The sequence below is a fragment of the Patella vulgata genome, chromosome 5 (assembly GCF_932274485.2).
Source record: "Patella vulgata chromosome 5, xgPatVulg1.2, whole genome shotgun sequence".
Taxonomy (NCBI): domain Eukaryota; kingdom Metazoa; phylum Mollusca; class Gastropoda; family Patellidae; genus Patella; species Patella vulgata.
This window is the reverse complement of record NC_065883.2, coordinates 14,814,353-14,886,441: the sequence shown is the minus strand read 5'-3', so window position 1 is coordinate 14,886,441 and position 72,089 is coordinate 14,814,353. Positions and strand designations below refer to the sequence as shown.

At 34.0% G+C, this 72,089-nt stretch overlaps 1 long non-coding RNA gene and 1 other non-coding gene across 2 annotated transcripts; both read left to right on the top strand.

Annotated features, from left to right (window-relative positions):
* The first annotated feature begins 7,839 nt into the window (after nt 1–7,839).
* On the top strand, nt 7,840–12,051 carry LOC126821467 (uncharacterized). Its single transcript, XR_008788244.1, has 3 exons — nt 7,840–8,443; nt 10,302–10,409; nt 10,564–12,051. It is a non-coding gene; the product is annotated as an uncharacterized LOC126821467 (transcript).
* Nucleotides 12,052–42,953: 30,902 nt separating this feature from the next.
* On the top strand, nt 42,954–65,552 carry LOC126822270 (uncharacterized). Its single transcript, XR_007680755.2, has 3 exons — nt 42,954–43,627; nt 56,724–56,831; nt 57,187–65,552. It is a non-coding gene; the product is annotated as an uncharacterized LOC126822270 (long non-coding RNA).
* The last annotated feature ends 6,537 nt before the right edge of the window (nt 65,553–72,089 follow it).

Genomic DNA, 72,089 nt, shown 5'->3' with positions numbered 1-72,089 from the left:
AGGAGTAGAGTCGCCTGTCCAACCTTATGGGTTTTCTCTGGGTTCTCCAGTTTCCTCCCACTGCTAAAGACCCCTAAGCGAGCAAAAATATTTGAAATATAATTGAACAATATGTTAGTCCCGAAATGACAGTTTGTGTCGAATGGCCGTTACCTCCCCCCCCCCCCCCTTCCTCTCTTTCTGGGGGTTGGATGGCCAAATGATTAGAACGTACGCGCTGTATCCTAACGTCTGTCGGAGTCAATCTGCAAAAACATCGAGTTTTGCAACTATATATGGTCAGAATTCTACTTTCATGGACAGAATTTCTACTTTCTACTTTTGACTTTCGACTTTTTGATGTCTACTGTTAACTTTTGACTTTCTGATTTCTACTGTTAACTTTTGACTTTCTACTTTCTGATTTCTACTGTTAACTTTTGACTTTCTACTTTCTGATTTCTACTGCTAACTTTTGACTTTCTACTTTCTACGACTTTGTACTTCAGATTTTCTAACGCGGATTTTATCCAATAGTATGGTGGCTGATAGTGGCAAGGTTATATCTCGCCTTATTCATCACCCGACAACAATACATGGCGACAGTATTAGGGCGAACATACGACAAAGTAGACCTGGATATTATCGCATGATTTTTGTGGTAATGATGTATTACCATCACTTTAGTCCCCTTCTACAATAAACAAAATCTTTAAGTGGCATTTAGCGATTGGAAACACATTAATAGAACACAATTTTTATGGGAAACAATCACTGGTTTATTCTAAAAGCACGACGTTTCGACAAGTATCCTCTTATCGTTATCAAGCACAATGACATTTCATAAACTTCAGATGAATATATAAGAGTGGACATGGTGAAACCATATAATAAGATAAAATAACAATAACAATAAAGATCCCTTTAGTTTTAACCCTTGTGGCACAATGTCACCGTCTCTGCATCTCATGAGATTACTCACTCTTATATATTTATCTTCAAGTTTACTGATCTGACGAACACACTTAACTGCCACATCCCCATATTGACGTTGTACATAATCTTTAAGTGGCATTTAGCGATTGGAAACACATTAATAGAACACAATTTTTATGGGAAACAATCACTGGTTTATTCTAAAAGCACGACGTTTCGACAAGTATCCTCTTATCGTTATCAAGCACAATGACATTTCATAAACTTCAGATGAATATATAAGAGTGGACATGGTGAAACCATATAATAAGATAAAATAACAATAACAATAAAGATCCCTTTAGTTTTAACCCTTGTGGCACAATGTCACCGTCTCTGCATCTCATGAGATTACTCACTCTTATATATTTATCTTCAAGTTTACTGATCTGACGAACACACTTAACTGCCACATCCCCATATTGACGTTGTACATAATCTTTAAGTGGCATTTAGCGATTGGAAACACATTAATAGAACACAATTTTTATGGGAAACAATCACTGGTTTATTCTAAAAGCACGACGTTTCGACAAGTATCCTCTTATCGTTATCAAGCACAATGACATTTCATAAACTTCAGATGAATATATAAGAGTGGACATGGTGAAACCATATAATAAGATAAAATAACAATAACAATAAAGATCCCTTTAGTTTTAACCCTTGTGGCACAATGTCACCGTCTCTGCATCTCATGAGATTAAACCAGTGATTGTTTCCCATAAAAATTGTGTTCTATTAATGTGTTTCCAATCGCTAAATGCCACTTAAAGATTATGTACAACGTCAATATGGGGATGTGGCAGTTAAGTGTGTTCGTCAGATCAGTAAACTTGAAGATAAATATATAAGAGTGAGTAATCTCATGAGATGCAGAGACGGTGACATTGTGCCACAAGGGTTAAAACTAAAGGAACTTTATTGTTATTGTTATTTTATCTTATTATATGGTTTCACCATGTCCACTCTTATATATTCATCTGAAGTTTATGAAATGTCATTGTGCTTGATAACGATAAGAGGATACTTGTCGAAACGTCGTGCTTTTAGAATAAACCAGTGATTGTTTCCCATAAAAATTGTGTTCTATTAATACAATAAACAAAATTGCACAATTTTGCTATTACTCTGGTAGGTCTCGTTACATAATGAATGAATGACGTAATGACAAGGACAGCCGTCTAGTCGTTTGGATGGAACGAAAAACCGAGGTCCCGTGTACACATTGGCGTACACGTAAAAGATCCCTTGGCAGTTGGAATTCGATATAAGAGTAGGCCGTAATGCCGCTGCCCGGACAAAATTTCCTTCATAGCACACTGTATGGCGTATGCCCGTCTTCATTAGCCCAGTTTAGGAGCAGAACAGTAGGACGTTAAACCCCATTTCATTTCATGGCGTAATGAATGAAATGGGGTTTAACGGCCTAATTTTCTGCACCAGCCGGGCTATGAAGACGTGAAATGAAATGGGGTTTAACGTCTTACTGTTCTGCTCCTACTGAGATAATGAAGACGGGCATACGCTATGCAGTGTGCTATGGGGGAAATTTTGCCCGGACAGCGGCGCTACTGCCTACTCTTACATTGAATTCCAACTGCCAGGGGATCTTTTGTGTGCACGCCAATGTTTACAAAGAACCTCGGGTTTTTGTCTCATCCGAACGACTAGACAGCTGTCCTTGCCAGTCCCCCTGTCTTGCACCACTGACAAGAGGAAACCACGCCGGAAAAGGACGATGGACTTTCTCGGCCAATAGCTGATGAAGACAGGATCATGCGGAAAGCTGAATACATAAATATAAATAACGCTGGTATAAAAGGGATATGGGAGTATGTTGATTAATTATTTGTTTGTTGTTTTTATTTCAAAATAATGCTTACAAAAGTAAATTATTTTGGATATTATTCAAGTAATCTAGAAAATGGGTTAACAGTGACTTCTTCTTAAAACCCTCCACAAAAAACCAAAACAAAACAAACATGCAATAAAAATGAACGTCGTTTTAGTTGTATACAAACGCTGTGACTGATATAATATGCAAAGTAAAGGAGCTATTGGTTCACGGTCGTGACTGTATCACACAAAACTATAGCAAATTAATTTTAAAATTGTCAAAGGAGTGGAGGTGAATTTGTAAATTATTTATAAGAGATCTAAGGGCTATACCGTGACGCAATCAGTCTAATCTCTACAGCGAAATTATATAGCCTGTATATAGTATATACCAGTTCTTGCAGGAAACGGACATATTTGACTGCAACACGTCCTCTTCCCCTCACGCGTTTTGTCGTCTGAAATATGATGAGCTTGCATCATGAGAAAGGTTGGCCTTGGGTCACCATGTTTGTTATCGATAACGACATCTGTATCAGTATATACCGGGTAGGACATTATAATATATTAAATGTGTTGACATTCAGTCTTATTGCAGATTTCATGCAAATACATAAAAATAAATCGGATTTACCAAGCCAGTAGAAGGTAGAGTGAAAATATTAATGATTTATTTCTTTGTCTGTTTTTGTTGCAAATGTTGTATTATACATATACCACAAATCAATTTATATTATGGTTTATGAAGATAATAAAATCAGTTTATGGTTTATGCATGTGTCAAATATAGCCTTTTCAGTGGGTCTAGAAAGCCAAGGCAGTAGGGAAATTAAAGAGTGGTATAAATTTCAAAAAAACACAACAAGGCCCAACCCCAAATATTAAACTCTGCTTGTCCCCTTTTTAAAAAATTTCATCCAATATTATAATATTACAATAGCCATATTCTCCTCCCGGGCTTCTCGTCCTCCACCAAATAAATTTATTAGATTGAAGTATATAATTTTCAGAAATTCATTAAATGAAAAATCAGAAATAAGCGATAAAATTTGAAAGCCACACAAAAAGAGAAATAGAAAACAAGACGCCCCCACACCCAATTAAAAAAAACAAATAACCCGCTAGTACTTTGCTGGATAATTTGATAAACTCCCCGTGGCCGTATATGTTACCTTATATGAAGGTGTGACAGTGTATGAACGTGGGTGACTGTATGAAGGTATAGGTGTGATTGTTCGGGTTATGAAGTGAAGGGTAAAGGTGAAATTTAGAAACAGTGAAATTAACACAATTATATACAATCAAATATAACTATAAATACAATAAAATCCATCACATATATTTAGCTTAACACTTATTTATCTGTTTTTTTTCCCTCTTTTTTTTTTTTTATTTCCCTTTTTGGGATGGGTCATGGGATCATATAACTGACGAAAAATCTGAAATTACAGTGTGACTTTTCCTTCTTCTTAAAAAATCCCCCAAAACCCAAAAACAAACATGCAACAAAAATAAACGTCGTCATTTATATAACAATTAATATTGATAGGATATAGAAATTAAGGCATAAAAATAAACAAAATCTGTTTGGATCAATCTTTGTTTTCGAACTATAGTATACATGTATATAGGCCGCATTGCTTTCAAGCCATTTAGATTGGGGGGAAAGGGCCAAATGAAACCGCTTAGAATAAATCTAACATGAACGAATACACTAGTTTTACACGAATTATCCTGAATATGTCACTGTCTATATGTAAACGTGTGTGTGTAAAATGTGAGAATTGGTGGAGAGAGAGAGAGAGAGAGAGAGAGAGAGAGAGAGAGATATTTAAACTTGATTATTAACATCATTTGTCTGTGTTTTTATTAGTTCCGATTTGTGTTTGGGTTTTTTAAACACAAAATTTCAACGATAAACTTACAGAAGACAGACATATTTAACAATCACAAATTAAGACGTATTTAACAAACAACGAAGCATGTATATCCATCTGTGCCTATTATAATCCAATTTTTCTGAAGTTTTAATTTTAATCAAATATTTGTATTCTGATATCCATTGTTCTATACTATTGAATTACACTGCTCATAATCTTCACCATGGATCAGGATATACATATTGTATTAATGTGCGAATACTAAAATGGAGTATTAAGATTAATTTTTGGTATCTCGTGAATCACATTAAATAATTTTTATGTCTCTCTCTCGAAATGGCTTTTTTTCCACTCCCTTTAGCATTTCGGATTGCCATTAAAGGACATTATGGGAGATTAGATAAAGAGCTGGAAGTTCGCACTATAATAGTTAAAAAATAGAATATACTGAAAATTTCAGTCAAATTGCTCCACTTTGAACCGAGATATTAGCGATTGAATTTTAGGCCTAGCCTCGATCATCATTAATAAAGTCGGTACGATAAAAAACATAGTCTTGATTATCCATTTTTGGATTTAATCATCAATGGGCGTTGAGCAGCAGATCGGATTCAAATCCAGTGAAATCCGACATATAAGATGGCATCGAGAGTTGAGTAAGGTCTTTTCATGTTAATAAATGTCTAATTAATAGTATTTATAACATTTCAGGTCCAAAGAAAGACCCACAATAGGCATATTTAGTTCTTGCATAATGTATGTTTAAATAACATATTTCAGATGTGCAACGTATTGTTTTTCGTATTGTTTACCCTATCAAGGAAAAAGCCAGATATAAAAATTACATAATATTCATTGCATGTATATTAATATATGAGAGAGGGAGAGAAATGGAGTTTAACGTCTACTCGACACAAACTAGGTCATTTTGGGACTAACACATGGTTCAATTTTTTATTTCAATAATTCGCTTGCGCGTAGGGGTCTTTAGCACTGGGAGGAAACCAGAGGACCCGGAGAAAACCAACGAGGATGGATATTAATATATAAATTTCTATATAAACCAAAACAATGGCCATGATATTAACAGATATCCTAACATAATTTGTTTTGGAATTAATTTTTATAGCCGATAAGATATTGGGAGTGTTCGTAAAATAACCACACATAGTTGCAACTCAATTGTTGTGCTCAAACTCTCTCACATTTCTTTGCTCTATATGTCGTAAAATATTGACGTTGTTGATGTGAGTTCAACTATATATTTTTGAATACATTGGATTACTGTACTTAAACAAGTCATATTTTAATTTTTGGATCCGTTTGAATTCAAATGAATCACAAGAGGAAACGTTAAACGGAAAAGAATCTTAATTTTATGGCCTACAAGAATAGATTGTGTTTGAAATACATGCGTATTTATATGAAATAATAATGAGATCCGAATATTCAAAATTTAACTTGATAATATCATTTTATAAACTCCTTTTATAATAGCATTTTATAATATCGTTTTAGACAACCAAGTTAGTATTCAAATGTTAAGTTAAAAAATGCAAGAGAGAGATAAATTTATATTGTAAAACGAATATTCAATTCATCCTTTACGGCGTTTCAACATTATTTCTCTTCCCTTTCAGTTAGAGCACCTATCGAAACGTGCATTTTGTTTTCCAAATAAATTATGTTGTTTTTTTATTATTTCTGTCGACTTGTTTTTGTTTTTTATACAAGTATATTCGGGTATTACGTGATAACAGCTAATTTATACATACATACTCAGTCTTCATCGATTCATTGATAATCTGTAGAAATATTTTAATTACAATTTGTAGAACCGGTTTTTAATAATATCCACGTTCATGTTCATAATACTAATTGATCAATTAAAACCACTGAAGATGAAAAAGGTAATAAGTATACCGAGAGAGAGGGAGAGAGAGGGTTTAACGTCCACTCGACACAAACTAGGTCATTTCGAGACTAAAACATGGTTCAATTTTATTTCAACAATTCGCTTGCGCGTAGGGGTCTTTAGCAGTGGGAGGAAACGGGAGGACCCGGAGAAAACCCACGAGGTTAGACAGGCGACCCAGCTCCTTGTCACATACAACCGGGGAATCGAAACCACGCCAGTAGGCTCAATGATAGACCTTGTGGTACAGCGCGCACGCGCTAACCATTCGGCCATCAAACCCCCAATAAGTATACCGTTTACAATAGAAATGGGGCGTTCATCTAAAACTCCACAAACACTAACATGCATATGGTCCATGTTGGTTTGTTATTTTGCCAATAGGAAATTAGATACTTCAATATTTTATAGTCTACATTCTAGCAACTTAATAATTTATGCGTTGACAAACGTTTGATTATTTGTTTTATTGAAATAGCCTGGTGTATTATATTGTATATTCATATATAGGTACATATTGACAATAAGGATTCGCGGTGCCTCAGTGAGTAAGACGTTGGTCAGGAGATCCTGGTGTTGGTCGAGAAAGATAGGGATTTTCCGGCGCCCCCGCCCATCGCTCCCGCATTGTCAGTGTAGGACGAAGGACCTGGCAAGTCACAACGTATAGTCGTTCGGATAGGACAGTGTACACATTGTCGTGCACGTAAAAGAACCCTTGACATTCGGAATTCGAAAAAAGTGTCCGTAATGCCGCTGTTCGGGCAAAATTTCCCGCATACCACACTGTGGCGTATATTATCCATTAGTCCAATCGGTGCAGAACAGTAGGAAGTTAAAGCTCCATTTTACTTTCATATTGACAATATGCCAAGTTATGCAGTGTGACCACTGTCTTATACAAAGCTTCTAGAATTCTAGAGTACATTTTAAGTAGCAAGTTCTATGACACTGTATATATAATAGATCTGTTTGGAATGAAGTTTAGTTTGTGTGTATCGGTGTGTTTAATTTGTTCCGTGCTGTTTCACATTTAAGAAAGTAATTTGGCTGTTACTTTCTGCTGCTAAATAGAACTATCGATGCGCAATAAGAACAGACAACAAAACTACTTTCCATTTACCGTCTACGATTTTCTAATCATGATCAGTCATGCCCGCACAATCCATGTTATTGTATGCAAATGAGTAGGTATATATCACGTGATCAATAATATTTATAAGACGCTTACCTCAACGGGGCGGAGCTACACATCTGCCCGTCTCAAATTCTCGTGACGAATATGCGTAGTTTCAACCAATATACAATGGTTTAACATACTGCTTATTGGCTATCACCTGGATTATGTTGAGCCCGCAGGCCCAAAGTATTTTGAAAGCGTTATCGTCAACTGCAAGGGCTATTTTTATTTACCCATTTTCTGACGTGAAGTACATTAACCAATAAGCTGATTGGTATCCTCGCTTTTGGTTAGAGGCTACACGCGTATATTAGGAAATTTTACTATATACGCGCGAGGCACGAGGCGATATAGAGCTATAGATATATGACACAGTCATACATATTTGTGGTTTTACTACCTACAATAATATATATCTCATAGTAGAACATCATGTCGTGTGTATTCTCGGATTTACTTATGGACAACAACCTCGATACCACCATGACTAACAACATGATGAGTCAAAACAATATGGAAGAAAAAGATATGCTCAACGCTGCTCAAAAATGCATGGAAACAGGCGACATGATTCCCATCTTGAAACAAGAAATAAAATATTCCATCAAGTTCCGGAGATTCACAGAAGGGAAAGAAGAATTACAAATCGAACCTACTGTTGAAAAGAAAATGGAGGTACCTGTGCCTTTTTTATATCTTCTGATTTTGTTGTCTCAAAGATCGTGTCATGTTTAAAAATTGGCAAAAAATGTGAAAGATAGGCAGGTGAATGATTAATACCCGTATTTGTGACATGCGTTTGTTTATATTCATAATCTTATATCTTTGCTTGATAAAGACGAGAGAATCCTCGTCGGAACATTGCCAGAAATAAACTTCTAAGTATTCCATATAATCGTGCCATGTGTTATTCTATTCAGTTATTAAATGCCGCTTAAACAATACATTTCTTCTATCTTGAACAAAAGTAACCAGAATATTTAGTAATGTGTATCAAATTAGAATTAAAATGAACATGAAATGGAGTTTAACGTCCTACTATTCTGCCAAGTTGGAATTAAGAAAAGAATACATTTATTAATATATAAGAAAGGGTGATAAACATTACCATGATAAAAAAATTCATGATAATAACTTTCCAACCTGAATAAGTTCCACAGAAGAATTCTGGCCCCTTTTAACCCTTTGAAAATATCTCTAAAAGTCTATATATGCGGGCTTGCATCACGGATGCGAAAATATCATTTTTGTTTGTACAACATTCTTAATAATTTGAGATATAGAAATCAGAGAAAAATATCTGTACAATGGTAAACGTACAGGCCTGCAGGGATGCGAGAATACCATTTTTGAGTACAATATTATTAATAATTTGAAATTAAGAAATCAGAGATAAAAAATAAATCCCTAAAAATTAACAAAAACATTTCTATTGCATCACTCTAATCAAATAAAACAAAAGCGTGATGAGCCATTTTCTTGTCATCAGATTTACTGATCAGATAGAGAGTGAGATATTGTTTTATAATCGTATAGTGTCTGATGCAATAAATCACAAGTATGTAATTCAATAACAATTATTCTAGAAGATAAATTTGATATCATCGTGGTCAAGGCCTGAAAAGAAATAGATATCTAAACAGGTTATATATATATATTAAAAAAAAAAAAAATATATAATGTCCATCTAATTTTTTTAAAAATAACATCAATTGAGAATTTACTTCATTTCGAAAGTGCGTTTCTCCGCGAAATTATTGCACACCAAATCTTTAGGAGAAAATCCGTCGTTTTTGAAAAACTCAATATTCAATTGGTTGAATTTTGGTTAAGATATCTGGCAATATCAATGTTCACATTTCAAACAAAAATTACATTTGTTTTTTTTTCCTAAAGGTTTCATGTAATAAATTTGCGTTCAAGTTAATAAAAGAAGAATGCCACAATTCTTATACATTTTCGAAATTATTCAGAAAATTGTTTTAAATTTGCACAACAAAGTGTTTTGAATAAAAAGGAAGTTACATAATAATCCACTGTTCATTAGTGAAAGCAGTTTGTAATTTCGATGATATTCAAATACAATTTATTTCAATATAGCATCAATTATCAAATTTCAACAATTTTACCGTTCTACCTAAATGACAACAATCTTTAGATTTAACTAAATTCTGTCTTTAAAGTATTGTATTTCATATCTTTATATCGCATATTAAAATTTATGAAAGTTTAAATATTGACAATAAATAAGAACTAACAAAATTCTATGTTGTTTCACATGGCAACAGTACACGGAAATATGACTGTGTATGACATACGAATATGCAAATTAAATCAATGTCTACATTGTTGCCAATAAGAAAAAAGAAAGAAAAAGAAACTTTTTTCGAAGTTTCATAATAAAGCATTATTTAAAAATTGTTTGTATTCAAAACAATGTTCATATTACAACAACGTTATATTATTTCAAAAGTTTCTAATTTAATTTCGAGAACTTATCAACATTTTTTTTTATATATATATATATATATAGTTAACTGAACATGAGATTGAGAAAAAGAAAAGAAGAAGAGAGCAGAACCGTTTAGCTGCTCTCAGATTCCGGCAGAAAAATAAAAACAAAGGAAGTACCCTAATGAAGGTAGGTATTTTTTATTTATCCCCCACAGCCCTAGTATATCATTAATTTCAAACTATATAAAACAATTAATTTAAAATATGAATATAATAAGTTATGTACATGTATCTGTTATTAAGAAATAATATTTAGCTAAATAAATTCTCAATTGTTTCAGGATATCAATAAGCTGCAAGCAGAACACGACTATCTAACAAGGATACATGGCGAATTATTGGCAGAACGCGAGTCACTGGTGAAAAGATTAACAGAACATTTTCAGATATGTGCCTTTAGACCAGTAGATACCGATCTACAGATGCTATTTTCCCGCCTTTGAAGCACGTGTCAATTAAGTCACATTACCTACATGTATGATTTGATTCATGGTATATAATACATATTCTTTTAAAATTCCAACCATATGAGTAATTATCGACCACTTTATTTTTAATCCTCAACTTTTATTCATACAAACTATATAGTTCATAGGCATAACGCATAACAAAAATCAAAGACAAACAAAAAACCCACAAGAAAAAACAAAAACAAACACACATCAACCCAAATACCGGGAATATGTAAATATTTACAAATATGTAAATATTTTGTGTATATATATATATATCGGAGCCAATTTTCAGAGAATATAATCGGGCATTAGTTGAAATCTATGTCTGGGTATAATTTATTCGTATAAATATTAAAGATAATTACAAATATAATATTATATAAGCTGCGTGTATATAATTAAGTGTATATAGATCAGTAAGTCATTATTTCAAAGCCTGATATATTTTTATTCAGACAAATTAATATACTATTCATTATTCTTATATTATAAATGATAATAGATAAGATAATTATACACAATAAACGGTACATATATGTGTTAACTTGACCTATCGTGTTGAACTAATGAATTAAAATTGGGCTCATCACGATGTGTATGTGTGTATTTAATTTATATAAAGATGTACGTTTCTGTTTAATTTGTATAGTAGCTTACAATCAGATGTAAAAATAGAACTGTCATTTAATGCTCCTGTGTGCACCGTTACATCTATTTTAACTGTATTTCAATCACCTTTCTGCATCCAATTTTCTAAAAATAAACTAGAAATCATATTATAGATACGAACCCAAAAGCTTAATATACTTCGCAATCCTAGCCAATTTCTATTTTGTTTAACGATGATTTAATGTTCATGCAATGTCTTCTATGTTCTTGGGTTATCATAGATTAAGTCCTAATGTATATAAATGTATCTTATTTGTATATAAATTACTGTTTTTGTACAAATCATTTGTATTATCCATTTAGTTGTTTGTTATGTAATTGAATTTTTATTTGATATTGCTATGTATTTAGGTTAAAGGTTATAAGCCTACCTCTGAAAGTATTGCGTTTAGCAAGCAAGGTTTGATCTCGTCAAGTTTTTTTTTATATTACTTTATCAATATAATCTACATGTGATCGTTTAAGGGCCAGAAGGGTTATCATGTATTTTAATTTGATCGTTATTGATTAACACGTTTATTAAGTAATTCTCGGTTGAGTTTTACTTCTTCATCGATAATTTTCGTAAGATGTTCATATTAAGTTTTTGTCCCAAACGAATAGTGAAGTTTGACCAGATAATAAAACTGAAAAGTTATACTCTAATGGGTTTTTTGTTATCAATTTGTGTATATTTTTCATAGTTGTTCCATGGCATAAAAACGAGAAATTTACGTGCCTTATTGCAGCGTTTATTTGCAACTGTGTTCGTGAATTTCAATTGATAGGACAGCTGTTTAGAGAAATAATGGAGTTATTTCCCTTTTTGTGACTGTGTTACTTTTATTAGTAACAGTCAGCAGGCATGTTTGAAACAGTTGAGACATGTCTTAACCTGTTCATTCATTTATGATTATAAATAAACTTTACGTTAGATTTCTGCTGTCACGACTTATCAGTGGCGTGTCACTACAATCAGATGGGTTTACCATACATCTATATATACATGTATATATATATATATATATATATATATATATATATATATATATATAGGTATATGTAAATGAATAGTCAATTGTACGTTATTTAACATGTCGCATGCTAACTGTCGATCTACAGGGCGCGTGCCAACATTTACTGTTAGACGTCAGACTGGAGTGCATAATAATGAAGTGAGACATGTAGACTGTCTGGTAGTCTCCTTGAAAATTCAACTATTCGATAAGCACTGCAAATAGCGATACTAATAATCAGAGTATTGTCACATTATAGTCCAGCAGACATGTTTGGTAATATCTATGGTCTTATTGATTGACACTACTCTATCTAGTCCCTTGATTGCTTTTTGAATAAGTGCATAATAAGATGAAACGCACCATGCCACACTCCTTTCAAACAAGCAAATTTACCATTACAGATATATCTAACTATATAACCAATTTATAGGACGCCTGGCTCGGTCTCGTGACATACATTTTGCGCCAATCAATAGGAAAGCACCAGCCGACATGTCTGGATAAAAATATAGTTGTTGTGTCTGCGTCAAGCAATCTATGTAAACAAACAAAATGGCAGAAACAGACGCCGTAATTATACGAGTAACTTGTCGAATCGAACTATTATTCAATCAGCTATATTTATTTGTGCTATTTATAATCCTAAAGGTTAGGGCACTTGACGCTCGATAAAATCATTTGGATATTTAAAGGTAGAGAGTCATTTAAACCGCAGATTTTAACAGGATAGGAGTTGACTGGGATATTTATAACGCAGACCTGTCTCGATTGGTCCTGTTGTTAGTGCAGAAAAGTATACATTCCTAATATACCTATATTAATATTTCATTTTAATTTCTCACTTAACACTTCCGCACTGATCCCGGCTTCAAATTGTGTTAATATAGTCTATGGGGGAAATTCCACCAAAGATATGATTTCTTCTCCTTTGTCCCCATCTTTATAGAAGGACAAAATATGATCAAATTAAAACTGCCGTGAGACAACTAATATTATCCAGTGGTCATGCAGCCTGCATTCTTTGCACGGTTCAATAAAATTTACGTTCTCTTATATCGTCCCTAAGCCCGGGGCTGTACAGATGAGTGGATGCTATGGCCAGGGGCGTGGTGACTCATGATTTTGCATGAGGAACAAGATCCCGCCCGCCCCCCCCCCTCCCCCCCCAAATATTTATATGTGTGCGGGGGAGGGGGTGGGATGGCAGTCCCTCCCAGTTCTACCTGGTAATATTGGGCTGCTGTGTGGAACATGCTAGAGTCGATTTGTAGCATATCTGACCCACAGTATATGTTTGAGACTGGTTGAGCAGGGGGGGTTGGATGGCTGAATGGTTAGCGTGCGCGCGCTGTATCATAAAGTCTGTCATTGAGTCAACTGGCGTGGTTTCGAATCCCCGGTTGTACGTGACAAGGAGTAGGGTCGCCTGTCCAACCTCGTGGGTTTTCTCCGGGTCCTCCGGTTTCCTCCCACTGCTAAAGACCCCTACGCGCAAGCGAATTAATGAAATAAAATTAACCATATGTTAGTCCCGAAATGACCTAGTTTGTGTTGAGTGGACGTTAAACCCCATTTCTCTCTCTCTCTCTCTCTGGTTGAGCATTATGCGTATGATTATAATATTGAAACAGCATGATTTTTTGCCATTTGCGAGGGGCGCAAAAACTCCAAACCAAGACGGAAAGCTCGTCATTGAGTCCCTCTCACTTAGCCCCTGGCTACGGCTGACACCGGAATCCATTCTCTTGATTTGATCATGTTTAATTGCAATTTTAATGTCCTTGTGTGATGCGCCTTTTTGCTTCTATTTGTTCATGCGTGGTGTGGTTTTGCTGCACTTACCGTACTGTATAACCGTACCCGTACCGTATAACCGTACCACTTTAATGTAAAGGTTGTTGGCTGTTTGTCTGAAAATCATCTTGTCTGAAGTTATGTGCTGAGGGGAGTGTACAGAGATGTATAGATCTTTTTAGATCTATTTATAAGAGAAAAGGAATCGTGGAAATGAATATTTTATCATTATGAAGCATAATTCACTTACGGTATATTAGGTTCAGTCTCTTATTTGAAGTATGTTGTTCATTCTCTTGACACATGAAGGATAAGAATAATTGATGTGGATTTATACTTGAAACAAATATAGCGCTATTAAAGGGGCATTATGGAAGATCATATACATGTAAAGAGCTGACAGTTCTCACTATAATAGTTAAAAAAAACTAGATAATGTAAAGGGAATATGCTGAAAATTTCAGTCAAATTGATCCACTCTGAACCGAGATATTAGCGTTTGAATTTTAGGCTTAACCTCGATCATCATTATTAAAGTCGGTATGATAAAAAAAACATTGTCTCGATTATCCATTTTTTTGATTAAATCATCAATGAGCGTTGAGCAGCAAATCTAATTCAAATCCACACATAAGATGGCATCGAGTGTTGATTAAGGTCTTTTCATGTTAATAGTTCATATAATATGTTAGGCCCAAACAAAGACCTGCAATAGGTAGATTTAGCTCTTACAAGATGTATGTTTAATATACATACAGCGTTAAAGGAACAGATTGTGGTTAGCGTATCCCCTATTTCGGTCACCTTGGGACTATTATAGGCGTCCATGGGGAGGGACAACAGTCTTTTACGGACAGGGGAGGTTCCGTCTTTACTCTTACCTGAACCGTTTACTTCTACCATCAATGTTTAAGTCTACACATGACGTCATTTTATCGTTACATGGAGTATAAGGCGTCAACTACAAAAAAACAAAGGAGCACAAATCATTACAAATAACCCGAGTTCGTTCTTCCAGATCCATAACAAAGTTATTGCTGTGACTAACAAGAAGGATGAACGCCTACGGAAGCCCATTAGGGTCAATCAAATGAAAAACCAGCGGCTGCCAGGCAGGGTACGCCCACATTTTGCAAGAGATGGATAGAGAACAAGCTTAAACCAAAAACAATTTTTTGTACAATCAGGGGCCATAATCCAGAGAGATATGGTCTGAAATGCGCAAATATCAAAAGGGACGGAGATTTTTGGAATATAAAGATATGTTTTAAGTTTCATCAAAATTGGATAAAAATTGTGACCTCTAGAGGGTCCATAACCTTTGAATTACATACTTATATACAATTTGCATACAAAGAGCGGCCATTTTGTCGGCTTTTTCATTTCGATTTTCCCAAAATTCCAATGCAACCTTCATTATGGTGGGATAGTGATCTAAACGGTTTTTAAAATCAAAAAAAAAATTGTGACCTCTAGCGAATCCACAAGCTAAAAATGTGATTTTTCGACCAATCACGGACAATAATCCTGGAAGTTACAATCCGATAGGCCTATGCGTGAATATCGAAATGAACCAAGATCTTTGGATTATAAACATGCATTTCAAGTTTCATCAAAATTGGTTAAAAATTGTGTCCACAATCTAAAAATGAGATTTTTCGTACAATCAGGGGCCATAATTCATGATGTTTCGATCCAACATGCGCGAATATCGAAAGCAACAAAGATCTTTGGGTTATAAACATGCATTTCAATTGTGACCTGTAGAGTGTCCACAAACAAATTGTGGACGGATGTCCGGACGGACGGACGGACGGACAAACAGGGGAGACGGCATAATACGTTCACATGAAAATGTAGGCGTATAAAAATCTGATTATCTTGTAATTACAAGATACGGAGAAGCCCTCGAGTAACTTATTTTAAGGTCGCCATACACCGATTTATGGTAAACAGTTAGGCCAACTTCGTACTTTATTTTACAGAATCGGCACATTCATGTCATGCTCCCATAAATACATAAATAACATCCGTTATTTTCTTGCCTCCATTACAATCATAAAGTTCAAACTCTCATTAACTTCATCCTCCCACTAGCTTCATATTAATATCATGATTCATCAATTTTAATTCTCTCCTTGAAGTCAAAGAACGCTATTTATATTTTTTCGGAAAACTTCTTTAAATTTTGATTTTTGGCCGTTTTTGTTTTTCTTTGTTTTGACTTTACACAATTTTTATTTTCTGCAGAAGTTAACGAACGAAAACAAAAACCAATTTTACGGTTAACCATCAACGACCGTTGAACAGCAGATATGATTCAAATCTTGTCATGTTAATAAATGTCTAATTAACAGTTTATATTACAATTAAGGCCGAAAGAAAGACCTGCAATTGACAGATTTAGCTTTTGCAAAATATAAAGGAGCTCAGTCTCTAACTCAATATTTTTCATAATATTTGAAATTAAAAACACGAATTAGAATTCAATGTTGGTGTTGTTATCATGTAATTACAAGATACTCAGAATATTTTTTGTTTTTCATTTGATTGACCCTAATGGTCTCCCGTAAACGCCAGCTTTCTTAAAAAAGAAAAATCATCCTGAATGAGTCTTTACTACTTTTACCTCCGGAAGGACGATGGTTTCTGGAATAACAATATTGAAAAGCCACGATCTCATTTGGAATACATACAATTTGAAGAATATTTTTATAAAGATGCCCAGAAGATTATCACCGAACTGACTTGTTCCTGAAATAGTTAAGGCCCTATTATAAATAGAAAATGTGGTTTTACACTGCGCCTTGTAAATGTATGCAAAAAATAAAGAGTTTAATATGTAAATCGATGAAATTCGACGTAAACTCGTTTTACAAACTTTCAACCTCTACTGTCGGATTTGTGCAACTGGAAGCAGACAGGGGCGTACTGTTAACTCTTTTATTTGTATACATTAAACCCGTATCTTTTCCGGCGTGGTTTTCCCTTGTCAGTGATGTAGGACGGAGGGCCTGACAAAGACAGCTGTCTAGTCGTTCGGATGGGACGAAAAACCGAGGTCCCGTGTACACATTGGAGTGCACGTGAAATATCCCTTGGCAGTTGGAAGTCGATATAAGAGTAGGCCGTAGCGCCGCTGCCCGGGCAAAATTTCCCTCATAGCACACTGCATGGCGTATGCCCGTCTTCATTAGCCCAGTTTAGGAGCAGAACAGTAGGACGTTAAACCCCATTTCATTTCATTTCATTTCATTTCAACCCGTATCAGCTTATTGCAGTGTTAAATAATAGTAACGCAGAAAATCATTTGTTATAGTATTACCTATGTAAATGCGTTATTATATATTTGTCGATTTGGTTGACATTGTTACAACGACGACATTATTTTTTTGTAAAATTTTATAATGCAAGTAGACAACAAATTATGAAATAGCAAAACTTCAATTTAATATCTTTACAAAACAATATAACATTTTCAGACATCAATATTTTTATGTGCGAGAATTTTATTATGATTCTGTATGCCGAACAATAAGGATAATCTGGTGTATAATTTTTATTATCATTTTGTATTTATATAGCGCAACTCTTGCATAATACTGTACCAGATGTTCTTTACAGAAATATCACAATAACATGACACAAGTTACAAACATACATACAATATTAACACGACACAAGTTACAAACATATATACAATATTAACTTAACACAAGAAATGAAATTAAATGAAATGAGGCTTAACGCCCCACTGTTCCTACTCTTAAATCGAATCACAACTGCCAAGGGTTCTTTTGCGTGCACGCCAATGTATACACCGGACCGCGGTTTTTCGTCCCATCCGAATGTCTAGACAGTTGTCCTTGCCAGGTCCTCCGTCCTGCAGGGGGAAACAACACTACCTCCAGGCTAGCGAGACAGCGTCTTACCTACCCATACTAAGCCACCGTGGCTCCCACATGACACACGAGACAGAGGACTTTAACGTACACTCAACATAGGGTCTGCTAAAGGTAAGGATTATACATATTACATGTTAGCTAAACATTATTTAGAATAAAAACCAAAAAGCTTTAAAGCTCCTTGTCACAAACCCGATATATTAATTGTACTACGGGCCATGAAAATTAAAGGAAATGCTAAACTTAATTCAACACCAACGGCCACGCAAAATAAACCTCAAATACCCCAACGGCAGTTATCTATAGAACTTTAAAACTTCAAACTGACAAAATATAAATATAAAGGAATGCATTTATTCCATCGAGAACTTCATTACATGTGCTGATAAAAATATTATTTTAATAATGGATGATAATGACTTCGTTAAAGAAAAAAATAAACTCTTTAACAAGGACATCAAAGAATAAAATATTTCTATGAAACTTTTTTCTTTGATATGATTCATTTGTCACAAACAGTGCATAATAATATATAAGTGCAAATTTCGTATTCATGATATATTTAGGTTTTGAAACATTATAAGTAACGAGATTGGACCGGCAGAGTTAAGTTAACCGGAAATGACGTCGCTTTGTTTAGTTTACTCTGTTGTATTCAAATTTTGTCTGGTTTGGATTGTTCGTGCTTGACATTGGAAGTTGATTTAGAAAACTGAAGAGGTTTTGATTATTTAACAAGGTAGTAGTGTAGTATATTATAACAAACGTCTACCATCTCCCTAAATAAGGAGAAATTTCAGGTGTGCTAGAAGGGGAAAGCATAACCTTCCATGAACACGACGCCCACTTTAAACTTGGGTTCAAAAAAAAAGAAAACTAGACGTCGTTGTCCCCAGTGGTTAAAACACAAAGCTACAAAATTGTGAAGCATATTTTAAAACTATCCCCTTCTTCACATCAGCAATCATTTGCAAGAAGGAATTTCTCATATAATATTGATAAGTGTTCCTTTTATGTTTTGAACTATCTGTGGTAGCGGAAGACGAGCCGCCTAGCCAGCATCTTATTAAATATACATAACTTTCTGTCTACCGATATATTTACATATTTTTAAAGGGAAAGTTACCAGAATAAAATATATGAAATATTAATTGCAATAATTATAAGGGTAACTTGATCGATTTTAATTACCCTCTTAACTGAAAAAAAGATTTTAATTATTACCCTCATAACTTAAAAGAGAAAGTTCACAGAATAAAAGTCAAATATATTATCAAAGATCATACTGTGTATATACTCAATAAATTCTTCAACTTTTAGAAAACCCAAATTATTCATATCACATTCTAACTTATGTTATGGCTATTTAGAAATACATAACTATATATATAGAGAGAAATGGGGTTTAACGTACACTCGGCACAATCTAGGAGAGAGAGAGAAATGGGGTTTAACGTCCACTCGACATAGACTCGGTCATTTCGGGACTAACATATGGTTCAATTTTATTTTAATAATTCGCTTGCGCGAAGGGGTCTTTAGCAGTGGGGGGAAACCGGATGACCTGGAGAAAACCCACGAGGCTGGACAGGCGACCTTATTCCTTGTCACACACAACCGGGGAATCGAAACCACGCCAGTTGACTCAATGACAGACCGTGTGATACACCCCCCCCCCCCCCCCCTTTATAAATAACTATAACACGACCATCTTTGTTTGTCAAACGATATCCAAGACTATTACTTCTTTTGAACTCGGGCAAAAAAAAAAAAAAAAAAAAAATAACCATAAAACAATCATGGTCATCTAATTTCAAAATATTTAACAGATAATTGTGACACGTGTGCTCTTGGTGTTTATTAAGATTAGAATTGATGTCAATGTAGAGTTCGGTATCAATTATGTGCTACTAGTGAACAGTATTTTCTCTTTAAGACAGAAAGTGAAACCTATAATGTGCACAAATAATCCATTGTCCTTGATAACAAATCTGTTGAAAGAACATTGACGCAAACCAATTATAATAAGCAAAGTAAACCATATTTGACACATCTAATCAGATAATTGATTATCTTAGAATCACCAGTTGCAATTCACTTTCTGGTGATTGTTATTAAAGCGAATTTTGCTCATGCGAGGAATGATAGTTTTGTATGTGAATCAAACCAACCCTTATTCACCTAAACAGTACAGCCATTTTTTTAAAATTATTATTCGAATTTAAAATGTCTGATATATTGGAAGCATTGGCCGAATTTTGATGAGAAACAAATTCTTTCAAGTCCGCATTGACTGTCGAGCTCTGTAGAAACAATGTCCGGTGTTCCGGGGTACAAAAATGTCGGCTAAGACAGTACAGGCTAATGGTCTTGATACTGTGAAATTGATATATTCCAAAAGATAAGACAGCATTTGATAAATTCAAACGATATTTAAAATATTATGTCATTTCATATTTTTGCATTATAACAAATTAAAAAAAAAATTCGAAAGGATGTGATCTTTTTGATTTATATACTTTTCTACATGCAGCTCTATTTCCGTACTCGGTCCGTCAGACATCGAATTTACTGACATTTGAGATTCCAAGTATACAGATTAATCTTCTATCTATACTAATATTTGTGACTGTCGTTTGTCTGTCTGTTTGTCTGTCTGTCTGTCTGTTCGGGGTTGGCGGCTACACTAGGTCTGCCCCGAGTCTGAAATTTGGGGTATAGGGGTAGCTCGGACCGGGGAGTAACATAGGCCAGGTGGCGTTAGTCTACCACTTCCGGTTTCGGGGTTATGACCCCCGAGCGAAGCTGGGCATTCTTCTAGTTATATATAAAACAACCACTTTAAGACATGACTGTATGTATATCTTGTGCGTACTTTAACTTTTGTTCTAGAGATCAATACAATATCACAGATAAATATGATATATATTATTGTTTATCGACCTACTAATGCACTGTCGAAGTTAAAAAGCAATTAAGACTCTTAAATGTGTGATATTACAGAAATTAATCCTACATGTCGTATTATAAGCAGCTGTCAATATGCCCCAAACTACTTATTGTTATATTATCTCTACATGTGTAAATGTCAGGATATATATGTAATGAATAGATATGATATCCAATTCCTATAGTATATATTCAAAGCAGGGTATTCCCCTATTGAAATTGGCAAATGTAATTGAAATTAGTGTGTTTTTGTCACAGGTATCCTTTTTCTATGGAGATAAAACTTTGAATTTTAAATTTTGAAATTTAATATATAATTTATGTACATTAATATTTTGTTTTTAACATCAAATGTAAACAATGTATACCCAAGGACAGATATTAAATACAAATTTTTCCACATCACATTAAAAATAATGTTGCGTACTAGCAGCTATATGACTTCTCACCGATTGGTCGAAAATTTCGTATTCCCTGTGTCTTAAATCAGGCCAAACAAAGCTGGTATTAAACGCCATTAAACAGGCATTTTTTAAGTAAGAGCCATTGCAGGTCTTACTTTTGGAATGAATGAAATAGGGTTTAACGTCCTACTGTTCTGCTCCTTAACTGGGCTAATGAAGACGGCCGTACGCCATACAGTGTGCTATGAGGGAAATTTTGCCCGGGCAGCGGCGCTACGGCCTACTCTTATATCGAATTCCAACTGCCAAGGGATCTTTTCCTTGCATGCCAATATGTACACGGGACCTCGGTTTTTCGTCCCATCCGAACGACTAGACAACTGTCCTTGTCAGACCCTTCTTACTATTGGCCTTAAATGTTATATAATTTATTAATTAGACATTTAATAACATGGCAAGGCCATAATCAACCCTCGATGCCATCGGATGGCTTCGTATTTAAGTAGATTTGAACGGTTCGGTCAATTAATGGTTTAATTTCAAAATGGAGAAGTGACACTAAGACTCGAATGACCAGTACGGTGGTTACGATCAATGCACGCATCTTGTCAAAACTACAGCCATTGGTAATTTCGCTTAAAATAAAGTAATTTAAATGAAAATTTCGATATATTCATGGTGTATTATCTATTTTTGACATATTATAGAACGTCCACTTCTGTATCTAAATCTTATATAGTGCCCCTTATAATAAAGCATGTTTACATGTATAATTGTGGAATTGTGCATTGTTTTTAGTTTTACTAAAAATCCCAACAAAATCTATGTGGTATGGATGTAAGACAGGGGGATCCTCCATAACCTGTCTTCTTATCTGTGTTAAATAATGATTAACTGGTTGAGGATACACAAGTAATCAAACTACGTGACATTTTGAATAAATAAAACGTGGATGGATAATTTAGATAAGAGAAATTAACAACTGTGAAATTTTTATCATTCCTTTTGTAACAGAACTTAAAATTAAATTTCCGGTTGGCATCAATATCGGGTAAGATCCATTTATTACCCTTCATGTGCTTGGTGTGATAAATCAAAAGTTATGAGAAATGGAGTGGAACATCCTCTCAAGACAAAGTAGGTCATTTCAGGACTAACATGGTAATCTTTATTCAATAATTCGCTTACTCGATCCAACCTGCTGAAAACCTGCGAGGTCACACAGGAAACCCTTCTCCTCAACACATACAGGCATGGGATCGAAACCACAACATTTTGTTCCAAGACAGACATTACATTACGATCTATAGCATACGCCACCCCGAGTTCACAAAACATTCCAAGAATTTATTCAAAATTGTTCGCCTTGTATAGACCTTTATAAATCTTTTGCTGTTTTAATCTATCAAATTCATCAATAAGAAACCATGTGCAAATTTTTGTGTTTCTGGATCGAAGATATTTCTCATAATTAGTGATTGAAAGGTGAATAAATTCCTAACTTCTTATTTTAGTTTATACCGAATATTGTCTGAGTTGAATAGATATAGATACGTTTATGCTGACCGAAACGTTACTGATAATTGAATGGCAAAACCTTATTGTGGGCGCGGTCAAAAAGGCGGAAATTTATCAAATAATAAAATATAGTTTAATCAGCGAGTTTCTATGATTATTTATTTCCTTTCTTTCGATCTGCTTTACGAAGTTTTCAAGACAGGGGCATAAACCCTGTAAACGATATGGGCTGATTGGCGATTGTGTTCATCTGAAGATTATGATGACATAAAACAAAATCATTTAAAACCAGTGGGAGACAAAGAAAAACACCAAAATGTGAGTCACTGGTGGACCAAACGTAAATGGTGAGATATAAAAAACTGATTCTAGTTTGATCAGAAAACACATCGTACGATATCACCTTCGGTGGAAGTGGACGTTAAACAATAATAGAAGAAGATGATTTCTAAGAAAATATGCCGGCGATAATTACACCTTTTTCATTTGATATCTTATTTATAATATGTTTAACTCGAACTGTTTGAGCCATGCATCTTGTTTAGATAAACTATAAACATACTTGTGGAAAACAGCTACTGATTTATTTAGGCGACGTTTCGAAGAATATTCTCTCAACGTTTTCAAGCTAATACAATATAACAAAGTTTGAAGCAACATATATAGACAAAATTACAATAACAAGGTTGAAACCATTCATGGCAACAAGAAGATCAAAGGCCTATGTCACAATGGGGTTATGATATACAAAAAAAGATAAAAGGGACGAATTGTTTAGAGTATTACACATGTATTCACTTTCTGTTGTTGTTGTTGTTCGTAGGGATTTAACAACAACCGCTTCCATATAGGGCGATGTCGCAGACAAGTTGTCTCGTCATAGTACATCTACATTGTAAGTATGGTTAGGTCTAAATAATAAGGCCACCTGCAGATTTCCTCGGGGTCGCGAGATGTAAATAGAGTTAGGGCACGTGATTGTGGGTTAGGGTTAGCGCTAGCCCTGTTTACATCTCGCGACCTTGACGAAATCTGCAAGTGGCCTTAATATTTAAACCTAAAAATTTAAGTATCTTGTTTAGAGTATTCATTAACATTTATTTACCGTCTCTGAATCAATTACTCTTATACTACTGGTATTTAAAAAAAAACCCCAAAAAACAACAACTAATTGTATTCATTAAAATATATTAACAATAACGAGGTGAAGTGTTTTCCTTGTTGTTAGCAATATTTATTGGGTGATAAAAAACTTCTATGAGGAAATATAGAACATGTGATAATCATTGGCTGGGTTATATAGATGTACAATTCATCTTAGGTCATTAAGTTCGAAAACAGGTCTGGCTTGTAATGATTACCAAGAGTGTATTAGTCAAGTACCAATGGATTATTGTACACAATAAAGAAACAACTCGCCATTTTCACAACTCAAGCTCACAAGAACTGCGACAGATAGAACAACAACTATATTTATCTGTTATAGGTTTGACCTACATTCGAACTTTTCCTATCCACAAGAATCTATATAACTCTCATTCAAAAATCTGAATGCAAGAATGCCATTTCAGCAGTTTTAGCATCAAGAACCCTTCTATATGACCTACATTCTAACCATCTGATGTCACAATACCACAGTTTGACCTACATTCAAAAACTAACAATATTGGCATTTGCCATAGTTTTGACCCATAATTGAAAATCTTAGAGTCAGAATACACTAGCACTAGTCGCAGCTCCCAATAGCTGAACTGGTATTCTAGGAGGTTTTGTTAGCTCCACGCACCGTCCCTTTAAAAGCCTGCAATCTATTGGAGTGGTGAATAGTGCACGTATTGATCTGCCGCCTACACAACGTGCAACAGCAACGCAATCATGCCCCCAGTGTACATGTATATAGACTGCAGATTGCTGCACTTGCTGCATTTCCAGGTAAGTATTGACAAACCGAAATCACTGGAGTCTAACGGTTGATGGATATGTATTGCCAATTACACATTAATCCGTGTGTGTCAGGATTCCGTTAAGAAAACCAATATTTCTACAAGGTGTTTGAATGGGTTTCATTGTATAAATACTGTAGTTTTGTAAACGGATAGATTTGAAAAGTGATCCAGGATATATTTAAAGAAATCAATCGTTATAATGGTCTACAAGGTAAGTGAATCTTTAAGCTAATATTTTCTTGTAAACGTGTCCATTTGAAAGCAGCTGCCCGATCAATAATCCAGATTTAAACAAAAGATATTTAAATAACTCACTAAATAATTAACTCATGGCGACCCACTATCCTAGAATTCCATATTGATCGTAGTTCTTTAAATTATATGATTTTCATCAGTTTAAGTTTCATGTTCAATGACGGTCAACCATTTTGCGTAACCATGAATCAACTGACAGACTGCCTAGCAACAACCTTGACATTCTCGAACCACCTGTTTGCAAAGGAAGTTTGTGAAAGACCTTCCTGGCGGAAAACAATACTTTTACTGACATATGTTAATGGCTTGTTCCACTAGATGCATTAGAGTACAAGATTATTATGGCAAGCACTCGACATTGTCACATATATTCTCTCTAGTCTATCGGACGGGGCACTTATAAAATTATTCGTTGCAGATACGAGGTCATAAAGATAAACACAATGAACCAGCCTTACTCTTGTCTGTGATATTGCTCTTCTGTCGAATCGGACGTTAAGCCCCACTAACGAACCTTACCCCCTGCCTTAAACAGCCATGGGGAAATATGTGATAATTAACAATATTGATTAATTGAGCAAACATCATAAATCTCCTCACAGATGACTTCCAGTATAAGATTCATCACTAAATGAATTGTTAATAAATGTATCGTGGATTATAGGTTTACATTCAAGTAAAAAGGTCAGACGTTTTTAAATCTATATTCGCATAAAATAACTATAAACATGTTAATGAGCTGTCAAATAGGTTCTCAAAAATCTATATTAATATAAGCGTGTTAGTAGCAATACTATGTTAAGTAATTGTTACAAGGATGACTCACAATGCTGGCGTACTGTCCGTGTAAAAAAGAAAACAATTGACTAGACGTGCAGATGACCTAGAAACAAGTTTACGTAATATGTTAAACAATAAATCGAATTTTTTTTTGAACGTGCTCTGCCTATAAAAGCAAGAAAATGGCTAGACAGCAGACGACCTATAGGTCTGGGTAGAAGGTATATTATAGGTGGCACCAAAATCAAAGGACAGACAAAAATCTTTAAAAATATATCAGCCGAGCCAATAAAACAATAACGCCTGTCTAGTCTAGCATTAATGTCAATGTTATGGTGTTCCCTGGAGGAATTTAAGTCTGTGTCGATCAATTGACCGCAGAAGTTGAAAAGTTTATATGAAAAAATTTATGTAATATTTGCAATAAACAAAGAAAAATTGAAATGAAATGGGTTTATAGGCTCAATACCACTCTTGTTGTAACTGAATAATATGTCCCAATCTTTATTCTGGTCAACAAATTGTACTATTTTACAATATTTCAATTAATTGATGATATAATTTTCATCTTAACACACCTTATTTAAAATTTTTGAAAAATTCAACATAATGGTTTGAAACGTCTAACGTAAACCTTTTCAAATGAAACTTCGATTTAAAAATATTTTCGAACCCTCTGGACAAGTAAAATAGGATGTAATGGATAATTTACACAACAGGTAGGACACTTAAACATCTAGTACTTAGATAGAGATATTATTTATTTTCTGGGGATTTCAAGCCAGCAAGAGTGTTATTGTCCCTTTAACGTCTGACTTTCCAGCACCAAATGGGCTAATGAAAACAGTGTGCTGTGTGTGTGTGTGTGGGGGGGGGGGGAATTGCCCAGACAGCAATGCTTCTATTCCGCCTTCTCTTATCCAATTCCAACGTGCACGCCAATGTCTACACGGGTGGACCTTTCTATTTCGTCCAGCCCCAAACTCCCCAACACGAGGCCTGTTAGCTAATGCCATATCCACTGAGCTCCTGTCCGGGCAGCGGCACTATGGCCTACTCTTATACCGAATTCCAACTGCCAAGGGATCATTTCGTGCTATTCGAACGACTAGACAGTTGTCCTTGTCAGGCCCTCTGTTGAGAGGCTGGGAGATAGACGTCGTTCGGAGCTCAGGGGGAACGTCGTAGCCTCCTGAACTGAGAGGCTGGGATAGAAACAAAATGAGTTGTAAAGGGTGCTAACTAAACTTAGACCGTAGATATTGTAGTTTCCTGTATCCTTTGTAGTTTGCTGTATTTGATTTATAAACATAGTAACATCATAAACAGTGTTTCAGACTTAATTGATCATTGGAAATAGTTATCACAACGTGAAGTCGAAGAAAGTCCTAGAGGATAGTGTCACCCTAGTATCACGGGCCGTATCACAAAGTGGAAGTAATTCATAATTCAACTTTTTACAGACATCGTAGTGTCGCAGTTAAGATTTTTGGTGCCGCGACACAGGATAGTGTCACACAGACACACTGACAAGGAGAAACCACGTCGGAAAAACCCGATGAACTTTCGTCATCGGAACATTCCAAATGTTGACACAAGTACAATTCATCATATCTCTGTAAATACTGAAACCAATTGAAACATTTTTTGTAATGATATTTACTTAAAACGATTTCACTTTCGCAACATTGTGGTTTACAAGATTAACAGTCCCTCAGTTTACCTTCAGAATGAGATTTCTTTCCATCAAGCAGTAGATAAATTGTCGAAAAATAAACGATGTTTAAAATATACAAATTCCATAAACATTTGCCAATTTATTCTAATGAATCTATAGAATGCCGATGTTTTCATCACGACGAAAATAGATCTTGATATCATCAATCTTATATTGAAATCAACCAATTTTGGCATGACACAGAATTTTATTGGTTTTGATACCGTTTTCCAGATGTGAATACAAGATTAAAGATACATTATGGGAGATTCGATAACGAGTTGGGAGTTCTCACTATAATAGTTAAAAACTAGATAATGTAAAGGCAATTTGATGAAAATTTAATTCAAATTTATCCACTATGAACCGAGAACTAAGCGATTACTAATGTCAGTACGGCAAACAGCATAGTCCCGATTATCCATTTAATCGTTAAATCGTGAAGGAAAGTTATGCAGTAAATCGGCTTATAATCCACTAAAGATGGATGCAATCTAGAGTTGATTATGGTCTGGACAGGTTAATTAATTTCTAATTGATAATTTAGATAACATATCAGGCCTAAAGAAAGACCTGCATTAGACAGATTTAGCTCTTGCATAATGTATGTTTAACATTGTAATCTATCGAGAACTATAATTTCAGTCTTTTGACCAGTTCGATTTACCGCCAGTAGAGTTATCTCCAAACGTTTATATATTGTGTTATTTTATACCAACTAGAAAAGTGTAACTATGCATTATTAAAATATACTTCATTTGTGTTCAGCAGTGAATCGTATAGTTTGTTTTTATTGGTGAATGCTAATTGTAGGCCGGTTGGGGAGGTTCGGGAATTTCCCGAGTCCACAATGACCGCTTTATATAAATGAGTATTTTGGGGAATAGTAACCCTTACCCTAACCGTTTTAAGAGGGGTAAAAGGTAAATTGTATCCAAGTTCAGTCTTCTAAAACGGGTTAGGGTTAGAGTCATGTATATAAAGCGGCCATTGTGAACTCCTGAAATTCCCGAACCTCCCCAACCGGCTTACAGCATCTCCCTATTTTTTTGATGTCGAATAAAGAAAATATTTATACCCTGGAGACCAAAGTTATGCTAGCTCATCCGAACACGATTTTACTAGTAATTTTGTTGTAATTGAAAATAAATGTATCATATAATTTTTTCAGGGGAAGTTATTCTCCTTGCCCGGTCCTGTTTCCTGCAATTGTTCTGGACAAACAAAATGTCTTCACTACAGAATAGATGCTTACACATTACTGAGGCTTAAAGGTATATGGGTTCAGGTTCCAATATTTATATTATATCACAGTTAAAATAAACATCTTTTTAACTAAACTGGGACGATTTACAGATTTTACATAGTTGTTCAAATGCTGATTCAAAAGGAATAATATTTTCCGTTTAGTTTTCTTAGTTCTTGTGCACTCTTATTGATATTCATTAGTCCAGTTAGTGTAATAAATCTCATTTCATTCGTTCTTATTGATATTCATTAGTCCAGTTAGTGTAATAAATCTCATTTCATTCGTTCTTATTGATATTCATTAGTCCAGTTAGTGTAATAAATCTTATTTCATTCGTTCTTATTGATATTCATTAGTCCAGTTAGTGTAATAAATCTCATTTCATTCGTTCTTATTGATATTCATTAGTCCAGTTAGTGTAATAAATCTCATTTCATTCGTTCTTATTGATATTCATTAGTCCAGTTAGTGTAATAAATCTCATTTCATTCGTTCTTATTGATATTCATTAGTCCAGTTAGTGTAATAAATCTCATTTCATTCGTTCTTATTGATATTCATTAGTCCAGTTAGTGTAGTAAATCTCATTTCATTCGTTCTTATTGATATTCATTAGTCCAGTTAGTGTAATAAATCTCATTTCATTCGTTCTTATTGATATTTTTGGGATGGATAGCGATGCATAAATAAGTGTTACATAAATTGTTAGCTGTTCTGGGCCCTGTTTCTCGAAATCTTAACTAAAGATAAAATCCAGATTTTAGCAGATACTTCAATTTTGATTGGCTAAGCACTAAAATCAATCCAATATTATCCAATAAAATTACTAAAATTTAGATTTTATCTTAGTTAAAATTTCGTGAAACAGGTCCCTGTTCTAGAAAGGATAAGTAATGTAATATGAATGTATATAAACTGATTTACGTTCAATCATTTCTGTTTTTACTCTAATTTCAAACCAGTTGTGTTCGGCAAGATACGCCAGAAGTTTCAACTGAATGGCAATCTCTAGCATCTGGTTATTCCAGTGTACACCGATAGTATTTATTGCGCATGCTCTCCAGATAAGAATATGGTGCCATCGTTTGACATGACTTGTGGAATATGTTTAACCTCGTTCTTCGAGTCCCTTGTTACAAATGGCGCTGAAGGGCATTATGGTACACGATTCGTGTACCAATGGTAACATGTTTATTTTGTCTTAAATATTGGATATCAGAAGCCCATCTTTTCCCTGTAAGATCACAACATCAATGTTGATTTAAATTGACAAATAATTCGCGTTTTCAATGTTGAAGACTTTGGGTGATATTGAGTTAGAGACTTAGCTACTTTAAGACACAATGAAAATTTTAAAATTGGCACACGAATCGCGTGCCAAAATGCTTTCAAGTGCCATTTGTAATGAAGCGACTCGATGAACGAGGCTAAGATATCCATCAAGAGAATACTATACCGGTGTAGACTGGAATAACCAGACGCCAAAGACTGTCATTCAATTTGCATTCTCCGCGTATTCTGTCGAACATAAATGGTTAGAAATTAGAGTAAAAACAGAAAAGATTGAATGTAAATCTGTTTATATACATTCATATTACATTATTATATGCGTTGCGGCCCATTTGGGGGATCACGGTGACTAAGTGGGTAAGGCGCTGGCTCGCTAGCCTGGAGGTCGGATGTTCGATCCCTGCATTGGCCGAGTAAGTTCATCCAGATTTTCCGGCGTGGTTCCCCCTTGTCAGTGATGCAGGACGGAGGGCCTGACAAGGACAGTTGTCTAGTCGTTCGGATGGGACGAAAAACCGAGGTCCCGTGTACACATTGGCGTGCACGTAAAAGATTCCTTGACAGTTGGAATTCGATATAAGAGTAGGCCGTAGTGCCGCTGTCCGGGCAAAATTTCCCTCATAGCACCTTGTATGGCGTATGCCCGTCTTCATTAACCCAGTTCGGGGCAAAACAGTAGGACGTTAAACCCCATTTCATTTCATTTCATTTTGCGGCCCATTTGTGTCTATTTCTAGGTGCCAAAGGATAGATATTATATTTAGCCCCTTTAATGGCAACTGTTGCACTAACTACCACTTATTTTAGAAGTTACAGTTAAAAAGCGGTAATCAATCAGAAATGTATTGTAATTGCGAAAATTGTAATAGCTTTAAGGCATCAATTCCTGAGCGAACCTTGTCTGATTTAAACTACAGACCTATAATTGTTTCAAACACAGAAAACGGCATTGTTATCAAGTTTTTGTACAGTAAGAGTACAGATTTTACAATTTTAACCCGTTTAACAAATTGCACAAGTCTGATTATTGTACCTGAATGTATCATGTGTAAATATATAATATGCATTTGAACCAGAGAATAAACTTTTTACAAGAATCCCGTCTTCATGAGCCCAGTTGGTGCAGAAACGAGTTCTTTAAAGTCCATGACAGGGTTTTTTTTTTCGATTTGTAAAGTAGTAGATACGCAGAAGAACCTCACTACACGCAAGACAAAACCGACAAGACAACCTGCGGACAAGACACACTGTATAGACATTGCAAGAAATAAACAACACGTAGCAAATAACGTAATGATTCCCTAGCCAGTCGTAAGCCGGAGACTGCATGCGCTGGACAGATGAATGAGACAATGGATTGGTAATTCTGCACACAGAGGTCAACCTACTTCCATGTTCCTGAAGCAACGACTGCGAGTTTCACAAGCCTTCTATTGAAGATGACCTACTCTATACTTCGAGAAAAGATCTCTGTCATAAATGTCATAAATGTTTTGTAATGCAGTACTACTCCTTTTCACATGTCACATACACAAAGACTAAATAAACTTTTTTCAATTTGATTAAATGGAAGCTGAATAAATGAAATGAAATGAAATGAAATGAAATGGGGTTTAACGTCCTACTGTTCTGCTCCTAACCTGGGCTAATGAAGACGGGCATACGCCATACAGTGTGCTATGAGGGAAATTTTGCCCGGGCAGCGGCACTAGGAAGCTGAATAAATACTTAAAGGGGCATTATAGGAGATTAGATAGAGAGTTGACAGTTCTCGCTATTATAGTTAAAAAAATAAATAACGTAAATAGAATATGCTGAAAATGTCAGTCAAATTGCTATACTTTGAACCGAGATATTAGATTTTGAATTTTAGGCTAGCCTCGATCATCATTACTAAAGTCGGTACGATAAAAACAAAGTCTCGATTATCTATTTTTTACGTTTAATTATTTTTCAAAAAATGTATTCCAATCCGTTAAATATCACAGGCTAGCGATGGCATTGAGAGTTGATTATGGTCTGGATAAGTTAGTTAATTTCTAATTAATAATTTAGATAACATTTCAGGTCTAAAGAAAGACCTGCAATAGACAGATTTACCTCTTGCATAATGTATGTTTAACAAAATTCTCAAAGGATACTTCGTGTTTTCGACTAAACTCGTGGATTTAGGACGTAAAATGTTGGTCAACTATAGCTTAGTGTCTGTTTTCAAGCGGAGCTAACTGTAGATAGACAGTCTAAGTTTAGTATGTCGATTGGTGTGCATTATAAATTACTTCTATATTTATAATGTTTTACTGACTGAACACAGTAAACCAAAGCTATGTTAATCTAGGCTGTGTATAAAAATCGATTTTGATGGCTTATTAAAATTAAAACATCTATTTGTATTTACTGACATGAATTTCCCAGGTTAGTTATATCAAATTTTAAATTATTCTCTTTTGCTCTATATAATCAGTTATAGAATACCGACCATAGTTCATTATTAATATATAATGATATCTTATATGTGATTGTACCTACTGATCTTTGTATGAGATATTAAGTTTTAAACGTACTTACTTCTATTAATAGAGCAAATCATGTGAACCTATATTCTAGGTGCAGCCTTGCCATAGTGTATATAGGTATATATATATAATATACCTACTTACAGGCTTACCTACATCGCATAGAATTTAAAAATCAATAATGTAATTTTAGTTCTAAGTGTTTTGTCCGTCGGTTCAACTCTGTGTATTATATGGATTAAACGACCTTTGTACATAATATGTATATTACTTATAACGGGGCTTTATAATTATATATATGTCATGTGATTGTGCATTATGCAGATTGCAGATATAATATCATTCGGATTAAAACAAATTTGAATGATGACCAATTGGGATATACACAATATTCTGTTCAAATTTATGTTAACAGATGTTCAAGCGCTATTTTCTATATTGGATTTATTATTTGTTTGTATTGAACCCCCCGCCGTCTACAGGTAAATGTACTTTTTATTTTTTTTTGACGGACATATATGTCTGGCTAATTATTTAAACAAAGTCATTAGAAGCTCCTTTTATTTGTGACAAAACAATAGTCAGTAAATATACCGAATGGAGCAGAAAAATAGGACGTTAAACCCCATTTTACCCATATTAAGTATATATATATATAAACAAAATAAAATTATTTCCCATTACCCCGGTGCATTTCAATCTTTTGTTTATTCTGTAGTAAACAAAAACTTCAGAAGTTATTACAATCTATCCTTTAAAGTATGAATAATCATTTGAAAGATAGTGATTTTAGGGAAAATAGCACGTACTTTAGATAATCAGAGCCACTCCTCTTCAAAATCTGCTATTCTTCATGTTCAGTTAGAAAGCCACATCCAGGCAGGTCTTCATTAGCCCGGGTGAAGTAGAAAAGTAGGACGTTAAACCCCATTTCATTTCATTTCACGTAACTATTTTGCTGTGAATATTATATATATAATAAAGTTAGTCAGTGAAATGTCAGCCATATTGCCACAAATATTCGGGGGGTTGGATGACTGAATGGTTAGCACGTGCGCGCTTTATCAAAGTCTGTCATTGAGTCAACTAGCGTGGTTTCGATTCCCCGGTTGTACGTGACAAGGAGTAGGGTCGCCTGTCAAACCTCGTGGGTTTTCTCCGGGTCCTCCGGTTTCCTCCCACTGCTAAAGACCCCTACGCGCAAGCGAATTATTGAAATAAAATTAAAACCATACGTTAGTCCCGGAATGACCTAGTTTGTGTCGAGCGGACGTTAAACATCATTTCTCTCTCTCTCTCTGACACAAATATTCAATTTATTTCAAAATATATAAATTGATGTAACACTTATACTGAAAACATTATGGATAAGATATAGGTTCCTTAAACAGGAAGCGGGTATTTTGGGGCCCTATGAAACTAATTGGTAGCGCAGTCTGCCAGCGTATAACCTTGTTTCAAGTGTCACCAAATATTTCATTGCAAAATCCATTGCAGTAAAAAATATATATTGTATCCTATATTACTGAAATATGTGAACATTTCTATAAACTTTGGGGTCCCACTGATGAGTTTGGCTTAGGGTCTACGAGTATACGTAAATTCGGCCCTGGTTAAGACAGAAATATGTACGGTTTAAATATAAAGATAAGGAGGCTTGAAATCAAAAGAAACCGAGGTAAATTTAAAACGGTCGCAACTCAAATGCTTTGATCGATTTGAATAATTTTGGGACCATTTTTTTTTATTTTTTAAGTACTTTTGCTTGTACGTGGTTTGAAACTCTATCATTTTCTGGCATATTGGGATTTTGAGCAAGATTTAAACTGTTCCCATCATTTGCTTGATAAAGACGAGAGTATCATCGCCGAAACGTTGCATGTTAATAAACCAGTAATTGTTATTCCATAAAATAGTGTTAGTGTGTTCCCATCATCTCCACTCCCTGGCCTCTAAGCGCCGATTACTACTCTTAAAAACATTTGAATAGATTTGGCTGTGTTGTGTTTACTTTTCTACAGTCTATAAACTAGTTAACAGCTTGCTTAACGACCAATTAAGCTGATGACACACCCACCTTTTGTAATAATTAAGGATGAGTATCCACTGTGTAATGTCCGGCCTGTAGTGACCAGTAACAATAGCTTTACATCCTACTATTGTAATTACACCTGTATGAAACACTATTGAGATGAGTATTTAAGTCATCAATCTGTTTAACAGAGTGATTATATTTGACCCCTGACCAGTCCATATCTGAATACAAAGACATATCACGAATACTTCTATAAGACCAATCCTATCACTGTGTATGTAATTAGAGTTATTCGCCCACCAGATGAACCTCCAGACAACCTTACTGACACGTGCAACGATTACGTTCTTCAGCTTCAGTGAACCGAAGAGTTGTAAATTGAGATACTATTCCAATTCATAATTATCATAATTTTTAAATACAGTTTTAATACAATTTGCTTATCGTCATCCATGGTGTGTGAATTCCCTTTTTCTTATTTCTGAGAATCGAAAGAAGCCGATATTGATACAACCCTTTTTGTGTTTAGATTAAATTTGCTGTTCCAATTACTCATGCATCTAGCATTTGCTGTCTCTATATGCCTTAATATATGTGCAGATTACCCCGAATACGTACATGTATTGTCGCCATCCTTGCAAGTGGGGGCGGTTCAGACAAAACTTACCGTGAATTATTGTTTTTTCATCTTAAATAATGTCTACAATTAATGTTGGATTTATTCATTGTCGGACTAAGATTGTGTAGGCCACTGGACTACAGGTACTGGTAGGCATTCAGAAAGAATCGTGGAAATGTTTAACCGCCGGCCACCTCTGGTTCAGATTTGCTTTTTTGCCGAATTAAGTTTGCTTCAGTTATATTTTTAAATAGATATTTTAGAGTACTTAATATATTATACTTTGATTCGGCTATAATCCGATCCTGAACTTACTGTCTTTGCTTCAAGACAAAATTGCATGTGTGTATTTATTAACAGATATGCTATCAACAAGTTTGGTCCATCCAATATCTTTAAAGCACAAGTCATTCAACTGATCATATTATTGGTGTAAGGGAGGATGGTCACTTACAAAGAGTGAATTATGAACACATGGTAACTTCATTGTCTACAAGAGTCGCCAGTGTTCCTGTTTAGACCAATCATAAACTATTATTTTCTAGCTCGGCCAAAACATCTAACAATCACAACAAACTAGAGGTCAATGTCGTGTCAGGTGCCCATCCTATTTAGTAACAAGAAACAAAGTTAATCTATGACCAAAGTTTGATAATGGTACACACGAATTAATTACATTTTCCTTTCCTCACCGGAAGAGGAGTCTAGTTAAATTGTCTTTGATTTGAAACTGAGTCATGACGATATATTGCAATATGAATTATGGTTAAAACGCTGTTTCAGTACTTTGAATTTCCCCTTCACCACAAGCTTAAATAATTCGATTCGAAAATAATCAGTTGTAAGCATATTTTCCCAAATTAAATATTCATATTGAGAAAAATATTTTGTTTGTAGGGTTAACGAATTGTGAGTGTGGTGGAAACATCCTGAACAATAATGGCGGGACCCAGTTCATGCTCTTGACGTCATTATCAGGCTAATCATGCAATTAAAATCTAATTTATTTTCATATATTTTTTTTATAAATTAAGCCAACGATGTTGTAGTGTTACTAAAGTAAGTGAGCGTTATATTAAACATTATTCATATCTGAAAAGTAACTGCTATCATACATTCAGCCACACGGGCAAAAGAATCAAAGATGTGTTCTCACCTCTTTGTTCAACTGTATTATTAGATTATAATGTAGTGTAATTAGTCAAAACCACTTAACGTTCTCAATTTACTCGACAGCAGCAGCTGAATGATACATCTCATTCAATACAAAACAGAACTTTTTTTTTTGTCTTTTAGACACAAAAAATATGAGTTAGGTCTAAGAGCGTCAGTCGCCATTTTGCCCTATATCATTCTTTTAGGTTAACAGTTTTGGTTTGAACTTCAATTCAGACTAGAAAGGGAGACAAAAAGGTATTCCCGCGCTTGAATAGCCCATAAAGGGGAATTGCCTGGGGACATGTTAGACAATCGATGTTATGAAATTAGTATCACCATTACACAAAGTCTAAAATCGATGAGTTTTTGCATGTGACGTGTCATTATTGTATTGATTCGGGCTGTTTTGTTTGCTTTAAAAAAATGTCTGAGTATTTTGGATTTGTCTAGCAGTTGTTCTGTCCGTCTTGTCTGGTTTTGTGTGTAAAATTACAGTAAATATTGTTTTAATACATGAAAGGCTTATTCTTTTAATGAGATATTTAATTTTCACTCTTCACTATCGAATAATTTTCTATTATACTTTAATGTTGCGGAAAAGATTATTATTCGATTTTTTTTTCATAATCGTTCGCGTGTGGATGTATACTTGTGTTGTTGATATGCAAGGCGTAGCAACTACTTTCTATTTAATTATTTATTGATACGGTTTTCGTATCCTTGACTTTTGCTTATTTTTTAACATGAAGATATCTGTAATCAATTTGGAATTCTTTCAAGCTTTTGAACTCAATTTCACCTGTAAAATCTAAGGAATAAATTCTATGCAATAACTAAATCGTTTTCGATTCAATGAATTATGCCTAGTCTACATTTATATAGGGACTTGAGGATTGGTAATGCACCATTCAACGCAGTTATTGGTGTGTTTTTTTCTCCCTTTAAATGCCAAGATTTTATCTCACTGGATGACGTTTTCTAAATCAATAATACTACAGAGAAACTGGAATGGTACTAAAGCCTTTATAAGGTGATCACCTGATACCTGTCGTTGCTAGGTTACTACATAAAAAAAACCTTGATAGTACCTTTGTTGTAATAGTAATACACCGTTATACGCTAAAACAAGCCGATGACATAAAATCATTTCTCTAAATCTAGACCATTAACAATTCTAGAAGTTCAGCATTTTCTTATCAATTTGCCGTATATATTTATATCAGGCTTATCTCCAGACTGTGGTATAGCTCGGCAGTTCGATTTCTTTTTCATATTGTTTAAATACTGCGGTTGGGTTTATATTCTGATATATTTAACTAGTTTACAATATATTGAGTTCAGATTGCCACCATATGTTTGAATATATTAAGTTTACTATGAGTACATGCTACTAGTTTGCTTATAGGTAAGCTAAATCTACTTAGTTTTGATAATTATATTTATGTTCAAGCCCGGTTCTTTCGTGGTAAGGATGAGTTATTAGTGGTATCAAATAACACGTTTTTTTAGTGTGGGAAGGAAGATTGTTTTTTCCTCAAAACATTTTTTTGTTCCTGTTAGTCGTGGTGACTCACATGTTATTGATTACTTAAGCGACCCATCCTGCAGGTCGGCTGTCAGTCAGTGCGACCGAGCCCTTGGACTTCCCGCCACAGTTGAGGCTAATAAAAAATAATCATGAAGAATGATAGTCGTGTGTCGACGAGACATTAGCCGAAAAGCAAAATCGATTTTTTTTACAAAAAAGGAATTACGAGGCCCGAGTTACTCAATCGGCTTGAGTAACGTCATCGTCATGTTTTTGAACTAATAGCACTATTAATCACAGCCTGGAATCTAGTCATATGAACAGATATATTTGTACAAAACGGAACTAGTTCGAGCCTTGAAGAACATTTTGTGCTATCGGATTATCGTGCATACAATTCATGTTTAATACAGGTATTGATGATATAATATACATGTGTCTAAACATCAATTGTTTTGTTGGTGTGTTGTATAATGTAAATTATGAGACAACAAAGAGAATTAGTTTATTAAGTTTTCTATATAATTAATGTTTTAAAATCGTGTAGTGGTAAAGTTATAATTTGTTTATCTGAACAATATTGATTAGATATGGTACAGTATAATCTAGATTGATTTGGAATGATTCCAAATGACCATGACAGTGCATATACAGGTCTAACTGGGCTTTGATTTAATGTTTGGTTTTTTTTTGTTACCCAACTTATTGTGAGACAACAACATGGGAATTGTTTATTAAGTTTTCAATATATTTTTTTAAAATCGTGTTATGGTAAAGTTGTCATATGTTTAATATTGATTAGATTAGGTACAGTATAGTATCTCGATTGATTTGGAAGGATTCCAAATGACCATGATAGCGCATATACAGGTCTAACTGGGCTTTAATTAATTTGATATGATTTTTTTTATTAGTTGAAACGGATGTTAAACTTAAGGTACTTGATATTGATTATTATTTCGAATGTCAGATTCAAATGATAAATTACATAATATAAAGAGGGTACTGTGTTACAATAATGTTTAAGAATTAAATATATATTTAATAATATAGAATAGATGAAGTGGTTTTGTTTGCGAGAGAGAGAGAGAGAGAGAGAGAGAGAGAGAGGGGTCGAAGGAATTGATTTAATTACAGGTATTAGATATATAGAAGGGAGAAATATAAACGTAAATCATGGACTTTATAATACATATATAAGGTCCAGATCAGATATCCTCGGTAAACGCTTTGTTGAAAAAGAAGAATTTTTAAAATTAAATATTATATGCTAACGTCACCTGTGATTCATGAGGTTATAAGGAAATGAGCGAAACATTAGTAACGAGATTAGCGCAAAAACCGCATTTGTGTATATGTTTCCTGGTGAGCATCTGCTTTTTAGTTTCCATTTAGGGTAAGGGAAGTAGGAAATTTGATACTCTATGGACATGACAGTACCAAATTTGGATGGGTGTGGGGAATAAACGTTACCAGGTTGAGTTTTAAAGAACCGCCTCCCATCGTCTCATACTTTCTGATTAATTATTGATTTAAAAGACAATAACGGGAGTATTCTCGTCGTATAAGATTAAAGGGTGAAGTGACGTCATTGTGACAGATTATGACTTCTCAATTAGTTTTCACGGATGAAAGGCGTCATCGACCAGGCGTTTTAAAGGCAATGAAACGTCACTTATAAAGAAAATCTATTGATTTGCGTAATCTCGATCATCAGGAGTCAATGACCTAAATTTTGCCCCTAATATTCCTCACTGTTATTCTTTTAAAAAAAAACTTAATGTTCCCGCAAACATTTCTTTATAACAAATTATTCACAGGACACGTGTCAGAAAAGCGTGCTATAAACACTGAATAAGTTAAATTGAATACACAGCAAAAATAAGAAATGGCCACCTGGGCTGTCATAATTGTTAGATCATAAAAAATGATAAAGGGAAGAAATGAATGGTGTGTTACAGTAGCAACACATAAAGAATGAATAAACAATGAGCGGAACTACTGAATGTGTGAATAAATGAACAATACTAGGATTATTCTACAGAAATATTAATATATTTTAATAATTATTTGGGGACAATAATAGAAAGAACCGCAATTCTTTTAAAATTGATGAACCTTTTTCTCTTTGAATAATTAGACAATTAATTTGATTATCAGATAAATTAGAAAAGAAAACATTGAATGAACAAATGGCTTTTCGAACAATTAATGATTAAAACAATACAAATATGCTTTGTGAAAGAATAAAAATTTCTAGAAAAAATTACATTATCAAAAGTTAAAAAGTTTGTGCAGCATAAAAGATTGTCGGGTGAGTCATTTAGTTAATCAAGACTTATAAGTTAACGACATTGCACACGTTGACGTCATATTCTGAGCAGAATGATTAATTGTGTTATATGATAGTTTATGTGATAATCATTCAACTATCACATTTTTATCATAAAATATGCAGGACACATATAATGCGATAATGGCTATTACAGTTTTCTATAAAAACACCAAAAAATGGATAAATAAAATAAGAGTATTCCCGACAAAAGAATTTTAAAAACAAAATCAACAACATGTTTTTTGGGGTTTTTTTTAAATGAGGCGAGTCTTTAACTCAGTATCCTCAACAGCCTTCGACATTGCACACGACTTATTGGTCAGTTGAAATGAACATTCACGTTGTTATCTTACCGTGAAAAGGTAGTCTTCTGATATCCAATATTTAAGACAAAATGAAAATTTTAAAATTGGCAGAATGCTTTCGAATGCCATTTGTAATGATGCGACTCGACGAACGAGGCTAAGCATATCCCAAGTGGGAGAATACTATCTGTGTAGACAGGAATAACCAGACACCAAAGACTGTCATTCAATTTGGACTCTTCGCACCTTTCACAAAACATAACTGATTAGAAATTACAGTAAAAACAGAAACGATTGAATGTAAATCAGTTTCTATACATTCATATTACATTATATGCGTTGCGACCCAGTTATGTCCATTTCCAGATGCCAAAGAATATGGATTTAGCTCCTTTAAATATGCAAACAAACACCCGCGCAAAATTGGAGATGATTTAGTTTTCAACTCTCATTTACGCCTCTTGACGGCGTTGTATATACCAGTACATATTTTTTTTTATTTAAATTGATTAATAATAAATATATCTTTGTAATACTATAGACAGAAAGTTTGGTACGATTTATATGTAATACTGGTTTATCAATGAAGCACCATTGTATTCAGAACGTTTTACTTTGTGGTTCTGGAAATGAAGACAAATAAAAAAAAATTAAAACCGGAAATCCCAAAAAAAATCAAGAGGAAAGAAATTGAGTATAAATGAACTCTGGATATAGATAACATCTGATAAGTTTAGATATATGTTGCTCTAATTATTAAAACAATTTTTGGGATGGTCTTCTTCAACAACATTCTTTTACAGTGGGCTTATTCGGTCTTATTATTGTAGTGAGAGGCGCTCATCACACACGGTTCAAGGCGTGCTTTGTATTTCCTTTAAGTGTTCTTTTTTCATTAATAAGTATTAAGCTTTCAAGAAACACATATTTTTGTCTTTTTAAAAAAGAATGGTGTATGAGTACTGTTGTTTCGGAAGTTTATGTGGCAGATTTGAACTCTGGCACAGTGAATTATCCAGTAACCTGGCTTGTAGATTAAAAGCGATAAACTGTGATTGCGTTTTTCCTTCTTCCGTCAGATTCTGGAAAAAATATCGGAAATTTCAATTTAAGTTTGCTCGGATAAAATATAAAAATAGGTGTAAGCCTACAAATGGAACTTATCCTTTTATTTTCAAGAAGACAATTTAAGGTCGATTTTTAAGTCGGTTCGCTCCTCTTTTTTGCAGTATTAGATTACCATCTACTGTAGTTCGTATAACAAGCCTTTAAATATTGAGCTGTACAAAAATCATTGATACTATTATAACATTTAAAAGAAGAAATCAAACAAAATTGTAAGCACTATTGGAAAGTGCCAACAATATTATTTGCCAGGAACCTGCTTCTAATAGACGAATACGTCACGGAAAAAAACACGAATTGCAGACGACATTAAATAAAGCGGTTTATTTTTTGTTGCAGACAGAAATTGGATAGATGGGATTATTGTTCAGTGTAATTCTGTGTATAGTGAGAACAGACGATCATGTGTTGTGATATAGAATTCAAACTAAGGCACTATAAAATGGATTATTACCATACCTGATGGAATAAACGGATTACTGGATAAATAACTCGGCAGTGCTTCACTTGGACGCGATCAGTAAGTAAAGGTTATTTTTCTGATGAATCACCGTGGCCAATAGTAGCCCAGGTCTTACAGTGTATATCTATGTTTATATAATTTATTGATTACCAGAATGACTATCTAGACGATAACTAGACACGACTGCCCTGCAGGCACTTAAAATACGAAACATGATTTTTACATCGGAGCCTCTGCATGGATGCTTCTGTTGGACATTGTTGTGCCTTAGACAGGTCTCAAAATATCTATTGGCTTACTTCATTCGGTCTATATAGTTCTTTAATTACCCAGTTTAATGGAAGGTATGTGTGAAATATTTCTACACATACGTGGTATTTCCGATCGCTATCACGAAGTCATGCAAGAATGTGGGACTATAGGTGTCATGGTGATTTAATAATAATTACTAGAATCTTTATCATTGTCCTGGATTGTTCTGAAGAATTTTAAAATATTCATTAACATTTTATTCATCTTTGATCTAAAGTCTAATCAATGGTCGGGTATCGATCTCGAGCTCCAATTTCTTTCGTCTTCGTCTAGAGCCAAGAGAGTTACGTCCCATTTTCTTTCGACTAATTTATCTTCGCTGAAAAAGTATTGGTAGTCACGCGGTTGGTATTTTGCATAAATTATCTATTGTACGAAGTTAAAACGATTAAATAACCAATAACAGCAGTAGAAATTTCTTATTTGGTGGTTAGATATGGAAAACAACTTAATATTATTGCCCAGTTTCAGCAGATATATATTTACTTCTATATCCGTGCACATTACGTCATTCGGCTATGAATATTGAACTTTGCTTGCAGAGTACTGCTAAAGAGGAAATTGTGCGCACGAGATCAATAGGATATTTGGAAATTTGTAAACATGAAGAAGCTTGTATGATAGTTTAGAATTGTTTACTAGTGATTTTTATGACGTGTCTAAAGCTTACATCACGTGATGTGACCCATGTTTTGGTTTGGAGAGTACAAGAAGTGAGGCTAACAGAGAGGATTTTTTCTGCCCATGTTGCCGCCCCGCTAGTTGCTTGGTTCGGGTTTACAGTGTATGATAATGGCAGCTGGAAGTAAGCGCTCGGAATATATTTGTTCTGAAAAATTTTTCAGGGATATTTCTGAGCTGCAGGACCCGAGCTTGCGGAGGGCAACATTTGCTTCGCTGGAATCTGGCCAACTGACCCCACTGTTAAAGGAAGAATTAAAATGTCGCATACAATCGCGTCGATTGTCGGAAGGCAAGGAGGAACTGCACGTCGATTTTACATCTCCGTCCAAATTTCAGGTATCTTAAAGGGAATTTAACATCATATTGCCTCTTGCATCCTTTGAATATATATTTGTATTTATTTGAATGTATGTTTATTCAAGACGTGGTCTGCTTGAAGATGACTGTATAGTAATAGTAACATTCGAGGCATGCAAACACATCCCAAATTACTTTCTGATTAGCATAAACTATTGATACATATTATTAATGACTTTATTTTTGAATTCTATACATTTGTTATGAATTTTCTTTTCAATTTTAGCTTATTTTTGTAAAACAAACTTGCAACACCCATAGTTTTATGCTTAGATTTTATTCATGCTTAGCTTTAAAATTTTAATTTTTTTTTGAATTTTAAATTCATTTTTTCTGATTTCATTAAAGTTTTTGAGTAAATTTTAGAAATTTGTTTGTATTTTTCAATAATGCAATGGTACAACAGATATTTATTAAAATGCACTACATAACAGTTCAGCTTTTGTGATTTCGGTTGGTTTGTTTGCAACCAACAATGGTCATACATGCCATTTTTGTTATTACTTTATTTCTGGAATGTGTCAAAATTTAATAACAATTAACCTTTTATTATTATTTTTTAATTACGCTGATGATTGTGATTGTATTGCCATTAAATTGTAAGGAAACTACTTTTTATTATAATCGTACCGATTATAATTATTAATATCTATATAAAAATAAGTTCTTAAACTGGACTTACATTAATCGATTATGGGGAAAAAAATCAAAAGAATTTTCTTGACATTTGACAATTATTTGTTTCTTTTTTTTTCTAATTTATAAATAGAGGTCACAATGAAAAAAGGGCTTGTACTTTACTGCAGTGTCCGTGGATCTTTTGTGTTTGACGTGTCAATTGTCTAGACAATCATTTCAAAAGATTTTAGTATTATAGAATGATCTTATTATTGTGAGTAATAATTAAATACTGATATTTGTTTTGTGTTTGGTTTATGTTCCGTAGTTCCAGGTAGTTAATTAGAGGTGATTTATTATACACTATTAATTCTGAAATTATAATTATTATTTTTCATCGAAGCGTAAATTATTATGTATTTTATTTACTTAAAATAAAACAAGTTAATCATTTTTTGGATAGACAAGGAGTGATTTGGTAATATCATCTTCGGTTCTTTTGTATTCTACCAAATGGGTCAAAGATATAAGATATAGGTCTTCAACTTCAAGAAAGAAAAAAATACTTTGAAGAAATATTTGATCCATTTCAGATCATACGCATACTTGAGCGGGAAAGGGGTGGGGTGGGGCCCATTGAAATTCAATGTTTTCCATTTTGATGACTTTTGATGCATATTGAAATATTTTTTTTTGTTCTTAGTAGTATAATCATTATGGATTCACAAACTTAACTTTAAATTTTTATTTTAAATTTACTTTGAAGGAGTTTACATACCTGGTTTGTTGTTGTTTTTTTTCTATTGAAGAAGTATTTTTACTATGTTATTTAAAAAATACCGGAAGCGGTATATTGTTCAAGGAAGGAGTGAGTCAGTGATGTCATCTTGTCCCCACAGTCCGTATAGACGCAACAAATAGGTCTTCAATGTTAAGAAAGAAAGAAATACTTATGAGATATATTTGGAAAAAAGAAGAAATATTTGAAGTAGGATTACGGGGAGGGATGGGGGTAAAGTTGTCCATTGAAGTTCAATATTTTTTCCACATTGCTGACTTCTGATCATATTGAGATATTTTCATTGTTCATAAGTATAGTTATGGATACGCTGACTAACTTTAACTTTTTCTTTTAAATTTACACCGAAGGAGTTCACATACCTAAAATATATTTGTTGTTTTTTTCCCTACTAATTCTTACAGTTTTATAAAGGAATATTGGAAGAGGTAGATTGTTCTGGGAAGCTTATTGTGCCATGATGGATTCGTGAACTTAACTTCAACTTTTTCTTTCAAATTTATTTTGAATGAGTTTACGTAGCTTGTTTGTCGTTTTTCTATTGAAGAAGTATTTTTTACTTTGTTGTAAAAAAAAATATTCGAAGACGTATATTGTTCAGGGAAGCTCATTGTACCATGGTCATATTGATATAAATGAACGGCTAGCATGGTATTTCAGGAATCGTTTTGAAATTTGGCAGTTGGTTTACATTTCGACAGTTCAATATTATTGGATATATGAAAATGATTTGACTAAATTAGCAATTATTTACTAATAATGAAAATTAGACGTAACAAAAATAAAAGTGTAGATTATCTTTAGGTACGCTAATTAATAAATTATGCAAATTAATATGTGGATGTCTAGGCGTGATTGTAATATAGAAGTCAGGTGATTAGAGCAATAATCTATCTAATGAAATACTACAAAAGAGTACAATTTCAGATAAGTACATTTGTATCAACTTAGTGAAAGTTTCTGATTAAATGTTTGAAAATTGATGAAATCGAACAGTTCTTGGAAATTTAAAACTTGTTTGAAATTACACATACCAGAAATTCTCCCATTACTTACACCTGTTCTAGTTAATAATAAATATTTTGCTTATAAATTAACCACGACTTAATTACGGCACCTTTTTTTTTCAAATAAATTTATTGGCTAAATGATACATCAAATCAATTTACAAGAATACATGCGCAGTCATATGAATACTATAATGCAAACAATTAACAGACTTAAATGATATAATATACACTGTACCGAGGTTGATCAAGGACTGAAAAAGTTTAACATTATATGAAACAAACACTTACAGTTTATACATTAATTTATATTAGAAAGTGGAAGTTTGAATTTTAATTAATAGCGATGAATCTAATAAATATAGAAATGTTTTAGAAATATAAACATTTATTTATTTTTATTTATTAAAAAAAAAATAAACGCTGAATTTCCAACGTTTCGGTCTTTATTCACAGATCCTCATCAACAATCTTTACATCTTAGCTATGGTAACAAAGTTATCTGAATAAATGTTTTTACAAATTTTATTTAAAAACACTCGATTTTTTTTCTGTCAAATAGATATTCTCATTAAGTTACGTAAACTATTTTTTCGTATTATATTGAGCGAAAATCATTAAAGGCTCAATACCACTCTTGTTGTAACTGAATAATATGTCCCAATCTTTATTCTGGTCAACAAATTGCACTATTTTACAATATTCCAATTAATTGATGATACAAATTTCATCTTAACACACCTAATTTAAAAAACTGGAAAAATTCAACTAAATGATTTGAAAAATCCGACGTAAAGCTTTTCAAATGTGACTTGGATTTAAAAATATTTTTGAACCCTCTGGACAAGTAAAATAGGATTTAATGGATAATTTACACACCAGGTAGGACACTAACACATCTAGTACTTAGAATAAGGCTATTTTTTATTTTCTGGAGCTGTCAAGCCAGCAAGAGTGTTATTGTCCCTTTAAATATATGTATATGGTGTTGGTTGTATGTTTTGCAATGAATGTTTAATGCTTGTTATGTCCAAATTCTACTATTCATTTGTTTTTAAATTTTATTTATTATATTTTTAAATAGATATTAAAACTAGAAATTCCCTAATTCCATAAACTTTTTAAATTTTATTTATTATATACTTGAATAGATGTGTACTTAATGTTATATTATAAAATGAAAAGTTGAATAGTGCGACAAGGCAACAAATGTGACCCTTTATTCATATAAAAATACAATAATATATCGATTTAGTTTGTATAAATTTTAAAACGTAGATTTTTGAAAGACGTTGATTATAAAATGACAGAATTAGGTAGTTGGAATTTCTAAACTATTTGTTTTTATTTTATTTTTTCAACTATTTGAATCGTGAAATAATGCAATTCTTTGTCGGACGAAGTGGCTTATTTATTCCATATATTTGGTCAACCATCTCCATTTGTATGATTAAGATTAAATGTGATTTTCCACATTTATATGTTATTTAAAGGACCGCAATCACTTTTGTGTAGGTGAAAAAATTAATCAGTTGGGCTGTCTTGGTGGGTCAGATTCAGATTGAGTAACATTTTGTTTCAAAAAATTGAGTGGACGCCTGGTTGTTTCTTGAGTTCAGTTTCATGTTTGTCTTCCACACCATCGATCATATCTCAACATTGGCTTTATTTTGAAGGAAACCACAAAACAATTGGACATTATTATTTTTGAAACAAATAAAAGAGGTCTTTTCAGTTTAACTTATCATTCGTCGCCTGCCCAACCTCGTGAATTTTCGCCGGATCCTCCGGTTTCCTCCCACTTCTGAAGACCCCTACGCGCAATCGAAGTATTGAAATAAAATTGAGCCGTATGTTAGTCTTAAAATGACCTAGTTTGTCTCAAGTATTTAGAAAGTCACCAAAATAACCCGGATTTCTATTTTTTTAAACTTCCGAAATTGAAGAAAACAGTGATTTTTATCAGCAAAGTAAATAAATTCATCCCGAAAGCAAATATTTTTTACCTATCTAGTACACTCAAGTTGTTCAAATATCCTTTTCTTTGGAGAATTCAAAGGTGCATTGGTGCCCTTTGTCTAGCGAAATTCTATTTGTCGTCATTTGAATATACAGTTACATCGGTCATAATACTCAAACTAGACCCAATGGAAAATTGCGACAAATTAGTTTTGTTGGTATATGCGGGATTTACCTTTAAATTTATACGGGCATAAATTAAAACAAAACCAATATGTAAATGTATTTGTGATTTTTAGAATGTGGAAATCCTTGATTTTATTAAGAATATACATGTATGTGCTTGGTGTTTAGAAAGTCACCAAAATAACCTGGATTTATATTTTTTTAAATTTCCGAAATTGTAGAAAACTGTGATTTCTATCAGCAAAGTAAATAACTTCATCCAGGGAGCCTATATTTTGCCTATCTAGTACAACCGAGTTGTTGAAATATCCTTTTCTTTGGAGAGTTCAAAGCATTGGTGCCCTTTATCGCTTAGTAAAATCCAATTTTCGATTTGACGTCATTTGAATCTACAGTTACATACTCAAACTGGACCCAACGGAAAACTTGCGACGAATTTGTTTTGTTGGCATATGCGCGATTTACCTTTAAATTTACGCTTCGTGCAAAACTTTTTGGTTTACAAGAAGTTTAGCGAATGTTCTTTACAAATTCCTTTCTGTTAGTAGGCTAGTACTTGGAATTTTGTTATTTAAGTGAGTCTAATATTGTTTTCAATATTATATTCAGAATTAATTGCACTGCAGACATATATAATAATAACAATATTGGGCCTATAAAACATCAATAAAATATATTTATAAAATGTGAAGTTCAGGTATATATAATAGTGTTATGCACAATACAGAGAAATGTATTTTTGTGGCCAAATACTTTATATCTTACGGGATACTTTAAGTAGAGCGCATTCGCCAGCTAAAGATTTTAACGTGTACCGGACATTATGTAGGATACACGTAAGACAATGTACGAATATTAGCGTTTTATGCTTTAAAAACACGAGTTAAAGCAAAGAAGCAAAGAGAGACCGGGCTTCAAAGTAAATTCGGTGTAGTTGGAGGAATTGGCAGACCTAGACATAGTATACAATTATATCATGATGCATATATCACTCACAACTTAAATATTCCATATTTTGGATGACTTCAATGTGAAGTTTCAATGAAATAATACATAAACCCCCTTTATCCATGGCAACTAAAAACATGCTACCCGGTCAGATAACTTTAACTATTCGAAGATACTCAAATTCCCTATCATGTGTAGCTCTAAAAACATATTATTTTATGTGTTTGTTTCAACGCTATACGAAATGAAGGATTAGCCTTTTGTGTCGTGCACTTGGTTGCATTTCTATTATCACAAATAAATCAATCACTAATACACAATCGAACCAGCCTAAATTTATACTTTTAGAAAGTAAGATTTTATGCACAGTAAAACTATATTCAATTTCTAAAACTAACTATCTATAACAAACTATACAGGACAAGAATATCAAGTTGTACAATGCGAATACCTTGTTGTACTTACATTATATGTTGAGTTGTCCCCCCTTTTCATTTGAAGCAATAATACCCAAGTGTTTACCAGATTTGTGTAGCTTACTGATTGGGTTTAAAAAGATGTTGAATAGGTTCTCTTGTCTGGAGACTGACCCTTAGGGCATTCTTAATAACAATGGTTTAGGCATTGTCCAATCTCTGAACGACAGACGCCTTGGACCAACATGAACAGACAATGTAGAAACGCCTTCTTCTCATTGTCAAAGACACGGCCAAAATAGATCTAGAAAATTATGTTTGTAGTTTTCGTAAATTATAATATATAAATAACCTTGACACGTGGAAAAGCACAAAAATAGCGAAAAAATAAAAAAAAAGACGCCACAACAATCGTATTTTATTGATTGGTGGAAACCCGTTAAATAGATGAAAATATTGCAGTGGATTAAAACACGTAAAGTTGATTGTAAAATAGATAATACTGTAGTAAAATATTTGATTTGATCCAATTTTTCGGGTTAAAGTCTCCATTGGAGACCTACATGCGCATTCTACCTCTTTCCAGAAGATTATGTATTTGGGAAGATCATAAATTTAACAATTTCTTCAGAAGTTTTATATATAAAAGTCTTAACTTAGATTTTTCATTCAGATACAGTAGTAAAGAAATTGACCTGTCTGGAAACAGGATATACTTTGTGAATTTCGCAAACCATAAAAAAAAAGAACGATTGGACGTTCATTGTGCTCACTATTTATTAGCACGTGGATTAATGCACTGGGCATCCGACGAGGTATTGATTTACTCGTTTTTCAATATCATGGAATATAAAAGAACATATTCCGAAGAGATTCCATGGCACCTTGACGACGTCCCTGAACACGATAGAAACGATTGTATAAAACTTTTAAATGATCTTGTACGCTTCACTTATTAACTCAAGACAATACATTTTATAATAATGTCATTTTAAAAAGCAATAAGAATCGAGGAGGTTATACTAAAATATTGTCATACTTAGAATTCTATATTCCCACAAACAAGGAAGCTTTTTGGGAGGAGGCGGATGAACATGATTGACCCCTCTAAAAAATTATATATGGAATAAGAATTACTGGTTTATTAACATGTAACATTTCGACAATGATACTCACGTCTTTATCAAGAAAATTATATATCTCGATTTCAATTCGATGGTACATGTATATTTGATTCAACTCGGTGATACTCAACATCGTTTCTGTACTCGATTGCTCGGCCACCTGTACTTAAGATAATTTATTTTGCTTTTCATCATGTGGCATTAATGACGACAAATCAGATAAAAAAGTAAGTCACGAAACTGGCTAAATAGTTGGGTTTTTTTTTTTATAATCTTGTACAAGTCTCGTTTGGGTGTTTTCATTTTGTATCGGTTACATATTGGCATAAACCCATCTCGTATTCTTACATAATAAGTTTTGCACACAATACTAAGTAAAATAGTGTTGATACATATACATGTATCCATTAAAACACTTGACCTAGAAAAGACTTAAAACAGTGATAAATTCAATCCTATATAGGTCTCCAATATTTCATGTAACCTATTTACATAGATCGATATCTAATTCGTTTATAATAATATGATTACCATTACATCTGGTTGTAGTATATGTTATTAAACCGCGGAAATATTTATATTATCTTATTTTTAACAGGAAGGTTTGTTATTGAGCTATGTAGAAAATACATTTGTGTAATGAATCGTGGAATATTTTTGCAATTCATTGAAATGTGGTCAATATTCACTTATTGTCTTCTGAATTATGTCGATCTGTGGAATGTTGCTGTTGTAATAATGTGTGAATAGATTAACATACAAAACAAGATAAATAAAAACTGACCTCAATATTTCCATGAAGTAAACACGGGACCAGATCGATAGAAACATTAATTTTAGTATATCATTTTTCATTGTCAACACAGTTCTCAAATTTTTGAAATTCTTATCATGCCAGACATAGTATAATATTTATCGATATATTATATTTAACAACATTGCACATTTAGTATACATAATTTAGCGTTTAAGCGGGTGTGTGTGTGGGGGGGGGGGGGCTTCCTCGCGCCTTTTTTGGACTTAGAACAGAGCGCAGAAGCTGATTGTTTACGGGGAAGCAAGGTAAAATAATATATTGGCAAACAAGAAAAGCTACAAAATCTTTTTTGGGCCCAAGAAGAGAGCGCGAGAGCTGTTTTCTAATTGATTTATGAAATAGGAAACCTAATCTAAAGGGACAATCAGGTAAAATACTTCATTAGGAAGACGGAAAAATCCGACAGTGTATTGTAAATGAATTTCCCAAATGACAATATTTAAAAATAAGAGGATATTAAAATTGCATTCTACCATATGTCTTTCCAATGAACTGTCGACATTCTAAACCATCAGTCAATAGCTAATTAAATTGCACCTCGCGACAAGGAAGTAACTTGTAGTACCAGAAGGAGTATGCATATACTCGCTTGCGACATCCGTTTCGGAACTCTGTTTTGGTTAAGAAATGTTGTTAAAGAATTTAAATATCTAATATATTCAGTAGAAAGTTAGTTAAGTATTAGTCCAGAAAACTAAAAAAAAAAGAAAAAAAATATTTGGTAAATATATATTGTCACATTCCAAGAACGGCGGTTAATTAGGGAGGGTGGATGTAAAAGAGCGTCGCCAATTCACCTTTCAAAGCGAAAATTCGGTTCATACTATAAAATTCTAAGTATTGTATCGTTTTCCACCGGAAGTTTAGTTTATTTTTGTACACGAAAAGTTGAAATGCAAGCACATTGTTAAGGGTGTCGATGATAACGGGGTGTGACCATTGGTATTTAGACAATATCTAATATTTAGAAATGAAATGGGGTTTAACATCATACTTTGCTGCACCGAATGGACATACACCATACAGTGTGCTACGAGGGAGATTAAAACCAGACAGTGGTACTGCAGTTTAACCTTATTTTAAATTCTAATGGTGAAGGGTTCTTTACATACACGTCAAAATTTACACGGGACCTCCGTTCTGTGCCACTGAATGGGAAACCGCGCCGGGAAATCCCGAGTAACTTTCTCGTTCAACGTTGAGAGCGAACCCGAGACCTCCCCGTTAGCGAGCCATATTTTCTAAGGATCTGTGTTTCCTTTTTTGTATAATATAATATGTTAGCATGGACTTCACCGCGGATTTTGATATCGCATAAATATTGTCCATTGGAAATATAACTTAAGAAAACTTCGGAAACTAAAAGTAGGTTTTTTTAACGGTTAGCTAACACTCTGAATATTTAAAGTAAATTTCTGTAGACAATTCCAAATAGTTTATCACATTCTAAATGGAGTGACAATTGAATTCCACATCGGGTATAAAATGTTCAGGATGAAAAGCGCTCAACTTGACACCCAAATTTTGTCCAAGAATTTCTATATACTTATATTAAAAGCACCCACAAGAGCTATCATGTCTGAAATGCAAGTCTGAAAACAGCATCAATCAGTTTATTAAATGCTGACGCAAGTGGTGCAGGTTAGACCTTTCTCTTTTTACAGAGCACGTGTATTCTGTGAGGTTACATAGCAAACCATGTTCACTTACTTTTGCATTTATATAGCCGGGCTGTGGCTTCTGAAATATAATCCCAAACCATCGAACCAATAAGCTACTGCATAAGCACCGGCGTCTTGCAGACAGAATGGGGCTTAATCTTATTAGAGCATTTGAGAAGTGTTAGAAATCGACTTCCTGTGTGAATTGTTTATAGGTCACCCAGCTATTATTCGAAGTGTCTTTTATTTCATGCTGCATAGCACACCATGATATCACAGATTCGATTTGAGTTCTAAAAAAAGATTTCATTTTCTTTTATAGTATATGCAATTGGTAAACGAGTTATTGTTCTTGTCAGGATGCAAGGATGTGGGGTTCGACTACTACTTAAAATTTAAATCGACGATACTTGGATTAGGTTTGTGTCAAAATAATTGTGCTACATTAATTCTTATTCATCGTTCAGCCTTCGCATAATCATCATCACTTTGGAAGTAAATCATTTTGACATATATTTTAATTTCGTGATAAATCATCCAATTTGGCCTGGTTTTGTGATAAAAGTTGCATGTTACAGATGCAGCTTTATTAATTATAACAATAATACCAATATCAATTGTTACTGCCAGGCTTTATAGGCTTTGTAATGTATTAGATATTTATCTTAATAGTGCTGATCTATCGATGTTCTGATCTAAGTCAGTTGCGTTTAAAGATTGAAATCAGTTACTATATTTGTGTAGAAATGGAATGAAATAGCTCGACTTATTTAAATATTCACGATGTATCCTTTATAGTGGTTGGTTTAAAGATACTATCTTACGCTGATTATATAGTATGTAATGTACAGTGTCCGTCCAGCCAAAAGTGGCGAATATTGAATGAGCAAATGACGTCTGTGTATTTTTTTCCCTATGTATGTTATCCAATAACATTAATTGAATTTAATTATAGGGATGTTTTGTTGATATCATTCAAAGGATACGTAATGGACTCCCGTCATGTTTTGTAAAATACTAGGTGTTTCCCGAAGCCGCCTCACTCCCGTATAATTATTATTATTCCTCCTGTCCCTCTTCATCCGATTTGCAGCAACAAGATTAAAGAACACATCACTGTTCTCGGTGGCTAAATGCAACGCCCATTAACCAACAAAATGGGTTAATTTAACTAGTGCTTATTTGTATTAGTATTTTAATCTTCTGAAATATTTGTCTGAAGTTTTTCTTTCTAGCTCAGAACAGTAAGACGTTAAACCCCATTTCATTTTATTTCATTTCTTTCTAGCAGTTGTGCTTCATTGTTTATTAGTTGCATTGGTATATTGTCATGGGTCAGGCAGGACATGGCTACATTTCAAGAATATATGTTGGTCATCCCGTACCTTTAAGGAAATGTTAATTAATGTTCCCTTCGATTATAGTTGATTGATAGTAAGAAGCTCACAACGATTCCCAGGAGACGTCTATGATCCACTTGATTATAGGATAGTGACTAGTTCAAATCACCTAATTAGTTCATTATAATTAATTGATATAGTTCTGTCTCGTTTTCGCTACCGATTAACCTTTGAAAATACATAACAATCCAAGAGTGTACCCGATGTTCAATTTGGCAAACAAATTTTAATTTTTTAGTTCATTTTGGCTCTTTAAGGAAAATACGAAAATATCAGTAAATGATGAACGGATGTTATATTGATGATAACATGTTTTCATTTTTCTTCCAAAATTAGGAACCGTCTACCTTATTAAATCAAAATAGGGAAGTACATCAATCAAAAGCATGCTTGTTAGTCATGTGGTGATGCTAGATGTTATAGAAAGAGGAAACATCTCTTTAAAAAGTTTTATTTTCATTCATTGGTTTGGATTTTAATTCATTTGTCAACTTTGGTAAAGTCTCGAACAAAACTATTTTTGTAAATGGACAAAATGGATTTCAAATGTTCGTGTGACATCTAAATATCATTAAACGTATCTTATACTTTTTAGCTCCTTCGAACATTGTCTACAACCCGTAGCTAGCGGGGGGGGGGGGGCAAGGTCTTGGAAAAAATATGCACCTTTCCATTGGACGCAATACCAAGCCAATTACGACCAACGTTCCAATATCAGTATGGGCGCCCCAGAAAGCCGAGTGACATTGGTTGGGGGTCCATGGTTTAATGAGCGCTACGCCAATCATGTCGTTATTTGAATCACACGATTAAAACCACAACTTGATTGATGGGGCACCAAACAAGGCGTGATCTGTGGGGTGCCTTATCCCGGAGGGGCACCCAAAATGACATGATTGATGGGGCGCCTTATAATGACAATTATGATCGTCGGGCCGCACATAATGTATAATGCCGAATGAGATTGGTTAGGCTCCCACGACTTGAGCAATAAAGTGCCCAAAACGGCATGATTGGTGGGTACCTCATTCTGGAGGGGCGCCCATAATGCTCAGATTGGTGCCCTCCACGACGAGATAATGGGCGCCAACCAAGAAATCGACCGCAAACCGACGGTGCGTGCTGTATCATACGACCTGTCATTGAGTCAACTGGCGTGGTTTCGAATCCCCGGTTGTACGTGACAAGGAGTAGGTCGCCTGTCCAACCTCGTGGGTTTTCTCCGGGTCCTCCGGTTTCCCCCCACTGCTAAAGACCCCTACGCGCAAGCGAATTATTGAAATAAAATTAAACCATATGTTAGTCCCGAAATGACCTAGTTTGTGTCGAGTGGACGTTAAACCCCATTTCTCTCTCTCTCTCTCTCCTTCAAATTTTTACAATGTTCATATCAAAATATCCTAATACGCCAATATCGCAAATTCAGCCTCAAAATTGAAAATTTTCCCTCCCCCATTTTTGGGTTAACTTGGGGCCTGGTCTATTATGGTACATGTATACAATACAATCTCATATTGTGGTATGAAAATATTATATATGATAATTATTGCTATCTGCAAAGCCCAAGCTCTTCAGTTCGAGAGTTGATCGCTTGTCTTCATTAACGTAAACACTAAACACCCAAAAAATTTGAAATCACAATTATTATTCGTACACGTGTTTTGAATTAGATATTTGACACGTGCATTTATTTGTTGAATCTATAACAGATTTAGTGACTTTAATTTTTACCACCACGGGGAACTTTATGTGGGCCTTTAAGTGTTTGCAACTGCATTGTCACTTTAATTGATCTCGGCGAAATACATTGTGTAACCGCATCTTTTCTCTATAGTTTTTGAAGCCGTTACCGGTCATAATGTTCTGAACTCTACCGTTACTAGAGCAAAGGTGGGTGGGGTAAATGTTGTCATTTTGTACAAGCATGGTGATAAGAGCATTGCTGAAGTTGGTGAAGGTGCACATTTTGGAGTTGTTCTTGTGGTTCCCGGATTCGGTTCGTTTGCAAATGTACTTTTGCTATAGTAAATAAGGAGGGGAACATTACAGTTTTGGGGTAATCCTTTCACCTTATGGTATACGACTGAAACGTTGGGTTTTTAAAATAAAATTTGACCTTATTATTTCTCATTTCTTTCAGCCAAGACCTGATGAGATCGAAAAACTAAACAAAAGACGGGAACAGAACAGGCGAGCTGCCCGAAAATTCCGCCAAAAGAAAAGGAAGGACGGCGATAACTTAATGAAGGTGCGTCTATTACTTAAATTCCCTGTTTCAATTTTGATATAATTTACAAGGTATAAATCTCATTAGTGGCAAGGTTTGGCCTTAAGAAAGATGACATCTGCATCCTTCAGAATTTGCGGTTTATTTGGCACGAAAGTACAATTTGCACAAATTAACAAAATTGCTTTTCACTGAACATGTGTATGTCATATCTTTAAATATTAACATTGACCTTATTATAAGTTCCATGATATTAACAAACTGCCAAACACTCCCTTAAAGAAAATTTGACTACGTGCGTATTCGAGCTATTTGCCATTAAAGGAATTGTGTCATTTACCCATCCTTTGATTGTTTCCCTTTGAACTGTTTACAGGAAGCTGAGAAACTGGATACAGATAATACCTCGTTACAAGAAGAGATAGCAAAGTTGTATGAAGAGAGAAACAAGTTGGAAGAAATCTTGAATGACCACACCCACAAATGTCAATTAGTTTCAACCGGCCAATCAACGTCAGCAGATGTCACATGACACCACCCATCATTATGCACACGTCCCCTTCATATTGATCTCCATTAGTGATAGTCGTTGTAGATAGTAGAATCCTATCTCCACAACAGCGATGGACTTCAAGAATTCTGAAAATTTCAGTACAACTTTGCGTCGAAGACATTTCCCAAAATGTTAAAGTTTTAAAAAATATTATGCAACTAACATAAGTACAGACCTTATCCGAGTGGATATTGACACCTTTGATATTTAAGGTTAATAAGTTTTAACTTCATATTATTGGTTTATTCACTGATAATATGAATTATATGACGTATTTGTTGCCAGAGGCGAGGCAATCACAGAACACCAAATAATACACAATTTTGAACCATTGAAATGTCTCTTCTATAGGACAGACCGGAAATCCATCAGATATCTCGTTATTGCATCGCTGTTGTCGAGTTTTAGAATCATATTATAAATACTTGTTATCATATAAATATATATATACTATTATCATTACTCGTTACATTTTCATGTTAATATTATTATCCTAGTTGTTAATTTCTCTGTGATATATCCTTATTAAAAGCTGCTTTAATATAAAACAAAATCAGCATCATTTAGCTCAATCTCATTATACATATTATATTATATATACTTGTACTAACACTTTTTATTCTGATTCAAATATACATCTTATTCGTTTCATATAAAGACCAATTTCTAGTTTAACCGAACGGATAGTCGCCATATAATAAAGACCAATTTCTAGTTTACCAATCCGACAGTCTCCGAATTCTGATGACGTCTGATAATAACGTCATACTCGGCGCATCTTCCAGATATCTGTGCCAGTATGCCATATCACTATTGTGGTAGAGGACGTTAAATCTCAAAGCGAATGACATACAATCCTTCTCGTTATTTCAATCGAAGCACTTTCGACAGATTAGATATTAAACAATTTTGACATTTTAACGCGATCAAAGCTATAAAAAAACAAAAAACAAACTGTGTTGAACTAAGAAAATGGAACTCAAGATTTGTATTTGTATCAGGCAATAAATATGAGTTTTTGTAGACACACCAGAATGTGTAAGATACAACTGATGAGCCTACAAAAATTGTTATCTAGGCATATGCAACCGTGGTGTATTTCCCAGCACTATGGACTTGACTTGTTTCTTTAATCATTCAGTACGCTGCCAACTATTTGCAGCACACGCGACAATGCGTCTTCATTCAATAAGTCACGTGATCTTTATTTAGATCACTTGTGTAACCTTGACTATCGTGGATTCATGACCTGTCATGATTCGCACAGAGCTACGTTCACCATATTCCGAGAAATCCCGACTGTATCATCTTGAACATGTATTAAAAAGATATATAACTTTGAACCCAGCATTCCCTTCAACTAAAATCGCATAATCTGGTGTGCCTACAAAAACCCTTCTTGTATTATATACGACTATAGCTGTTTTTATCATATAGTTAAGTTTAAATGATATAAATAATTGTTCATTAATTCGTGTTACAGTTTATAAATTGTTGTAGTTACCCTATCTTCACTTTTTGAGGAAATCACGAGTAGTAATAAAAATGAAGTATTCGATCCTAAAGTGCGATCTAATACAAAAATTCAATAATCCAATGTATCAACAGTCAAATAAACAAAATTATAGATGTACATAAATAAATCATATTCGACTCACTTAAATAGTTTTAAAAAGAATTCTTTTGACAGAATTCCAAATCTCAAAATAACTCTGTCCCGAATATAAAAAAGGAAAAACGAATATTAAACAACATTTTAATTTAATTTAAGTACATAAATGAAATGGGGTTTAACGTCCTACTTTTTTGCACCAACCATTTAAGTACATAAACTTGGTATTATGCCAATGTATGTAAACATGGCATAGATGAGGAGTGATCTTTCTGTCTCAGTCAAGTAATGATTATAAATGTTCGCAAAACAAACTGTCATTGCGTTCCAATTTTTGAAATTAACTTACAAATTAAAGTTACAACTGATATAGTGATAGATAACACTTCTTAAAATTCTGTTGTAATTTTGTATATATAATCTTTTTGTCACTTTTCCATTCATTTACTTGGTATAAATCAGGGTAAAGGAAACTGGCTTCATATCCGGAATTCATAATAAAGGAAAATAACCCTTCTTACAGTTGATTTTCATTTCACATATATATATATGTCATTATAAAGCAACAAATGAAAAACTCAGATTTCAATTAAGCGCCGCTTGTCCATCCGTTGGGTTATTTCAAGTTTTGGTTTAAATTTGTGTACAGTAATAGAGATGTTCACTCTGGTGTTAGACTGCAATACCTAGATTGGCTACAATTGCTCATGTCTGTCTAGACGGATCACGGGTGTTATCCTCCAAATTTAACCTTCTTGTACCGGTATTTAGAAATGAAAACATACATGAATCACTAAAATGAATAATTCTTAAGACTTAACACCATCATGAAAATAAACACGATTTTTCCATTTCTTCTCACATAATAAAACTACCCTAACACTAATCTCTAGGGTCGAGTGTTTTTTAGTCAAGTAAGTGTTAATGCTTGTCAAAGAATAAAAGTAAATAGATGTCTAGATGACCTAGACTATAAAATTTAAATTCTAGTTGTCTGGCTCTAGGCGAGTGCATTAAGGCAATGTCCTAGTTAAAGAACTGGTAGTAACTCGTTTGCCAAAAGTGTTAAGATGTATGTGTAAGTGTACTTAATGTAAAACTCAAAACCTACTAACTCGGTACTAACTATGGACTAACTCAAATGGACACTAACTCAACTCTGATCAAACTAAACTTGAAATGACCCAATATAGTCGGACATATTGTAACTAACGCAATCATTATTTACGGCTTAATTATGCATATTTAATATAATTATAAAGGCGTAACCCTACTGGTAAATTAACTTTTTAACTTTCTGTGATATATGACAAAGTCATCTCGTCAACTAGGTCATTGATATGCATTGCATAGTGATGGATCTAGATTTCCAGAAAAATGGAGGAGTGCGACACCTTGATTATTTATGTGGGTGTCGTATTTAACATTTCTGATATTGCAAATTTTCATCTTTGTTTAATGAGAAGATATCACTTTCGGAAATATGTCCATAAACTTACACAACTTGCTACCAGAACTTTTTCAAGCCTATTTTGAGACAGCATAAGTTAATCGTCGACTCAGTCCGCTAGTAGTAGTAACTGGTGTCGAATACGAGTCAGGATGTGGACATTCTTTCTTTAATACGCAAAACCACTTCACAGCTTACCAAATTTCCTTGTATTTTAACCATTGGGTTGGTGACATTGGTCTTCTATCCAGCCAGTTTTGATTTTCCAAATCAATTTTTAAACAATAGCCCAAGTTGGCTATAACATAAGTAGTGACGTTTGTCTTGCGCGATTAACAGATCATTATCCAGATTTTGGAGGTTTTGAAATATAACACAAAAACTACTCACCGTTATTTTCACCACTTTAATTAATTACTGGTGGTAATATTATTAATGTAGGATATTTAGATTTTATTTCCCTATTTAGATTTTTATTTCCTATCATCACCGTACATTGTAATCGCATTCGTTACCATTTACATTGTATCAAATCTCACTATGTCCATATGAATTTGAAGATCAGAACCATATAAATGTGACCATAGAAGGTGTATATTTTCAGGTCTGCGAAAGATCGGCGTATTTTTTAAACGTCCAGTGTTGGTCATTGAAGATCTTGCTCATAGCAATCACAAATTGACGGATGTTCTTGTTTATTCTAAAAAATATCTTTTCAACCTCATTATTTCATCAACCTGTGGTTGTATTTATCATCTATAACATCATTTAAACATAACATCGCAAATCATATAATATATTTCTTTGTGATAACATCATACGTTTTACTGGGATTTTCGACCCAGAACAAAATACCATCCTTGCTCATTTACCAATGGAAATCAAGTGGTAATATATATTTGTACATATTGTATCTTCGGTATCCCAAGTTTTTAATTGATCATTGTTCGGTGGCATTAAAACTTTATTAGTGCATAACACACTTACACAGAACAGAAATATTCCAACAAAATCTAGCTTAGCAACACGAGCAGTGTCTTGAAGGGATAGGCTCATCTACCACAGTTCGTACTATAGAATATATGCCTGTTAAGTTTTAGAAATGTATGCCTCAAAAGATACCAAATTCAAAATTCCAATATAAAATATCGAGCAATTATTGGTCTAGCAATGTTTTAAAGTTTCGAAGGACTAATGAAAACCGCTGTATTATTTTGCAATGAATGTAAGCACTTAAATATATTGTTTACAATATGAAAGTCGAGTATGTCGATTTAAAAATCAGGGGTTGATAAAGGAAATAAGGAAACGAATAGGCCAACAATGTGAGTTATCCATTTACTGAGAACTTGGGCTATCGACGATTTAATACGATATATAAAATGTAAATATGTGTATATCGCTTTTACTTTTCACCTTGTGTATTCCTTTTGTAACCATATGCATTGATTGTTTTAGAATTATTTTTGACATTGATAGATTTTCTTTTTGAAGTTTATATCCCTGTTTGACCAAACTATATGTACCATCTCGGGAACTACTTGGATCACTGAAAGTTCATGTAGTATTTACCCAAATAGTTCATTTATGTATTGACCATTTGAAATATACGTAGTAGATTACAAGTTCATCTGAATAATAAACAACCCCTGACAAGAGAGTTTGGCAGACTAAAACATCCATAAAGACAAAATCAGAGTCTGAACGAACCTTTGGAGCTATCGCAACCAGAGGCTATTCTTTTTAAAAAGAATGACGCAAGTCTACTACCTTTTTATGATTACGAGCCTTATCCTCTAAAACGTAAATCTCTTTCTATAAGTTTAAACTTAAAATCTACAATACCGCTGGTAACTCTAACGATTCACGAAACTTGCATTCATAATATTCCAAACTAAAAGGCAAATATAGACTTTCAGTCTATACACAATATAAGGTATGGACGTACAAAAATGCACAGTTGAGCAGTGTTTATAAAAGGTATTTAAATAAGAATAATGACTATTGGTCTTCTGGGGCATTGTACTATTAAGACGGATTCGTAGTGTCAGTAAATTAGAAGCCGTGTCTTCTGTCTTTGTCCAGTAGGTCACCAAAATGTCTAAGCAATGGATTGTCATAGCTATAATTACATGTGTGATTCCGGCTATACCCGTTTTTATGATGTAGTTTAAAACTTGTTTTTGTCTTTTTACTTTATAAACATTATACATATATAACCTTATACATACCTCAAAAACTTTGTAATTTAACGAAGTTTTATAATTTACAATTGTTTGCACGTGATATATTTAGACTTAGAATATTGCTTTAACATCGATGTTTTATAGTTACAAAATACTCTTTCAAGAGAAAATTTAAGTAAGTAAGCACCAAAGTAAAAAATTAAATTCCCTTTTTTAAAAATTTACAGGGGCATTGTTGGTGTTTTTACTGTTGAAACATCTCTTCACTACAATAAATAATCACAAATTGGATTACAATTTCGTTTTTGTTTTTATTTTTCGGATTTTACATATCCAAAATAAAGTGAAACGTAATAAATACCTGATTTAGTCAGATAGTCAGTTTGACAGTGTCTCTTTGATTCTGTGACATCATTGTAAAGCTACTGTATAAATCTGAATGCTCATTTTGGTGGAAGAAGATTATGAATATTGTCAGTAGAGGCATTAGGTAATAATAAATTACAGTATTTTCGAAAAGTGGCAGGATTTTTGTATGCTAGGTCACTGAGAATGTGCCAAATGTTTTATAAATATATATAATATTTTGTATTTTATAAAAATATTAGGAGTGGTGATTATATATAATTATGTATGTATGACCGTAGAAGATACAGCTTGTTTTATGTTAAGTTTAGATAAACCGCCGTATTAACAATAATCAGAAACCAATCGTTATCAATTGGAATTAACGAGTGCCATGAATATATAGGTCTGCCAAAATCGGGATTAAGGGGGTACAGTAAGTGCGACAAACATAGTTTGGTTATGCACCCCTTGCCCTGTGTTGTGCATTCAAAATATACGATGCTGCCAAACACGAAAATAACTAAAAATTGGCAAGTTATCGTCAAGCAACCAGCAGATATATAACTTACAAGATCGATCAAATAGATATTACTATAATGACTGTCAACATGAACCAAACAAACTTCCCATTTTGTAATCATTATATGATTCAAACCAATTAATATAATAGAAAAATTAAGATTCATTCTCTGTGTGTGGTCGGCACCTGTTGGGGAAATTATCAATAAATTTAATCGATTTTCATTTACTGTAAATAAATCATGAATGATGCAGTGTACTATATAATATGTTCGGCAATTAAACCCAATTGTTGTATGTAAATATTTATTTGTCTGTAGTATTTACATACAAACACATTTTACTATTTGTATTTATAAAATGTTTCTAAAAGAAATATACAAGATTACTCATTGTTTGTCAAAAGGTCATTAATTAACAACCGAATATCTATTCATTAAACAACCGATTTTTAAAAAAAAAAACTGTGTATCTATAATAATTTTACTGAATTTGTCATAGGTGTATATTTTATTAAAATAAGTCAATAAAAAAAAAATATTGCACATAATAGAATATTCCTTTTTTAAGCAAAGTTTCACCATTAAATCGTAAAGAATAATCTTGAAATGTATTGCTTGTGATTTTATGATTCCCCACTGCTAATTGACTTGAGCATAAAACAAGTAGCATGTGAAATACTGGGATTTTAAATCTAATACCAGGAACGTTATTGCGTTTTGTAAATTTCCATTTAAATGATCGCGATGTCAAAATTAATGAGTAAATTGCTTCCAGTAGATTTTTTGTTTCGTTTTTTTTTAGAATGGAATTTTAATAATAAACGAACACAACGCACCTTTGTATTTTATAGTAACTTGTAAGTTTAATTATTTAAATTTTATTAGATTTTTTTTTTCTGAAAAATAAATTTGTTTTTGCATTTGTAAATCTGCCAAATGAATATAATAATGTTGAAATTAAAATTATTTTTTAACATATATCTCTCTCTATATATATTGGTTGAGTTATAAAGTTAAGACCTATAGACGGCAAACAATATAAAACTAATAATGGCATTAAGACCTGAAGAATGGCACATTGGCATTGTACATAAAACTAACAGATTATAAATATATACAAACTGTGTGGCACGTACAAGAGATATGAAAGCCTACTGGAAAGTAATCTTGAAGTGGCATTTAGTGTTAGAGAGAAACACATAAACACAGTAACAGAATACAATTTTTATTGGAAATAATCACTGGTTTATTTATTATATAAGCACGACGTTTCGACAAGTACCCTATTATCATTATCGAGTACTATGAGGATTGTCGAAACGTCGTGCTTATATAATAAAACCAGTTATTGTTTCCCATAAAAATTATGTTCTGTTACTGAACGGTAATATTTAAGACTGAAGGATTATCGGTTGTATTTTATTATATAAATTATATAAATATATCGACATCTTAATTTATATATAAAACATCATTTAAAGCACATATCTTTATGTTGTTCATTTCTATACAGTCCGAAATTTTTGAATTTTTAGATAAATGTAACGATAATTGTTTATTCACCCAATAATGGCATCTGAGCAAGGCATTAACACCATGCTTAACTAGTCAGAAATTTCGGGCTAATTAAGAACACGATTCCATATCTTCTTTGCTTAACCATCTGTCATCAAATGTGCCTATCATAATGATATATATTATACCAAGCCATCAATTTTGTATATTACAAATCATGTATGTACATAAATTATAACCTAATTATTAGTATATATTTGTGATATTCTTTTTTTTTTCTTTTTTTTTCCGACATGGTTTACAATTAGCTATATATCATACAATATTATGAATTTATTATATAGAACCTATAATGCCCGAAAAGATAACAGTTTTGCTCTTGCAATTACACATAAATACCTCTTTCTGTTTGTAAGGCAGCTAATTTTATCAAATATCAACGCACATTATTTTAAGTAGCAAGGTGTCTGTACTTCCCTTTGTTGCTTTGTGTGAAATTAAAAACGAGCTATTAATAACATTTTGTTTGATAGAAAATACAGAAATAAATTGGTTCATTTTAAGTCCTGTTTTCAAGTTCTTTTGTACAAATATTTTTCATACAAACAAAAGAGGAAATGGCCTTGGTAACCGTTCGACAACCGGTAGTTAAATATTTCTTTAAGGTAAAAGTGGCTGAAAAAATGGGTTTAGAAAGGCTATAACCCCTAATACAGGGGTGTCAAACTAAATTCGATTAAGGGGCCACATCAACTAAAAGTTTACATCAAGTGGGCCGGGGCGGAGATAAAGCCAAACGTAATTGAACTTTACTGAATTCTAAAAACAAAGCCAAACGTACTTGACACTGTTTTTTTTTATAGACTGGTTTCCAAATTACCAAGATATAATATTGAACACAACGTTCTTTTGTATTACATATAACTTAGATATATATGACTGAAACTGGAAAACAATAATAAATGATTTCCACCGCTAGTTTCTAAGAATTATCGACACGTCAGTTTGTTGAAATTTGTTCCACGGGCCACATTTAAACCCTTGGCGGGAGGCATGTTTGACAACCCTGCCTTAACAGAAACATTGTCAGAATTGTCCACAAAACAAAGCGAATGCGCATAATCACCCAGAACAGACTCTACACGTGATCTGTTTGTGCGTGAACACTCCACATAACTAGGCCCTTTCTGGACTAACTCATGATTAATCGGGGAATGGTCGCACTAAGAAGAACGCAGTCAAGGTAAAAACGTGGTTTTGAAAACATTTTCAAATAATATGAAACCCCCCACCCCCAACCTACCCCGTGCTACAAACAAGTCACTTAAAAATCCCTCCCCAATAAATAAACACCATCAATCTAAACAGAGCATATGACCAACTGGTACAAGCTATGACAAACAAATGTGATTATCTGTTATGGTATAATGTACATCGATATACACTCCAAACTTGGTGCTGACTAACCATAACGGGCTGGTTCTGTAAGTAATTGAGTAAATATTGGAATTTTGTTTGGTAATACATGTATATTGCATAGAATGATTCAATTGCCTTCCACGGACTTAGTAAACCTTGAACCCCACCTTAATGCGTACAATTAGGGATGAATCGATAAAAGAGTACTGAATGGCAACTTAACAATAACAAGGACAAGAACTGATATATCATCACAAGTACTCGGCACTCACAGTTCAACAAAACACAATACTAAAACACATATTCCTGAAGGAATGGTTACGAGGATTATCAGTTCATTAACAACTTCTACACTATGGAGAGTGGTGTTTCCGACTCGACCAATTTACTCTGCTATGTTGCTACGGCTTGATTGAATTGAGCTGTACTGTTAAAAAAATCTTAATTCGTTCGTTCGTTATTGGAGTTTAACGTCCGCTTCCATCTAGGGTGGTATCGCAGACAAATGTTTGCCAGGAAGAAGAGCCAGACGTATATAAGAGGCTCGTCGGAGATAGAGGGGAGATTAAAAAATATTTACCGCCTCCATTTCCTTGCCTTTTGCGATACAGTGTCGGTGGCCATCAACTCAGGGGGATTGGGGTGGGGCTTGGGGTAGGGGTGGGGGTGTAGTGCCAGCTGTAGGCCTATGTTTTTTGGATAGCATATATCGGACAGTAAAAGTACTAGTGATTTTTCTTTCAAAAGAAACATCTTCGACTAATATTCTTCGATAAATTCGTGCAAATTTTGTATAGGCCTCCTAATAGGCTCACATAAAAAAGGCGGCAATATAATTTTTCAACAGAGACAGAGGTGCTTTAATGTTGGGACTCAAACGGCAGATATTATGTAATTATTCTTGTATTACAGGCCGATTACTTGTGTGTTACACATGCCGTGCCATTCGAAAGGATATGAAATAATCTTACGTCGCATTAGGCTACGGTTAGGGGCCCCGCCCCGGTTAAGCTGGGCTTTGTTGGGACTGGGTGATCTATTGGCACATAGTTATTTGTATGCATGCTGCCTTCCATAACCTTAGCTTTGATTCCTTTAATAGTTTACGATGTAAACGAGCTAGGCTTTTAATTACAAGACGGGTTTCTTGTGAATTTCTAATGAGCTTTATTGACAACTCAGAGGCTTACATAGGCCTAACGTAGTATGCTCGACGACGTTGTTCTCGGCCTTTATTGAAATTTAACGTGTTAGCATTATTGTAATGGTGAGAACAGAAATGATACTTACAAACAATTCTTGACATATATTGGTAACGCCTGAATTTGCACCTGTGTCGGACGATAGTAGTGTACCATATAATGTCAGACTTCTGCGTTTAACGCTGATGACGTAATGAGCAGAAGATAAATTAAACCAATCAGAAATTATACAATTTACACGTGACAGCAGTATCAACGTGCCCTTATGTGAAATCATATTGGGATGTGGTAAGCTATAGCAGGTGTCTATGTGTGACCACTGTCCCTCTTAGGCCACCCAAATAAGAGTTGTGGACGAACCCTACCATGTCCTCACCATGCATCACCTGACAAAATTATCTTTGAGGTTGGGGTGGGAATCAAGATTATAACCCTAGGCTATTCCCCCACCCCAAGTATAATTTCTGGAAATTTTTCCAAGGATTAAACTTAAAAGGACATTATGTAAGATTAATATAAAGAGCTGGTCGGTCTCGCTATACTATTTCGAAAATAGATAATGCAAAATGAATATATTGAAAATTTCATTCAAATTACTTTATTTTGAGCAAAGTTATCAATGGTTGTAGTCTTGGTAAGAAGTGTGCATTGATCGTAACCGCCATGCTGCACTGGTCATTCGATTCCTAGCCTCGCCTTTCCAGTTGTAAATTGAATCAGTAAATGGCCGAACCGTTCTAATCTACTTAAAATCTGAGCAATCCGATGGCATCGAGGGTTGATTATGTTAATAATTGCCTAATTAAACATACATTATGAAATGAAATGAAGCGACCTGGGCTAATGAAGACGGGCATACGTCATACAGTGTGCTATGAGGGAAATTATATCGAATTCCAAATGTCAAGGTATCTTTTACGTGCACGCCAATGTGTACACGGGACCTCGTTTTTTGTACTATCCGTCCCATCCGAACGACTAGACAGCTGTCCTTGTCGGGCCCTCCATCCTGTATCACTGACAAGGGGGAGCCACGCCGGAAAATCTGGATGAACTTCCTCGGCCAATGCCGGGCTCGAACACCCGACCTTCCAGGCTAGCGAGCCAGTGTCTTACCCACTTAGCCACCATGCCCCCGCCCCCACATACATTATGCAAGAGTTAAATCTGCCTATTGCAGTTCTTTTTTGAGGCCTGAAATGTTATATAAACTATTAATTAGACATTTATTAACATGATAAGACCATAATCAACTATCGATGCCATCTGATGCTTCCGTCTCCGATTTTCATTAGATTTTAATCCGATCTATCGAATAACAGCCATTGATGATTATACGCAAAATGGGATAATCGAGACTATTTTTATTTCCGTCACAACGGCAACTATGACAATAGAGGCTACAAGGTATTTAATATGAATATTTCTCAGCTTAGAGTGAAGTTATTTGACTGAAATTTTCAGAATATTCCCGTTACATTATCTTTAATAAGTTATATAACATTTAAGGCCTAATGAAAGACCTGCAATAGAAGATTTAGCCCTGTTTAATCAACTGTGAACTGTGATCAATTATTCTCGGGATTATGAAATTGCTCCAAAATTAAATATAACGTATCCAAAAAATGTATCGAGGGCATACTGTTACGCCACCTACAGCACATGTGGATTTCTTTGAGCATAGTTTAACCCCATCTCTCTCTCTCTCTCTCTCTCTCTCTCTCACGCACACACACACACTCTTGCGCAAATGGTCATAAATTTGAGAGAAGAACAGTTTTTGCTGATATATTATATATTTCGTTTCGTGTCGATGAGTAACGACAATTAATTTGTCCGCGCCATATATAAGACATTGTCATATAAGAAAACTGTTGTATTAAAGCTAAAATTAAAACTAATCTACCAAAAACCAAAATTTGGTATCAAACTCGCTGATACTGCATGCTATCTGTGGCGTAAAAAAACATTTCGGAAACGGGAGGCATGGGGCTAAATTCGTATTCACGGCGTTATGTATCAATATACCTTACCACCAAGCCTCAGCATCCACAGCGCTTGTGCAGTACACCATTATAGAAAATTGTTAGCTATATATTGCCAACTCCTGGAAGAGGTATCGGGTGTGGTAAAAAGATTAAGCATACTCTGTCTCGTACAAGACGGCCACAACTTATAGCTAGGTAACCCTAGCAACCGATTTTTGTGTTTTAGATTTGTATTTCCAATGATTACTCATAACTTTAACCATTTCTCATACAAATAACAAGATAATCAAATTTTGTATTATAAAAACTATAATATGCTCATGGGAAATTAGTTATAAAATACAGGAATATTACACTAAATGAAACAGAAATTTCAGAGGCGGGGGTTTTAGAGGCGGAACATGACCCCGATTCCATCTAACAATGTTAGACCGTTGTTCATAATTCTCGTTAATCTTAATCCTGGAATCCCTCTATGTAGGTGTGTGAGTGTAGCACTTCTCATAATTAGCGAAAGCTTATAACTTGAATTAACTATAGGTACGCCCTTATGAATATCGATTTGTTTTATGAGATAAGAAAATAAATGCATTAAAGGAAACTCCTTTGAAATAATCAATGTTTCTATCCTAAATGACCCCGACTTAAAACCATAAGTAAGGGAATATTGTTTTAGTGTGGTAGTTAACCCCATAATGAAATCATCGTTCACATGTCATCCTCTGGGGTTACTCAGTGTAATCTAATCATCAAGGGTACAATATATAAATATAGTCATTGATGGATTATTTGTTTATAATTAATTTAACAGAACAACACTTAAAGTGCCATTGTTGATTTCAATTTATATTGAGCACTAAATCGATAATATAGTTAGAATAAAAAATGAAATGGGGTTTAACATCTTAATGTCTGTACCCACGGGAATAATGAAGATGGGTATATTATTACGCCTTGCAGTGTGCTATGATTAAAATATTTTGCCCGTAGAGCGGGGTTACGGCCTACTCTTATTTCGATTTCCAATCCTTGGGGGAATCTTTAACGGTCTGCCAGTGGTATTAGCCGCGCGCCACTGAAACGCAATGGAACGGATTTTATTTAGTTTGGTGAAGGGACTCATCCTATCGATCGGTATGAATCCTTTTTAAATGGATATACACACTTACATATATTTATGATACGAACGATAGATTAATGGGAAACAACAGCAACACATATGACAGACAGCATGAGTGTGCACTGATGTCATATATAATTGTGATTTTTAAAGTAGCTAAGTCTCTAACTCAATATCATTTAAAGTCTTCGACATTGAAAACACGAATTATTTGTCAATTCAAATCAACATTGATATTGTGATCTTACCGGGAAAAGGTGGGCTTCTGATATCCAATATTTAAGACAAAATAATCATTTTACCATTGGTACACGAATCGTGTACCATAATGCGTTTCAGTTTATATACACTCATATTACATTATTATATATGCGTTGCAATCCATTTGTGTCAATTTCTAGGTCCCAAATATTAGCGATTTAGCTCCTTTAACTTATACGATAATTATTGTGGGTCTTAACTGAAGCGAAATCTCTCGCATGAGTTACCGTGAAAGTTCTATAACTTATGCGATATACGCTAATTTCTCTGAGTCTTAATCTGGCGCGACATGTGATAGTCAATGTGAAAATTCTGATATGATAGTTATTGTGAAAGTTTTTATAATCTGATGTGACATATGACAGTCAATGGGTCAGTTCAAGTCATGGGTTAAGGTGGTGCAGTGTTTAATACCAGTTAGATCAGTGCAGCACTGTTGTAATGCTGTGTTAACTCATCCTCAGACCATCCTCTGTATTTTTAAGGTCTGTGGTGTTGAGGTTGTGTTAGCTGTCTGCGATATCACCTTCGGTGGAAGCTGACGTTAAACACTAAGAACAACACCAGGTTGTGTTAAACATGGATAAATTTACACAACATAAACACCAGTGTCGTATCTGTGTTAGCCAAACACTAACTTATACCTGAGCCCATCAGTTTGTCTATATTTTCCATATCAAATTTCCGATTTAAGAAAACAAATTTACATGAAAAAATAATCAGACAAGGAGATTTGTGCAATATAATTTCCAATTACATTACATAATAAACTTGTTAGATAATAATATCTTGATAACAGTTATTATTTTATTAAAAATAACTCTCACACTAACCCCTAGGTGTTGAATAAAGTCTCAGGTCAAGTCATTTATTACAACACTGTCACTGGTGTGAAACAACAGCTAGAAGACAAAAAGGAAATGAAATGGGGTTTAACGTCCTACTGTTCTGCTCCGACTGGGCTAATGAAGACGGGCATACGCCATACTGTGTGCTGTGGGGGACATTTTGCCCGGGAAGCGGCACTATGACCTACTCTTATATCGAACTCCAACTGCAAGGGATCTTTTAAGTGCATGCCAATGTATACACGAGACCTCGGTT